The 72,089-nt window shown below is 39.1% G+C and overlaps 1 protein-coding gene across 1 annotated transcript; it reads left to right on the top strand.

Moving 5' to 3' along the window:
- Nucleotides 1-20,575: 20,575 nt before the first annotated feature.
- Nucleotides 20,576-55,186, top strand: L3MBTL1 (L3MBTL histone methyl-lysine binding protein 1). Its single transcript, XM_063297186.1, has 22 exons — nt 20,576-20,711; nt 21,953-22,176; nt 22,808-22,952; nt 24,085-24,223; nt 25,095-25,221; nt 27,883-27,970; nt 30,526-30,614; nt 31,291-31,395; nt 31,914-32,049; nt 33,742-33,833; nt 35,009-35,160; nt 35,691-35,767; nt 36,536-36,621; nt 36,958-37,068; nt 41,469-41,583; nt 42,628-42,724; nt 43,128-43,325; nt 43,950-43,952; nt 45,735-45,781; nt 47,700-47,857; nt 50,482-50,544; nt 52,701-55,186. The coding sequence occupies exons 1-22, from the start codon at nt 20,576-20,578 to the stop codon at nt 52,833-52,835; spliced, it is 2,523 nt and encodes an 840-aa protein (XP_063153256.1). The 3' UTR covers nt 52,836-55,186.
- The last annotated feature ends 16,903 nt before the right edge of the window (nt 55,187-72,089 follow it).

Genomic DNA, 72,089 nt, shown 5'->3' with positions numbered 1-72,089 from the left:
TCATCAACCCCATCTACCCTTCACTTTCTTGGTCTTTCTCTTCCACTTGAGCCATTTATTTTTTCTTCCTAAAGCCACATTACACTGCCCAAATTTTGTTCCTTGTCACCTCTTATACCTTTTTAGTCAGAATGCTGCTGAATGTTTTCATAAGCACACTTAAGAAACTAATCCCTGTGTAGACCCTTTCATTTGTATAGGGGAACAATAATTGCATTTTTCCAATCAGGTACAGCTGCAGCCTTCACAGAGACATTAAATGAGGTGCACAATCATTCCATCAGCTAACCATATTCAGATTTTGACACGTCTCCAATCACACAATCTACACTTTTAGCCTTGCCATTTTTAATATTATCACAGCATTTATTACATCCTTCTAATCATTTTTTCTTAGGCATTAATATTTCTAGGATTGGTTTTGATTCTACTCTTCAACATAATGCTCATAGAAATCTCTAAAATTAAGCATTTCCTGATTTCATTCAGTCTAAATTATTTCATTGTTTTTATTTTTAGTTCTGTTCACTCTGCTGGAGATTCCTTGCTGAGCCCTTTTCACCAATTTCCAAAACAATTATTTCCATCAACATCGCTCTGCATTTTCTCTGTCTCTTTTAATCATAACAGTTCCCTGCTCTCTTTGACTATATTCCTATTTTTTCTAATAGAAGGGAATATATGTAGCTCAGGGTTGAACTCTGGAGTCCTTGGTGCTCTCTGAGCTTGGCTGTTTGCTTGCAGACATTTCATTACCCAACTAGGTAACATCATCAGTGCAAGTGAGTGTGTGGTTTGCTCCCTGTTTATATACAGTAGCTTACCCTGCCAGTGTTGGTGGGGGTGTGATAGAAAGCAAGAGTCAGGAAATGAAACATCTGCAAGCAAACAACCAAGCTCAGAGAGCACCAAGGAGTCTACTAATTTTTCTCTCTGTGGACATAATCTAGTATATCTCATTTTTTGCAGCATTTTGTCACATCAAGAACATTTTTCACTTCTTCATTCCACCATTCATGTTCTCAGAGAGTTTCCTTCAGACACTCTGCTTTCACTCTAGTTTCTTTCACATCTTTCCTTTTTTTCCATGTTTCTCAAGATCCACTCTTGACGCTACTAAGAAATGGTCTATCTGACATTCAGAACCTCTCATTGCCTTTGTATCCTTTGCTTATTTCCTCAGTCTTTCATCATAAACAATCAAATTGATCATGCTTTTAGATTTATCATCATTCCCTTGCCATGCGTGCAGATGAATAGACTTTTGTTTAAATCATGTATGTGAAATGAACCTATCTTTTTCTATGCAGTTACTCACTAGTCACCATTCCCTTTTTCAAAGAATTTTATTAAATATCAGAAAAAGATAAAAGATGCAGAAAAAAAAACTACAAAAAAAAAAAGAACTAAAAAGTGTGAAAACACAAGAGAAAATTTTTTGAATAGATTACAAAAAGAAATGACTTCCAACTTTAAATATCAAGGGTTATACAACAGTTTCCCATAATCAATCCCTTACTCTGTATTAAACCAAAATCACATTATTTCTACAAGTCAACCCCTTAGCACATTATAAAAATCACTAAATACCATTGCTGCCTTCCCTTATATTAAAAGAAAAGAAAAAGTATAAATCACCTAATCAACTCCCCCCCAAAATAATAATTACTTAATTATTCCCTTCCTACTACTATTCTATATATTCCTGTCTATAGTAATAAAGAACAAAAATTAAAAAGCATGTAAATTGTCTGCCATTATAATTAATAATACAAGAAATATGAATTAATATTATTTTTTTTAAAACCTTAATAATCTTAATCCCAATCATTAACAATAAGTAAAATCATCCAAAGCCAAAAGACAATCCAGATATTTAGCCTCTTAACCCACTTCAAAATAGACTAGAGCATTTATATATCCCTATAATAAACACAGAGCTATTTTCTTAAAGAAATCAAACAGCCCAACTGCTCCCCTCACAAACACAGACTTCTCTTCAAAAAACCTCCTATACCTCCTATAATAACCCTTCCTTTTCCATATCATTCCATCAGAAAGTCAAATTCACTCATGTCTTGCAACTCAATTTCTTTTAAACTTCTTCAATTCAGCAATGTCAATTTCATCCAGCATTTGAACAGAAGCCCAATCTCACTCTTAGAAGAGACATTTCCATCACTGTTAGATTCTTCAGTTTCATCCACAACATCCCCAACCAGATGTCACATTTTAGGCCACATATTTTCCACAATGCTCTGAATGTCTTGCATAATGACTTGGCAGGAATCAGAAAAAATCTGCTTAATATCTGCTTTAATATCTTGATAGAAGTCAGAGAAAGCCTGGTTAAGATCCTCCATGTCCCACGCAGTAAATTATGGCTCCCCCTGGATACTTAACCGGTGAAAGTAAGAGGTAATGGAGAATTTCTGAACTGAATTAAGATAACAGACAGTTCCCCAGAGAAAGTAGTGGCAAGAAAGTAAAAGTTCGGAGCGGCAGATTCAACGTGTATGAAAAATGCTAAAATCTTCAGAATTAGCACAAAAATAATAACAGGAAGACAATAATATACTCTCAGCCTTCCTTAGTATTGGATGGAAAGCAAAATCCAAAGTTTAAAAAGAATTTTTTTTAAAAAAAATTAATCACAAAAATAATGATAAGCACCAAGAGAGATTGTTTCTCCTTAACATAGAAAGCCTCTCTTAGGGTAGAAATACATTTTAAAAAATAATAAATTGGGTGCTTTAGAAGTGGGGTGGCTGCCCTCAATGTCCCTTTAAGGCTGCAGCGTGGCTTGGAAATGGTGACGTCCCAGCCTCGCAGGGAACTCTTACCCATCGATCATGAATGCTGTTTACGATCTCCTGGCTGCAATTTGCCATCTAGAGGACAAATGGGTCAATTCCGAGTGTTTTCCCTGATCTGGAAAAATGCTTATGGGCTTCAGGAGAAACCAGCCTGAGCCCAAAAAAACTGCCATGATGCTAGTTCTGCCTGCAGAGCTCGCGGGCACAGCTGTTCAGTCCTCCATGTCCCCACCAGAAGTCCCACCAGTGACCATTCTCATTAATTGTTGGGTCTCCAAAAGGCCCAGCCACTTTTTCCATGCATTTTTATCTTATTTCCATGCATTGATTCAAATCACCCAGTAATGCACATCAAAAGTGTGGAGCTTTGATCACATATTCATAGTGCTGGAGGTCCCAGCAAATCAGCATGCCTAATTAGCATGTGGATGATTTTGTTCTAGGATGCAATTCTCTATGTGCTTCTGGAAGAAGCTGTTTGTTGTCCCTCCCACATTTCCTCAGTCCTACCTCCATCTACCATCTGAGAAGGAAGCATGCTGCTCCTGCTCCTTCCATCTGGGCCATGCATGGCCCTAGATTCAGGAGGTTCCCCCTTTCTGCATGCAGCCTTTAGCAGCAATAAGGGCTAAGGGTTAATTCAGTTTAGGGAAAGAAAGAAGGACAAGAATCATTTTCCTGAATGGATGTGACTGGACCAAATAAATGAGTAAGACCTTCCTTTTGCTTACTTTTGAACCTACTTTGTCTAAATGTGTAATTCTTTATGCTTGGGTGGGCTAATTGTCTAAGATCAATAATCTATATTTTTCTAACTTGCTCACTTTTCTATGTGTGTCTTTTCACTGTATTAAGCTCTGCTCCATTCAGTGGTCCTAGCTGTCCACTAATGGCTTCACATAGCGGTCACCTTGACTTTTTTGACCCCATCTGCGGATGCCCTATTGGGGAGCCAGATAAAAAGTATAGTTAAGACCTCATTTTCTTCCTAATAATGTTATACACCTTAGTCCAGTTGTTTTCAAGATTTCTATGCTGAGAAAATTCTTTTCAGACTGATTAGTCTACCAAGGGACCCTTGCATTTCTTAAAAGAAGTTTTACGTGTTGCATTATGAAGTGTGTTTATGTGTCCTGGAGCACATGCACCCTTTACATGGGGTGCTCAGCAAAAGATTGGGGTCTCTCACTGGCCTTCTCTCTTGGCTGCAGATTGCAGAGAAATACATATAGCCAACAGCAAGATAATTCTTGCGGAAGGGTCAAAAAATCAAGATGGCAGCCACATTTGCAATCAGTATAAGGAAGAGTGGACCTTCAATCATTCAGCTGCAGCCACCATTTTGCCTTTTTTTTTTACCCCTCCCCCTGTGGAACACTGGCTGACAGTAAACAAGGTCACTTTTAGGAAAACACACCTGCGATCACTGATCTTTGTATTAACAAACATGATCCCAAAGGATTTTTTGGCTCACCGTTTTGTACAACATGACATTATATTTAAATCATTTGAATATTGTTACTACAAAGCAATAACACAGAAAGTAGGATTTGATATCATCCTTTACTCTAAAGTTCCTTTGCCATTCACTGATTATTTTTTCAAAATGTCCAGACATAATTTACTTCCCAATTTATTTGTGAAGGCATTTCTGTTTCTACTTCCTGCTGTAGACATCTTTCAGAAGAATCTTTTCTCCAAAATGAAATGAAAAACCCCAAATGGAATCTAAAACTCCAGTTCTGCCTCTCCTAAATGAAACTGCCAGCTTCCTCCAGCAAAATGTACAAGGTCTTAAAAATTAAACTCCCGTATAAATTATGGTGGCAGTTGCAGATTAGCAAACCAATTTAATCAAGGGAGAGTGGGTGATTTTTATTTGCCTGTGGTTTAGATTAATGAAATCACAGTTCATAAAATCACAGGTGTTACAAACACAAGTGGAAGAAAGCTAGGTAACACCTTCCTGCAGTCACACAAGGAGATTCTTCCTCTTAAACAAAGTAGTAGTTAGCCCATGCAGTTGGGGCTCATAACAATAAGGTGTCAGATCTAAATCTTGTGGGTTATCATTGGAGAAAGGGCGTGCTTCTTGCTGTAACCCATAAGTTTCACATCGTGTTCTCTGCTGAAGTACCACTGCTTTTGGCTAGGCATTTCATAGCTGTTAACTCTATGGTCTCTCTGCTGATGCTGGCAGGATTGTTGGTATTCCTCTATAAGTCTTAGGACAAAATTCCCAGAATCCAGCACCTAGACTGAAGAAAGTTGAATTAAGACTACTCCCATTTCCACAGGGCACCTGGCTGGGGAAAAATACAGAGTGTGCACAAACTGTACCTCTGTACTTTATCATTCACTCACTCACTCACTCACTCACTCACTCACTCATCGGCCTCTGAGAATGATGTGTGTGTGTGGAGGTTCAAGTGACATGATGGGTGCATGAGCACCCCGGTTGCCCACAAATGCTGTAAGTTAATTGTTGAATTAACTTTTGCTGAACTTTAACAATTGTTGAAACAGTCGATATTTGCCAGTTAAACTTACCTGTTGTGAGAGAAACATGATATTTACTCTTCATGAAAATATAAGATACATGGCATGTTTCTAAAAATAAGTTTTGATATTCACTGGAGTTACTACTGCCGTTTACCAAGAGTGAGATTTCATACAGTACATATCAATATCACTCTACGGTGATCTACACTGTAGCATCTGCTCATGTGAAGAGGGGTATCTTAATATTCTTTGGCTTCTATGGAGTTGGATCCAAATACGTGATTAGCATTTTTATGGAGGGTGGGGGAGAGAAGCTGTGCAGACATCTCATTCCCTTTGTAATGTTATGCTTACTTTGGAGTTTTATTATTTAGCAAACCATAATGTATTCATTTTACATGAGGGATAAAAGTGGGACTGTGACATAGCTGCTTCATGGTTTAAATTAATCCAAGTGGTTCCACATCTTGTTTTTCATTTAATAATAACCTTGGGTTTTTGTTTTCTGTAAAGCACATTTATGTATAAAGTAAAAAAGTAAAATTCCTTTGAGTTGAGCTCAACTGCTTGTGATTACATGCAGTCCCATAAGGCTCCCATTTTGTCTAGTTTGTTGTTTAATATCTAAATGCAGCTTCTGAGAAAGAGGATACCTAGATCAGAGTATTTCCCATGCCAGCTGTAATTCTCTTTTCCTGAGTTGGAAAGATTCAAGCAACCCCCCCCCCCCCCCGCTTCTCTTTCAAACTGCCATTTTCAAACCACGTCTTCCACCAATAGATGCTTCATGCCAAAAACACTTTCCCCAAATTGGGTAAGAAGGTAGAAACTCCAGGGCAAAAGACTAAGATAGGAGGGAAATGACTTAAACATAAAGGATCACATTTGAATAATAGGATGAGCCATAGAAGATGTATTATATAGAAAAAATATTAAAATATCCACTGTATAATTATAAATACTAATAAAATAACAATCATAGAACACTGTTGCACCTTTCCCCCCATATATGCCATTAAGTTCTTTCTTCAATAGCTTTTTTTTCAGGTCACATGTGAATCTCAGGAAAAACAATGCTATAATGATGCCAATAGGCAGCATATATTTTGTGTATTTAATATTTAACCTGCGCCAAAGCACTTTTTAATTTAAGAACTATTGTGTGAAAGTCTCGACAAATGTTTTAAAAGTGTTTAGATGAAAATGTGTTTTAGCACAATTTTAAAATTCACTTGCTGGGAAAAATGGTGCTGCTAGAAAAGGTAATAAAGTGTGTGGAAGTAGCTGCACACTGTTAGATTCATCCCTTTGTATGACAATTCAAGTAAAAATCTCACCTCTTTATAAAGACAGAAGCACAGTCAGTAGAAAGGGGAAACCAGCTGTGTGGCTCTTTCATAGCAAACACCTAGCTGGAAAGATTCATAGGTAAACTAGGACAGGCAGAGACTTTTGGATAGTGCAAAGGGGAGAAATTGCCCTGAAACTTACATATGAGCTGGGTTTGTACACATCCTAAACCAAGCTAAAATGCAGTTTAATAGTTAGTGATTCAGTCATAATAATCATCTAATAATGATAATCATTTAATAGTTAATGATTCATGTGGGAACCCAGCCATCATTGCCTTAGTGCAAAACCAACCATCCTACTGTCATAGTATGGTTTACTTGTTTGGCCACGTTATGTGAACACAGGAATTATGTTTTATTAACCTGGATTTAGTAGGTTGTATGAACCTAGCTATGTAGAAGGCATCCAAAATATGATCAAATATCTGAAATGATCACATGACTAATATTTTCTATTGAAGCTAATAAAATTAACCACTTAAAGTATACACTCACTATTTCAGTATTTTGGGAAAACCCAGAGATCATATGAACTGGGCCTTTCAATGGAGGAAAAAAGAAACATTGACAGAGTATGAAGTGAAAAAAATAGTGCTGAAATGAACATTTCTGTTCCTGAGTTTCTCAGAGACTTTAAAAGCTCCTTGTGCTCCTTTTAGTTGGACCACAGATTGCTATTGATTTAATTACTGCCTCTCTTCACAATCTATATCTCATAGACAGATTACAAACTTATTTCTACCAAGAGTTTAGTGAAGTCAGGGTCCCACAACCTTTTTGGCAAGTGGACACATTTAGAATTTGAGAGAAAGTTGTAGACATCCCAGCTGCCAGCCACTGTGGAGGCAAAAAATTAACATTGACAAAAAGTGGGTGACATGAAAAGAAAAAAGTCAGCTTATACGTGAATGCTGGAGAGATCTGAGGAAAAGGTCCATGGGACACATTGGTGGTATCCACAGGAACCTTGCTAGGAACCCCAGAGCCAGGGGGTCCAGTAGGGAGTGATTTTTCCTGTTTGTAAATACTGAGATGGACACAAGATGCTGCATCTTTGGCGAACAGTTGCCGGGTTGGTTCTGTGCCAGGCAAAGGGAGCGTCGCTTCCTGAGGCGAGAAGCGCACTCAGGAGCCATCCTGAACTGAAATGCACGTGATTGGTTCTTTGTTCGGATCCGTGCAAGAAACGGCTCTTGTCCGAGAGCAAGGAGGAGGAGACCACCTCCTCCCTTCGCATAATGACATCTACTCGTGTTTACACCAAATCTCTCGAAAGGATTCTAGCTGCTTCAGCAGCATAAATCCTCCCTCCCCTTCGCCTTGCACAGGTATCCCGCCTGCAACGCCCGGCGAGCGGCGGAACCCTTAAAAGCCAACGCGAGAGCCACAGGGCAGCATTTTGGCGGGGTGGCGGGAGGAGGATGGAGATGCGGTAAAAAGCGTGCACCCCCCAAGAGAGAAAGGCTTCCACCGACAGAAGAAAGACCACAATAAAACATATCGAGGCAACAACGGCTTCTGTCTGGAGGGTGGAATGCAAAACCTTAGCTGAGGGGGGGAGGAGGGGGAAATAACAGGTTCTGTCAAGTTCTGGGTTTATTCATCCTCAGCATTCGTATTTCATTCTTTCCTCTCTCTCCTCTCCCCGAGCGGGAAGAAATATACTACCGTCGAGAAGATTTATTAAAAACCCTAAGCATATTCAAATCGGCCTCTCTTTATGTTTTATTTTAGCGACGCTCTGTATCGAAGGAAAGAAATATGGAAGCACCCCCCTCCCCCAGCAGAGACAGCCTGACATGCAGCGAAAAGGGGGAAAATATTGGGGTTAATTGTTGTTTTAATCGTATGTTTTTATAAATATGTGGTTTGCAGCGCGAATAATACAGTACGTCTCACTCTCCCCCCCTCGCTGTATATTAAATATGCTTTGCTTGTCAATTTCATCGCCCTGTGCATTTCTGCAGGGAAACAGCCCCGCCCCCTCTGCGCGCAGGCGCGGCCAGCCTTAGGTTCCCGCAGGCTCAGCATTCAGTGACCACAGGCTGATTATTGTAGGTAAGGAATCAGATAAGAAAGTAATTTATAAACCTCTTTAAATCATCAAAATGCAGCTGAGAAAGGTTCTGCTCCCCTGTTCTGCAGACCTATGCTCTCGTTTGCATGCCGTGCGTTCATTTGAAATTGTGCCTGCCTGCTTTCGCAAGTAGATGTACCAGCGTTTGGGGGGGGGGTTGCCGTGAGGACCACACATCCACACATTCCTTTCAGTTGTATGTTTTGACAATGAACGTTGCAATTAAAAAAAAATTAAGTTGGGAGAGAGAATGAGAGGTAGGGAGAGAGAGAAGGCGGGGGGTGGAATCCAAACAGTTGGTGCCTGGAATTTCGCATGGGCAGTGCAAAATCCCAAGCTCTTTTTAAATATATTTTTTCTTGCAGTTTCCATGTTGTTTGGATGTGGGGGAGAGAGATTTGAAGCCCCCTTTCCATAAATAGATGACATGCAAGAGTTGGAACGAAGCGATGCAGGAAAAAAGATGCGGGGGGGAAGATAGTAGGAAAGATGTGTACAATCATCTTGCAACGGAGGGAGGGAAGAGAAGGTCGTTTTCACAAACTTTCTCCTTCGGCTGATTTTCGTGCTTTCCTCTCTTCAAATAAAGGGAATACCTGTTCGAGCAACAGAATAAAAACAGAATTCCGCCATTTTGATGTTTTTTAAAAAGTAAGGACTTTGTGGCTTGACGGGTTTATAGTAGTCTTCCTAGACGGCCAGAACTCACACTTTATCAGTCTGTGTATGTGTGCAGCGAAGTAAAAAAAAACCCAGTCTCTTCTCCACCTGGTTATTCAGGATTTTGATTCTGATACGTTATAAGGAATATTCGCTCAGAATAACTCTGCAACCCAGGTACTTTATTATGGCTTTGCAGAAATAGTTGTAATAGGATGTCGTTTGGGATAAAAAGGGGTGGGCTTGGTTAGAAGTCTCTACCCAAGTTTTGTTTGTTTGCTTATTCGTTTGCTTTGGGAAATGTATGTGCCTTTACCGTATTCTATCTAGCAGATGGACCCATTATGTTGTGCAATTTTAACCCACTTGACTCCATCCTCCATCCCTTTGCTGCTTTTATCCTGCCCCTTAACATATCCCTTTATGGTTGGCTAGGAAAGGAAATGAGTCAGGATTCACCTTAAAATGGTAAAACGTGTTGCACCAGAAACATGTTGATGCTGTTGGTTAGAATGGAAAAATAGAATGCCTGTCTTTCAGACAGAAAAATTCAAGTATACAAACATCCCTTTGTATGAAATAAAAAGTGTTTTGTTGATTACAGCATTGACACTTTTTAATTTCTATTCCAAAAATCCATCTCAGATTTGCAAAACGTTACTACTGATAACACAGTACTAACTGTGAAAGTTTAAGTTTAGAACAGATGGACCCATTATGTTGTGCAATTTTAACCCACTTGACTCCATCCGCCATCCCTTTGCTGCTTTTATCCTGCCCCTTAACATATCCCTTTATGGTTGGCTAGGGAAGGAAATGAGTCAGGATTCAATATAATTGTTAGAAAGCTTTTTGGAAACTGAAAAGCAAGTTAAAGAAAGATATTATTTTCAGATTTAGTAAAATAATTACAGAACAGTTCAAAATTAATTTGATGATGTTACAGTCCTAAAATTGGTAAGAATGTAATGTGGATGTGAGTGTCCAATTTACAGTTTACACAAACAAAAGATGTGCCACAGTTTTAGTATTAAAAAACCCCCAATCAATAGAAATAAGAGTCCACTTTGCTCCAACTGTAATATTTTCATTTGCGTCGCCTTAGAATTCTATATAGATAACCTAAGAAATGAAAATGCTCATTGTTTAATAACTGGGAATTATGTGTTAAATTATATAATGCAGGCATATAAATCACAAACCTGAGTATAGTGCTCAGTTGGGCCATTTTAGTGCGGTGACATTTAAAGGCATTTTATGTGCATAACCATCAGTCAAGGGAAATAGTGTAAATAGGACATAGATTATTAGAGATTAATAATGTATCTCCAAAGTCTACTGATAGATATGTCTTCAGATGTCTGATGGGGTTTTCAAAAAAATCAAGATGGTGGCTATGATTACACAGTTGTAGACCCCATCTTGATTTTTTAACCTCCCCCTAGGGATGCCCCCGCAAAAAGGTTTTATTGAACATTGACTGTTATAACTATTTTCAAGTAGGAAGCATTTCTAAAGTGTCTTAGGTTTGTTTTCTTCCCCCACAGATTTTTTTTTAATGATTGGGTTTCCATGTGGATAGTGATATTGAAGACTGGTTATACTGTGAAAAAGATTCAACTGTGTATTATTTTACACCCAACTTTTTCAGTGTTTTGGAAAAGAGACATCTGTATGCCCTTTAAAGTGATGATAGCTGAAGATAAAGCTATTCTTATTCTTATTTTCAGATTCCTTTCAATTTATTGATAATTTGAATTTATTACCTGTCATATATTGTACAATACAATATAAATAGAATTCCCTTTTGCAAGGCATTATGGATCAAATATAGAGCAGAAATTGGTAGACTAAGACTCAAGCCACATTTTGACCTTGCCAATGTAAATATAATACAGAATAGTATTTTTCTAACTTTTCCAACTTCCTGTAAAATTCTCATGGGTAGAATGTGATGTTCTCCTTTATTTACTTATGAGATAGTTGGGGCAGGATTCATGTGAATGTCCTGTGTTTTATTGTACAATCATCTTTCTACACCCTTCCTGGCTTTAACCCTAAGGGAGTCATCATGAAGGATCTGCTGTTAGGGTTTTTTTTCAGGTTGGGCAGTGAGGGCAGCCACAGAGTCTTCAGAGTGACCAAAAGATGTGCCATCTCTAACAACATGTTAAGCTGAAAACATCAAGAGAAGGGAAAAGGCATTCTCAGGCTTCTTGAGAATAAGATAGAAAAGCAGAAGCTTCTTTTGCAAGAGAAGAAACTGAAAATTTGTAAGGCAGATTTTGATATAGCCTTAGGCTGAATAAGACTGTGATCTGGTTGTGTTGCTGAAGTTGAACTGGTTTGATTTTGTGAACTGCGGGGATGAAAAATCAGATGGAAACTCAAAGTTGATTGTTTTAAGTGTTCACAAGAAGACTGACAAAATAAGGAAAAGAGCCTTTGAGCATGTACAAAGGAACATGGCTTTCTCTAATTACTGAAGATCTAGTACAACTAAGTCACACCTCTGGAACTGGAAATTAATAGCTTCAAGATCAGAGGATGTGACTTCCAAGCAGATGGGAACCCAGATGGATAAGAATTGGGTGGGGGGAGCATCCGGATTTAGTGTTGGAGGAAGGGCAATGTTCATTCGATTGGAATGTGCTTCAAGAAAGGATATAAAAAAGACCAGTGATACTGTGCTTCTTTTAGAAAAACGGGAAAGCATGTGCTGTCTTTTTAAAGGGTACTTTTAGGCAATCTGGTTATACAGAAAGTCTCACGATTATGCAGGTGCCATTATTCCATTTCAGACAATGTGAATGGCCCTTTTTCAGTATAATATGGGAATTCTTGTCATCTTGAATTTCAATTGCTTTGAATAACAATTGAATTACACATGATGGAGTATTGTTTTACCACTTGTGTACTGAGTTGCAGATAGATACAGAATTTGAGTCCAAGTGTGTGATCTTCTCTGAAACATTTGAAAACTCCCCTGACCAGACTGCCTCTCTCAAATCTAAAGAGACAGGACCCTTCCCCTCTGCTGAGTGGAACTGCTCTGCCCATCCTTTGGTTGGCAGGAAACCATAGAGGCATGGAATTTGCTATTCCCTATTCTAAGCCCTTCTCTGCTCTTTTGCCTCTATTTCAAGTCTTGGTGTCACCTAATGTACCTCCGAAATAATGGGTTCCAAACTTAAGATTTTGTATACCATGAAGCTGCCCTTGGAAACTGTCAGAAAAGTGAAAAAGATAGTACTTTAAAAGATGGTACTTTAAATTGTACACCTAAGGACAACTTAAGCTGTCAAGATGAAGGCAACATTATAAGAATGGATTGGGGGCAAGATGAAGGCAACAGTATAAGAACATGGCAGAAGAAGGTGTTGCTAGGCTACAGTGGTATGGTAGGTAAGTGAAAATGGGGAAGGCACCTCAATCTCACCTTGAAGCAGAGAGAAGGAGCATGAAGGTCTCTCCATAGCTGAAAATGATGTACAGAATATAATTATTTGTCCGGGTAGTGTAGACACTCAAGAAAGTCCACATGACTTTTAGAGTGAGTTGTGTGGAAGGAGAATGTTTGATTCACAAACACATTCACATGAGGCTTACCCAAGAAGGAGCGCCACAGCTTGTAAAGCATCCAAACTTGTGATTCAGAAGTCATTACATAGGTAAACTGACATAACTGTTAGGTCCCTGTAATTAGAATATAAATCACTCTTTCAGCATTTTATTAAAGTGGTTTAGGAGAGGATAAAAGAAAAGACAATTCAGAATACTTGCTTTAATTCTTAGAGAGGTAGAAAAACTGTAAAATATCAGTAATTTGCAATAATGAGAGAGAACTGTAAAGGTCACAATGCCAATGTTATTACTTGGAAGTAAATCTTGGTGAAATCAGCACAGTTGTTGTTTTTTTAATTAATATGTTCAAGATTTGGAATGTAAATTTCCAAATGTTCAATTAGCAAGGAAAATGGGGGAAAAAATCTTTCATTTCATAGAGTGCTTTTAAAAGAATGCTTCAGTTGTGATTTCTTGGAATCCCACATATAGTTTTAAAGCTCTTTTAACACAAGGTGTGGAATAAGATGCATGGTTGGAAGAACAGCACTTCAGCAGCAGTCGCAGCTGCCTGAACATGGGATAATTTACTTCTACAGGTGGAGCAGCAATTAATGTTCTTCCCCATCCAAAGCAAGTTGCATAGTCCCCAGGACTAGGTACTTTGTTTGCATAAAACCCAAATAAGGCATCTTATCTGGGGCAGCAAATCCTTCGAGCACCTCTTCTAATTTTTATAATAAAAACTGTACAGCAATAACCAATTCAATAATAATGTAGTGCCTTTTATGACAGCCAATATGCAACACTGCCCCAACATACCTAATAGTAGGACAGGGATATGAACATTTCAAGTGAGAATCAAACTGAAGGGGCCTGGAGTGGATGCAAAATAACAGATTAGCTGGACTTATTATTTATTTTACAAGATTTCTAGGCCAGCCCAATCAGAAGACAAAGATAACAACAAAACAAGAACAAAGATAAAAAAATAAACAACTTTACATTCATACCTCTGGTTTGAAATATCACAGCACTTCTGCAAATATGAGTGTCTAAGGGAGGAGGGGGATATTTAATATTTTGTCTATGTTGACTTGTAATTTTTGTTGTTTTCTTCATAGGGCTGGATTACTGGGTAGTTCTTTTGCCTCAAAATAGTATTATTGCCTATACTGTAATCATAGTTCCTCTGCTGGAATTAGTCACTGTCAAATAAGAGGACCTTAAAAGAGGACAAAAGGATAATACAGATTGCCATAACATTTATAAATATCAGTGGATATGTAGTTGCACACTTAGAAATAATTATGCAGTTCAATACTTATGCAAGTAGAAATTACGTAAAAGGGCCTAGTTTGCACCTCACGCTAAGCCATGTATATGATTGGATTGCTTTTGCTGTAGCATGCTGTGTGAACTCAGCCATTTATGGTTTATTGGTTAAATAGAGCTTGGTAGGATATGTGAACCCAGTTAGTATGAGGAAGACAATTATCTGTATGCTTCCTCCATCCATTCTTAACAATTAATAGAACAACTTCAAGGTGCTTTCTCTCCTTCCCCTCTCTCCCCCTCAATGTTTCTCTGGGACTGGACAGTCCTTCAGCTAGGACTGCTCTGTGTATAAAGTAGGACATAATATTAAATATGCGGAATTGCTGCTTGTTGTGAGAATTGTCCCGAATTGCTCTAGGCTTCACACTCAGTGTGCTTGGCAGTTTACTTCAGGGTAATGAGCTGGTTATGTGCTGCTGTGCCCTATGGCAGAATGGTGCTGTCCACAATGCTAGCTCAGTGTAAAAGGAGCATAAACACATTGAGAGCGAATGGATAATTTTCCTTTTCTGTGCAAGGGAAAGGGTGACCTGGAGAGTTGTTTAAAAACAGGCAAAACAAAACATTACTTTAAAAAAAACAAAATGAATTTTCTAGATCTTAGTATTAAGTCATCCATAATAGGCATACAAACTGTAATCTTTAAAACAGAGTATGCCCAGCTTCCCTCTTTATCTAAACTACCACTTTTTAACTCTCTGCTCAGATGGCAGCAACATCATAAATAGGGAAAATTGGAGGAAAATTGGAGGAGGAAGGAGTATTAGGTATGTTTGCCACCTTGAATTATTTATAAAAATAATACAGGACACCAGGCTTCTTAGCCCCACAGAAAGTGTTTAGATGCCATTCAAAGAGGACTGGGCTGGTGAAAGCAGATAGTAGAGTTTTGAAAGAAAGACAGTATTGTAATGCACATCCTGAGGTATGCTGTGAGGCTGACATATTTCCTAATTTGTACATAAAAATACAGAATCTTAGATTTAGCATACATTAAACAGAAATAAGATCTGAATGCAATATTCCTGGCTAGACAGGTTACTTCTTTTCCTGAAATTAAATGATCTTCTGTTTCATGGTTCGTGGATTACTTCAGTTTCTTGGAGATTCCAAACGTTTTTGAAAGGCTGTTGGGCAGAAGCATGTCCCTGTTCCTTATCTAGGCTCCTTCCCTAGCTTCTCTGGAGATATGCCTCAAAAATGGCCAGTTTTTCCATATCCCTTTGCCCATGGAAGGGCAAATTCATGTCACTCTGTGTGTATATGACTAAGGGCTCATCTGCACAACTCCAAGTATGTGTCTCCCTTCCATCCTCAAGATGAAAGAAAAGCATGCTTCTCTGGAAACTGCTGCACTAACAGCACTTCTCCTAGTACGTCTCTGGAACAAAGCTAATATTCACTGTCCTTGTATGAGGAAGGTGGTTGCTGCTACTGCTGGTGTTAGGGGCTGCAGTGGTGGTGGGTGGAACTACTGCTGTTGTCTCTTGCAGAGCTTCATTGGCACAGTTCCTACCATTGCCTGTTCATACTGGTGGACTTCAGGCCAGAGTCCAGTACTTTCCCTTACCAGTTGACCATCTCACAAGGAATCTTTGGCAACAGGCTGTGGTGAATAGAATTCTGCCAGGTTGGGAACCTCTTCCAGTAGTATGGAAGTGGCTGTTAATGAACTCACAGATGTCTCTTGGTACCAGCTGCCAAAGCAGCCACAGCCTTGGAGGCACAGAGAGCCACAGCTGGATGGCAGGGTCATTCTTGCAGAGTGCTAGTTGAAGCCCAGTAGGACACCAACCCATCAAAGACTCCTTAACACAGGAGTTCTTATTCCATTTTCCTGTGGAAAACACCACTTTCCTGCCAGGTCATCCTGAACTACAGTACTTTCAGCCTATTGTAATATAATGTCTACAAACAGTAGGTGAGCTGTCTCAGAGCCTGGGCAAGGAGGCTGTGTAAATGAGCTCAAAGGACATCTCTTCCTTCTGGATGTATATAGTGTCTGAGCCTGTTTGGTAAGAAAGGTCATTTATTCACAATAAGTGGTTTTACTGTTTTCATGATAATTTAGATATTTTACTTCATGTAGTTGTTTTTTGTTAGCCATTTTGAGTGGTCTATGGGCAAAAAGATGCAATATGAATTATATAAATAATTATTCCAAATTTGTTATGTGGGAACAATATTTATTTGTTGGTTTGTTTATTTAATCCATTTGTATACTACTAAATCTGCTATGGACTGCGGGTGGTTTATAGTCATAAATCAACAATTAAAACATCCACAGTAAATAATAATCAACAGAAGCAATTAAAATGTTCAGAGTAAACATGAATAACTAAAATAAAATCAATATCATAAATAATCAACTAATATAACCCTGACAGAGCAAATATTAAAGACAATAATAGACAAGTAATATAAGTTATTATGAGATAACTTATAAAAATTATATAACTTATATCATGATGATAATTATAATGAGATTTTTTTTTCATCATTTTCATTGTTGGAGCAACTGATTGATTATTTTGTTTCGAAGATAATAATTGGATGGCGTCCCTCCTTCCTCTATGATCCTGTCTTTGGGAAAGGAACTAAGTTGTACAATAAGGTGGGGAATCCATGCCCTCTCCGTGTTACTGAGCTTCATTTCATCTGGCCTCAACCAGCATTAAGGAATCCTGGGAATTGCTGTTCAGCAACATCTGGAAGGCTCCAAGATTCCCATCTGTGCTAGAGAATAATCCTGTCATAAAATAAACAGCAGCCCTCCCCAATCTAGTGAACACAGATGTGTTGGACTATAGCTTCCATTATCCTCAACTGGAATATACTATGAAGTAGGGCAGTTCTCCCCAACATGGTACTCCAGGTGTATTTGGAGCATAGTTCACAAGAGTTTCTAGCCATGCTTATTGGGAATTTGGGAGGTTGTGGTTCCAATATATCTGGAGAACACCAGTTTGGAAATGGCTGGAGAAGAGACCTACAACAAGAATTGGCAATTTTCTTTTACCATGGTGGGGAGGTGGGGGGGGGGGAAGATTAGATATGTCAAAATAATTCTGATACCCTTATTGGAGCAGCCACTCTGATCACGGCACCCTCCCTCTAGTTCCTTCCTCTAATTCCTAGAGGAGCAAGGAGTGAAGAACAGAAGTGACAGTCATAAGTCCTTGCTAAACTGAATCTACTCCATGCCAATCTTCCTCCATCTAGATAACATTTAGGATAATCAAAGCATCTGTTTGGAAATGTGTCAGATGTCCTTCAAATTTTTTCAATAATTGTTGGTGCACATTATATTAATTTCAGATCAGTTTGATAAACAAAACAGATTTTTGAGGACCAAGGATCTAGATCCTTCTAACAGATGGGTTTATAGCACAGCATGAGCCTGTTTATATCAAAATAGCTGCTTTTGTGAGTCTAGCTGCAAAGAAATTCACTGAGTGATATCTATAGCTATGAGATTTTTTCTAAAGTAGTTGATATGACTCCCACATAGGGGCTTAGCTCCTGCTTCTGAGAAGTTTAGAGCCTTCTGGATAGGTGCTGGATCATTCTGGGTTCCATGCAAGGGCCATAGTATGACTGTGATTCAAGAGGTGTTAATAATAGTGATTGTAGCATTGTTAAATCCAGATGCCATGTGGCGTTTGTAGTCAGGGCACTACAGGGAGCCTGGTTCAGTTTACAATTCTAAAATCAGATGCTCCTTAATTAAAGCCAAGCAGTTGCAGCTCTGCACACAGATGTATTGCAGTTTGTTGCCTCTGACTTAAGAGATGGTTTAGGCAAGTTTGTATTTATAGTCTAGTGTTTTCAAAAAGTTTGTATGATAATCCAAATCATTGTCAAAAAACAAGAGAAACTATGTAATGTAATCTTAAACAGGGTTGAGTGGTATTAAGTTTGTTTGTAATTGCTGTAAAGAAGATCAGAAGTTGCTTCTTTAAATAACTTTTTCTCTATCTTTTCTTTCTTAATCTCATTTTCTGTATTTTTTTCATGTTTGTCTTTTACTTGTGTAAAAATCTCTAATAAAAATTATATTAAAAAAACAAACAAGAGAATGCCAACATCAACAGAACATAACTTAATTATTGTATAGAACATAGGATTTTTTAAAAAATCCTAGAATATTGGTGATCATTCTTTATGATCCATATTTTGTGTGTTCATGATACAAAAGAGTCCAACAGTATTATTTCATTTATTTCAATTTATATCCTGTCATTCTGTCCACTGGACAAATTATAGAGCTTTTCTCCTGATTGTTGGGAAAGGTGTTATTTACCTCTTTCCAACTGAACTTTCCTGGCTTCTGTCATTTAATTGTCAGTCATATGCTTTTAAATCTGCTTGTTGATTCAAATATTCCTTAAAACAATGAGCCCTTCAGGATATTGAATGATATGCCCCAATATTAAATTCCAGACACTGGGACACAGAACAGAGTGCTGGCACTTTCTTTTAACCAGTCTAATTTGCAAATAGAAATAGGGATGTGTGTGTAAGAAATAGGGATGTGTGTGTAAGAAATCAGAATGGGAGAGAGTGTTTTATATATATATATAAGCAGATCCTATATATATATATATACACACACACACACACACATACATACACACACACACAGATGCAGATCCCTTTGTTCAAGAGTTCTGTGGTGAAAGATACTTACAATAGGCTGGCAATGGGCAAGTTGAACCTTCCAACACACCCAAGTCTTTAGTCATTCCATCTGGGACTTTTCCCTTCAGCCCAAGCCCTAAGAAATACAGGAAGAAAGGTGCTTTGAATCTTCTACCCAAAGCTGAGAAATACAGAATTTAGCCAACCTTGTGCCAGTCCCAAAACACAAGAGATAGGCTGTGTAACTCTTGCATATAGGCAACATTTAATGAGAAATTCCCTTGGCAAATGAAGCCAAATCTCTAGATATAAAAAAGGATTTTATTGAAGAAAAGGACAAACAAGGAAGGGCAACTGCCACATGAAAATATTTCCAAATCAATACAATTATCCTAACTAAAGTAATTACTTATTACCTCCTTGAATAATTTTTTTGATTTCTTATATGATCAAGGTGGAGAAAGTATAGCAAGAGAAAGAACAGCTGGGCCTTCTGCCAGAACATTTGTTTTTTCTCTTTTCAGCGCTATACTCAGTATAACAGAACTAAAAGAGAAGTGAAAGCAGCCTCTTTGAAGCGACTCATTGTTGCTTTGCTCAGTCATGGAAAATGTTCCATCTCTGATGTGCTACGTATGTCTTAATCAGACATTAAGTGGTGGTTAAACCCTTCTTAATGATCCTTGCTGGAATGATAAAGGCACAATCTAGTTTTCATTAGACTAAAGACTATCACTGTTGACATAAGCATGAGTTTGCAAGAACTCATGATAGTTACAGACAGACAATATAGCAAACTGAGGTCCAGGAGGTTATGAAGAGTTAAACAATAAGCAACTGTATAGTAACACTACTGCAGCAACAAAAATTTTCATTAGTTGTGCCATTGAATAAATGGGAGAAGCGTTTTTGAAAAATAAGAACTATATTCCATATATTCAAGTTTCTCAGCATAGAGTCAATTTCTCAGACACTTCAGAGAGAACTGTTGTTCTGCTGAAAAACTAGGAGGTTGTCACACTCAGTAACTTATGCATATATATGAATACACACTTTATGATAGGAATAGGCAGTGTGGTGCCCCTAGAGGTGCCCCATCCAGGCACTCTGTCCCCCTGCCCCCAATTTTATTTATGTCTTTATTTTAGATGCTTAAAAAGATAGGGGAAAGTTGGCATGCTGCAAAGTCCTAGGCCCCATCTTCAGCCTCATTTCCAGGTATGGTTCTATAGGCATTCATAGAAAACAAAACTAGTGGATGGGCTGAAGCCTAGTGCTTTATTTGAAAGTATGCTCATCTGCCCAGGAGAGACAAAACTAAGCTGGGAAAGTAGAGAAGTGGGACTAGAAGGGATAGCAAGAAATCCCACCACCACCACCACCACCACCCATGATTGTCTCATAATTGAGTATTAATATTGGCAGTGCCCACCTTGGCAGCTATTTTGTAATGGAGGAGCTCTCTGTTGTCTATCCTGCTGGGAATTCTGGGAGCTGCAATCTTAATAAAGTAGAGGTCACAAAATCAGAGAAGGCTGGCATAAGGGATGGTACTAATTCCCCTATGGTTTCATGGGATCTCTGCCTGCTGGTTCCAGTTATATCTTGTGTCTTTAGGTAAAGTGATGGATGGACGAGCAGAAATGGAGGTGATAAGAAGCACAAAAGGGAATGTGACTGGGGAGGTCAGTGTCCATTTAGTGGCCAGTGAGAATACTGTGCAAAATGCCCACTTACCAGCAACTACCTTCATCATCCCAGGTGAGTGCTCAAAATGCTCAAGTTTTGTTACTCTTCTGCTTCCAGTTCTTTTTCACTGTATCCTCCAGTTCCTTTTTTCCATTTTTATGCCCGTAGTGTCAGATCACCTACACAGTGGAGCCAATTTTCCTCATTTAGGTATCTTTCAGCCTTTGTTGGTTCTACATTTTTCAAGTTGCTCATACATTAATGAAAAAATTTCTAGAAAGTTGTAAGGTGTCGCAACAATATAGTTTGCTTGAATTTTGACCTTTTCATGAAGAAACCCAGGTTTATGAGCACATAAAGTACAGAGAATAAATGAAATATACATTGCAATCAGTGGGTGCCATAATTACACCAGAAAATTATTATTATTAATATTTACAATAATAGATCATGGACCCTAAGGACTTTCAGCATTCATAATATTTTATCATTATATTACTAACATTTGCTTTTGAGACTTAAGATCCCCTATATGCATCTATTGATTATAGCATTCTTGGGAGAAGGAAGAATCTTGCATTTACCTATCTTGATTTTAAGCAACTTAGCATCTGCAGGCATGTTAGACTACAACTCCCATCTATTCTAATCACCAAAGATAATGAGGTTATAGTCCAGGGCATCTGGAAGAACACCAAGCTAAGCATTCAAGTATGAGCATGCTAAGGTTTTAGAATGTATTCCACCCCTTAAGGCAGTAATGGAAACTTTGCTTGAAAAAAAGAGGGGCGGGTTACATTTTATTTTATGCATTTATTTATTTTGGCATTACAGGGGCCTGAGTAACATTTTGATGACCTGTGATATCATAACACACTGGAATGGGCAGAGACAAAATTTTGGAGGGAAATCAGCCCTATTCTTGTGAGGGTTTAAGAGATAAAAAGTTCCAACCTCCCCAAAGTGCCAAACAATGGGCAAAAGTGTTGTCCTATTCACTGCAGGGGGACCCTGGAGCAAAAAAGGGATGCTGGGTATTAATCACCTGCAGCTTACCCACCCTTGCCCTGATGTGACTCATTGATTTTGCACTACCTACAAAGGTTAGGAACCTCCCACTCCATTCACGTTCCCTTTCAGCACTCAGCTGTATCTGGATTATATTGCTCTGTAATGAAATCTGACTACCTTTGCTCAGGGATAATTTTTTTGCATATCTATCTATCTATCTATCTATCTATCTATCTATCTATCTATCTATCTATCTATCTATCTCAGTATGTTTATGATGTCCTGCTTTTCGTCTTCTTCAGCAACCACAACCACTGTAAACCTTCCAGTGAACACCTTAGAAATCCAGCGATTCCCCCGAGAAGCCCAGAAAAACATGGGGGCAGAGAGGCCAAGAGAATGTGTGGGGAATGAGCCCATCACAGCAACAGTCATCCCTCAGATCAGTGGAGTACAGATTTGCAACACCATCCGGGATCTGGAATGGAAAGATGGGATAGCCACTCTCCCTGGGAGCAACCTAAGGGTAAATCAATGAAGACTTTTTTTTTTAGTTCTCATGTTTGTATTCCATTGGGCAAATTTCAGGAGTAGTGCTTGGTTGATAGTATACTAGGCTTTTCAATAGCACATAGAAGGGGCATACATGATGAGAGCCTGGGTCTGGCATTCAGAGTCTTTTGTTGGAGCATGACACTTATTCCTAGGTACCCTCAATAGTATTTATATGCTTAATTAAAAGTGCAGTTCCAATTTGAGATTGATTATTTAACAGTGTTGTAGAATCACTGAAAATTTTTTAAAGGGATTTGGGCAAGCATCTTAAATATACCAAATGGTCTTCCATTACAACATTCTTTTACTAAATCTGTATTCTTACAAGCATCCCCTTTATTCCTGAACTACTTAGTGATGTTGTCATGCGTGTTAACATGTCATATAAACATATCCAAAGCACACATTGGTTCAGCCGTTGTTTCTCAGTTCAGCTTACCTCACAAAGTGGCTGTGAAGGTAAACCAAGATGATTCCAGGTGTGTTTTCCTAAGCTGAGTGGAGGAAAAGTGCTTTGTTTTCACTCCCTCATAATTCTGTCCTGCCCCAAATTGTCTGCTTAGTCCCCCGTAACTTTTTCTTTCCATCTTTTATTGACGCAGTTTCGAATAAATGAATATGGGACAGTGAAAGTAGTCGGCGCTGACAAACCTTCACCCGCAGAGCCTATACAGGAGTGTCAGTCAGAAAGAAATGGGGATGATGGAGGGGTACTTACCTGCAAGGGCAATCCCATCAGGACTCCAGGTAAGGATTGGGGGGGGGAGCGTATAAACCTTCATATACTCATTTCTACTAGAGTAAGTTCTACTAGAGCATGGCAATATGTAGAATGTTAAAAGCCATGACTAATTGCTCTTAATACTGCATGAATTTCATAGATGTCCTGATTTCCTGGGAAATGTGAATTATATAGTTATAACTTTCTCAAACATTCGTTTCATCTAGTCCTGATCAGTCAGTGTTTGTTCCTCAGGATAACATGTGTTTGTGTACCATTTAGTTCTTTCCAGCCCCAGTGGACTGTTACAAAGAAATTATGTGAAGGTCTCAGATAATCTGTCCATCTTTCTATCTATCAGCAGGATAACTCCCTGAAAAATGAACAGAAATATACCAATCTGATATGGCAGGAGAAGATTGACTTTAAAAATTGGTTGGATTCAGCAAGGGGTTGCAGAGGAAAAAAAATCCGTAAAAATTCTCCTAATGTAAAAATGCTGTGAAAGAGGCATCAGGCAGCAACTCAGAATGCTGCTGACTGCTCCATTCTTAAGCCCCCCTCCCTCATCGTCATGTGACCCAAGTCGGAGCTGCTATTAAGGGGTTGGACAGTATTCCAGAAACCATAATGTGCATACTGTCCCTATGCAGTAATCATTGTAACTATTAATCATGAACCGACATGCATCAGGGATGCATAGCTTCTGTCTGCTTGAGGCTTCACCAGGCTTTGTGCAAAACATAAAGGGCTGCATTTCAAAATGGATGATTCCAGGGACCATTGGTGGAGTGGAATTTTGGAGTTTTAAGTAATAAAGTAAATTCCTTCAACCTTTGCAAAGCTTAAGGTGCCATTCTGATACTTAAAACCCCACAAATGCTGAAAAATGCAAAAGGAATGATCCAAATGTTGAGCTTCACACACTCTGATCATGGTCTGAGCTATGAAAGAGATGCTGTCAGGCTGTTCATTTTGCATCGTTGGCCTAAAATATGTCTGAGTAATTGACACAGAACATACCCTGAGCTTCTTATAGCATGCTCAGCCCACTGGTTTGTCATTCTGCAATTTGGCCTGACCCAGAAAACGTTCTCATTATCGTAACATTGATGTGGCTTATTTAAGCTTTTCACTTTTTGATTTCTTTAGAGTCAGATGTTCCAGAACCTCTTAAACTTCCAACTGTGGACAACCTGTGCCACTGCAATACCTGTGGCCGGAGAAATGTTTCTGGGTCAGCCCAGGAAGGCAGGGCGTTTTGCAGTGAGAACTGTCACCGGCAGTTCAAAGAAAGGTAATAAAGATGCTACCTTTGAAGGGGGTGGGGGGAGGAGGTAGGGAGAGAAGGAGAACTAACGCACTTTTCTACATCTTGTTCCTGTTGTTTTCCCTCTGTTCCATGGACAGAAAGAAATACTGTAAATCTTGTTTTAAAGGAGCAGTTGGGCAGAAGAGCATCCATTAATGCTGAATATCTGTTATAGACAAATTTATGTAACATAAGTTACATCAGTGTTTCTCAACCTTGGCAGCTTTAAGATGTGTGGATTTCAACTCCCAGAATTTAGTGAATTGTGGACAAAGACAATATACGCATATATTAAGTGGACTTTCTCTGTAGGTGATCTTTTGACCTGAAGATTTTTTAAGGGGTATAGGAATGTGTAATAGAGGAATCACATCACCCTTGCCAAAGTACATTTTCTGATAATTTCACCAGAATGAATGTTTCCAGTTTCAAGTGTTTTTCATCTAGTCTGAAGCATTTTAGTTTCTTCTTTTGTTTAGGAAGGGGATAGTGTAAGCATAAGATGATGTCAAAGTTACTTTGTAGCCTTGAAGGTCAAGCATGGATTTATTACCTATGTTGATTGGTCTTGATTTTCTAACTAGCATGCTGGTTTAGATATGGAATTGAATTGCATGAACCCATTTCATCTAAGGTTTTATTGCAGTGTCCTCTAGTGGAAGTACTGTAAATAGGGGTGGTATTCTGAATGTTTGAAAATGCTAACATTGGGGGTGTCTTTCTTGAAAAAAAAATGTATATTGAATTAAGTTAATATTGTTGCAGTAGCAAGTTCTACTATTAAGGATAAACACAGCTCTCATTGCTTGAAAAACATTATCTGGAGAACCTCCAAGTTTGGGTGTTGGTTTTGCAGGTCTGTCATTGTGGAGAACTCTGCTGGCATCACCAACACTACTGAACTTCTCAAGCCGGTAAAGAAACGGAAGAGGAAAGATTATCAAAGCCCTTCAGAGGAGGAAGAGGAAGAGTCAGAGCAAATGGTGTGACTGGGATGTTCTTGCATGTATTTGCAGTAGAATCTGATAGCAGCATTTTTTTTCCTGGTATGCATGCTTGCTCACTCATTTGATTGGCCTAAATTAGGGCCAGTCATACCATGGAGCCATAGCTTTGACCAGTGGACACTACAGAGTAGGGATGGGCAACTTTTTAGGGGGGCGGGAGAGGGAGGTACAGCTGTTTTAAAGCTCTTTGGTGCACCACAGGTATGAAGGAATGGAGCATGGGCACAACATGACACATGCATATCCATTTGCACATATAACCTATAGGACTTTCAGAGAGGAAAGAGATGTTAATATTTCTCTTCCATCCCCTCAGGGATCAAGATTCCTGTTTCCCTACTTCTAAGTGACTGTTGTCATCTAAATGTGGACTATACAAGTATGGCACTGATCCTGGGGTATCCATTCACTTACTAAGATGGATGTGCCATGGCACCTTGTCATTGTTTCCCTACCTCCCACTGGTTGCCTTCAGAAGTAGCTTTGCTGCACCAGATGAAATAATCAATTCTTGTTTTTTTCTTTGTGCTTATATTTTGACTCTTTGCAAAAAAACAAAAACAATGGGGAAAAACAAGGCAGGGTGCTAGATGGAGGCCATTTCATGTAGTCCCCTGTTGGCCAGCTGGACAGAGTTCTGCTGGGTCAAAGGGAGATGGTGAGGACAGTCAGGCTGCACTGTACACTAATAAAAATAGTGCTGACAGTTTTGGACAGGTTCAAAGCCAGCTGTCATTTGAAAGAGGCCTACCCATAATTTGTGGTTTTGAAAAAAAATATTACTCAATAATTGTTTAACTTTTTAAACTTACATATTTATACATTATAAACATATTTATAAATTCTTATTCATTATGCTGCAGGATAATTACTAATAAACATTGTCTTACCCATTGCTGAGAATTGTGCACATTACACAAGCCTGGTATCTTCCAGATGTTTTGTACTATATAGTTTATAATCTGTATTCTTTTATATGATGGTTTGAACTGAAAGGAGCTTTGTAGTACAAAACATCTGGAGGGCATTGGCTAAGCTACCCCTGATACAAGGCTGTATTAAATTAGGTTTTATCTTTGAATTCATTGTAAAACCTCAGCTATCTGCAGGATAAGCCAAAAGCAGTAGCTTATGCAGCTTGACTAAGTTCTTTTCTTTTCTTTTCTCTCTCCCCATCCTCCCTCCCTTCCTTTCCTAATAAAGTATTTCCCAGCTGTGGATTTTTCACCCCATGTATCAATACATCATCACTGCTTGTTTAGAAATTGTATTATTTGTAGAACTTCTAGAAGCATTCCTAGGTTGCAAATGCAGCACAGGGCTAAAACTAATGTGATGCAAGGAATCTGGAACCAAATGTTGCCCCTTAGTTTTTTCTTCCACATCAAAACACTGCAGAGAGCATTAGTTTTGAGTGGAGCCATATCCCAAGCAGGATGACTGTTTTGTTTTCCTGATTGAAATCATACTCCCACACTCATACCATTACACAAATATACACATGCAGAGCCAAGCTGCAATTATCCTTATGGGGGATAAAGCCTGGGCGTAATTCTGGTACATCTCTTTCCAGGAGTATGACTGATAACAAGTGTGGTGGAATTTTGCAATGGTGCAGCAATATTATACCCCTTCCCTCTATACACCAGCAAAACGTTGGAAGTCTCTTTTTTCTTTTGGCTGATTTCAAGTTAAAAATAACTTAAAGATATACTCACAGATCTCCTGTACCATGTTTGTATTTGCCTTAAGTTGCAAGTTCCTTCAAAGAGCAATTCAGCCTTGGTTTTAGCTGCATTTGGCAGCATTTCTACTTCTCTTTTACAGTAACTTAATATTTTAAAGATTTGCGGAGTGCAAGTTTTCATTATGTATCATCACAGTGAAACTGATCTTACAGAAGCAAAGAGTCTTGTGGCATCGTAAAGACTTAGCAAATTTATGATAAGTCCTGGACCACCAACATGGAGCCTGTAGGCAACACTAAGTCAGCAATACTCCTCTTGGTGCCTTCAAGGCTTCTTGCAGTTAGCAAGAGGTACAGCTCTCTTTCCTGTGGCTTAAAGAGCAATCAAGACTCTTTAGCACTCACCTATGTGAGAATGTCTGTGTCATACCCAGCAAATATTTCAAGAATGCCATTGTAATAAGGATATTCTCATATCTGTGTTTTATTTTCTTTGCCCCCACTGTTTGCAATCTGTGTCACCCCTCACAGGCATTTATAACTCTTCGCACATCTGATGAAGGGAATTTTAAAAGCTTATGCCTTGAGCTTATATCATAAATGTCTTTAGAGTATCACAAGATTCTTTGATTTATTTGTTACAAGGGGTAACCTGAAATTGATCACATAAAGCTAGGGGACATAATCTGAAACCCCAAGGCTGCAGGTAACCCACCATCCAAACTTTGGGAGTGACTACAGAGGTCTTCAAAAAGACCTCTGTAGTCTTTTTGTTTGTATAGCTTGTAGTCTGTTATTTGTATATATTCAATGTAACGTAAGTTGGAATTTAATCATCTTTAATTATTGTCCTGTCCCTTCTCCCAAGTGTGTAGCTTTCCCCTTCTAAGAAAGCCTCCCCCAACTTCCTGGTATCCCTATAAGTAAGAGACTTTGTTTGTGTGACTTAGGAACTAAAGCAGGAGGAGACAAACTGCTCTGGAGGAGAACTTCCTGCGGCTAATAATGGTAATGAAGAATGGAATGCCAGTCAGCTTGGTAAGCATATAGCACAGCTTCCCTGTTTGAGCAACCACAATATCATCTTTATTAACCAGATTCCTTCCCCAAATATGAAATGGTATTCCTTGTTTAGTTCTGCTTTATGGAAGGTGGGGACTAAATCATTTGGAGTGACTTGGTATCAAAGTTTCTGTTGGGTTAGTCTGTCAAGAGTAATTCAGTCCAGTTTTATAGCTAAATTGGATGGGGCGTTTCTTGGTTTTAGAAGCATGCCTTTGCTGCCTTCTCAAAATGACTCTGGGGAGTGTACAGTGACACAGGGGGCTCGGATTCAGAGTCAGAAGATGAGGCTGTTTAACGCATGAGTCTTGCAACAAGGACTCCTGAATGTAATGACTCCTGAAGTGGCTTTGGAGGACGAGCAGTCAGCTCTGGGGTCACCGGACAAATAGCCGCCTGAGCAGGCAGAGGAGGCGGGGCCAACCAGCAATCAACAGAGCTGCCACTGCTCAGAGAAGATGAGGGCTCGGAACTGCCACCCCCTCCCAATGCAGGAGCACAGAGAGCAGAACGAAGAGCAGAACAGAAGAAGTCAGTGAGGTTACTCGCAAGGAAGCAGTCTCGCCCTCCTGAATGAGCCCCACCAGGGCTGCTCTTATTTAAGAAGAGCTACGAGCCCAAGACTGCTGTTGGAAACAACCGTTCATTAACTCCGACTCTCTGTGCCTTGCCTTCTGACTGTGAACCTGGACCGGCTGATAACCCCCACTGTGCTTTGGACTCCTGGACTGCCTGACCATTCTTGTGCCTGCCCCCTGGACTTTGAACTCTTTATTTAGGAAAGTTGCCGGACTTGTGAGAACTTGGTTGCCTTAATGTGCGTGTGTCTGCACACTGCTTTTGTTGCTGCTTGTTATAAGTAAAAGTTTGCAACTGTCTCTTGTGTATTTGCGTCTGCCTGGCCTGAGACAGGACATACAGTATAAAAACATTATACATAAAACATCTACAGTACCTCATTCATTACTAATCTTTACTTCCCAACAAAGAACCTTGTCAGCTCCCCTAGTGTAAAAAGAAATGTCAAAACAAAACCACGGATGGTTGTCCAGTAGCCACCAGACTTCAGTGACAAACACTTGCTTGAAAAGAAGAGTTTTCAGTGCCTTCTGGAATGTCAAAAACAAAGGGCCAGGTGCAACTCTGGGAGCCATGTGTACCACAACAGGTATTTTCACATCAAGCCATTCAGAGCCAACACATGTATCTGCACTTTTGGGACTTTCTTCTTGAATATATTTATATAACATAACATGTGAGCTTCCCATATTTATTTATATAGTTCAGCTGTCCTTAATTTTCAGTTGGAGAGATTAGATCTTTAACCTAAGGTTAATGATGGTCCTACTGATATAGGTTACTGGTACACAAATGAAAGCTGTTCTTAGCTAATGTAATACTAGTACTACTATTTGTCATCACCATCATCATCATCATCTACTGTGTTTAAAAATATTTCATAGAGCTAATTGTTTTAATAAAACAAAATAATGCAATTAAAAATAAGTGCTGGACCTCATAAGTCATCCCAGTACCTTTTTGCTGACTGATCGGGATACTGGAAAATACGAGTAAGTGTATTTCATGTGGACAAAATGGATAACTCCTTATTTTTATGAATACTTCAGCCAACAAAAGCACTATAGATTAAGGTTGTGATCCTTTGGTCCTGGGAAGACATCTTGGGGACATAGGATGCAGTGCTTTAGAGAAACAAATTGTAGAGAAAGGAACTCCCTCAACGCAGTGCTTCTCTAATGACAAAAAGACATTCTGGTTGTGGGTCAGAACTGGATCCTATAGAGCAGTGTCTCTCAACCTTGGCAACTTTAAAATGCGTGGACTTCAACTCCCAGAATTCCCCAGCCAGCATGGCTGGCAGGGGGATTCTGGGAGTTGAAGTCCACACATCTTAAAGTTGCCAAGGTTGAGAGGCACTGCTATAGAGTTTTGAACTGATAGTGTTTAGAGCAATAGGGCTTTTTAAAAACCTTGCCTTCCTTCTAGTCCGGGGGAAGAAGGGGGACAGGGACAAAAAACAAAAAACATGTTCCTCCCCCTTCTGGACTGTTGGCCTGAGCCCAGCAGGATATAAGGAAGGGTTCTTCCTTTGCCTCATTTTCTGCCTTTCCCATTCTCAGTTTGATTATAAAAATGGAACAGTGCAGAAGGTGAGTTCAGTCTGTCTACCTTTCCTTATCGTTCCTCTCTTAGAAAAGAGGGAGTATTCTTCATACTGCCTGTCAGAGGTTATGCTTTTCTTACCTGTTCATTCTGAGAAGCAATCTGGCTATGCCTGCAAAGACGGGATAATGTCCCATCTGCAGGATGGTATCTGCAGCCAGAAAGTACAAGTGCAGAATAAAAGGAAGACCCTGATACTTTTGAGTAACATGCATCATTCAGTCTTCAACAGCTGAAAGCAGTTGAGGGTTACAATTTTGGAGAGAGGAGGTTTCCTAAACCTTGCCCTAGATGTCTAAATGTCAATTAACATAATGTTTTGGAAGTTTCATTTGTTCCATTTTTAGTTTCCAGTGAGAAGGCGGAAAGTTGGACCTGGGCATCCTACCTAGAAGAACAAAAAGCCACAGCTGCCCCTTTAAATCTGTTCCAGGAAGTGAGTTACAGTCTTCTTTTACCTACTACCTCTGTACAGCTTTGATATTCTGCTGTCAATCAACATATTTATGCTGTTATATTGGATTTTTTCCCCTAATCTTAGAGAATCTGATTAGTCTTCCTGGTTCCAATGATGGTCGTATGGCTGCTGCAGGAACCTCTTTTTATCAGAGAGATTTATTCCTAAACATAGGCATATTGCTCAAGTTTCAGTCTAAAGCAAAGTGAAGGAAAAAACAAACACTCGTGATAATGTTCATCAGAAAGAAAAAATAATGAATCTAGAGAAATGAGCATGCATTCTAAAACCAAGATACAGTATGGTAGGTTTTTTTAGGACCATAAAGGATTAAAAAGTCAAGTGAAATTTAAATGTAGCAAATAAAGTTGCTTTGTTTCAGAAGAAAAAAATGAAATCAGATTCTCTTCTTTTACTAGTGGCTAACTTTTCACAGTACAAAGTTAAAGTGCCAAAGATAGGTTTATCATTTTGACATATTTCAAGTCCTCAAAATATGTGTATTGAGCTTCTGTTCCAAGTAGAAGCAGAAACATGAGGCAACCTTTGTAGACATATGGGACCTGCCATCATGGTTATGGTGCCATTAAGCATAACTGTAGCATTAGAAGATATTACGTACCTCTTACATTTTCTTGTGATTTGTTCCTTTTAGCATCAGTTGGTTACCCAGAACAAGAATGGTTTCAAAGTGGGAATGAAACTGGAGGGGATTGATCCTCAGCACCCTTCAATGTATTTTATTCTCACTGTAGCAGAGGTAAGATGGGTTTATACTATTGTATATTGTTCTACCTCACCTAAAGAATGCCATTCTCTTGTTTGCCTCTAGTTTCTTTGTTTGGTCTAGTGGTTAAGGTGCTGGGCTAGAAACCAGGAGACAGAGAGTTCTAGTCCCACCTTAGGCATGCAAGCTGGCTGGGAGACCTTGGGCCAGTCACTCTCTCTCAGCCTAACTCACCTCACAGGGTTGTTGTGGGGAAAATAGGAGGAGGAAGGACTATTAGGAATGTTCCCTGCCTTGAGTTATTTATAATAAATAATAATAATAAAGGCTGGATAGAAAATAAATAAATAAAATGAAATAAATGTACTTATTTTAAAGCTTCTCCAATCATTTTAGGGTAATTTATGCAACCTAGCTGCAAGTAGCACTAAAATTAAAAACAGGGTCAAAAGATTGTCATCTTCATGAAATAGCATAAATATCAGTGGAAAGCAGCACACGCTGATTAAATATGATAGTCCATCTGTTTCTGTTGCTTTTCCTGCATGCAGGTGTGTGGCTACAGGATGCAGCTTCATTTTGATGGCTATTCTGAATGCCATGATTTTTGGCTGAATGCTGACTCTCCCAATATTCATCCTGCTGGCTGGTTTGAGAAAACAGGACACAAACTCCAACCCCCCAAAGGTAGGTAGATTACAACAGTGCGTTTACAGGCTCACTTTGGAAAGGTTTTCCTGTCTGATGGCAAAAGGAATGAAGGAGTGAGTGAATGAATGAAACCCTTTCATAGGGATGGAGTGAGTGATATAGAGATGGATGAATCTCTTGGTTTCTGTTTCTAGTTTTGCCAGAGCTAAGTTGCTAAGTTAATTTCATCCTATTTTTATATCCCTGAGTAACTCTTTTAAAAGACCCCATGAAGATCAAGAAAAATTTTCCTACACATTTTGGCAAGCAGTTCTCCCCAATGATGTTTTATTATATTGTTATAAGACATACATAATATATTATTTTGATACAGTGGTATTTATAGTGCTGACCAGAGATTATTAATATTCTACTGTTTAGATAACTTAAACCATTAAAGATTAAAAAAAGAAAAGGTGTTATATCAGTATTAACTATGATTTAAAATGTTGGAATTAATAAGCATCAGATAATTTAGTTTTTATATCTGAAGCAGAATATAACATTAAGAAGCAGCTGCAAATTACATCAAAATACTTGTTGTACAATAAAGATTTCTGTCTTAATTTGTTTACTTAATACTAAGGCCTCCATTGTATTGTTACTTCTTCTTGTTTATGCACGTTGAGAAAAAAAAAAGAAAATAGACAAAACAAAATAGGCCACAGCAACTAAAAAGAAAAAAAAGGAAAAAGGAAAGGAAAAATAATAAAAAAGAAAGACTATTTGGTTTTTAACTTCCCCCTTTTGTGCTGCTGCTAATTTACAATGTTTATAAACATTTAAGCCCCCTTAGAAGCCGAACTGTAAATGTGCCGTGCTGTGTGATGTATTGTATACATGGGAGCCATTCTTGCTTAAGTTTGGTTAAACTTCTGTTGTGAATATATATTGTTAATTTTGCCATTGCTGCATATTTCCCAACCATTTTTGACTGAAGAATTGCAGTCCAAAATAAGGGATAAAAACAAATAAAGAAACTAACTTTATTTTGATCTTCAGATTGTTGAGATGAAGTTAAGTAGGGTTCACAGCCGTACTTAAAAAGCAGATGTAACAGCGTTGACTGTGAGAAGCAAAAAAACAAATTCAGCAGTGGCAATACCCTTATTAGGGTAATTGAAATGTTATGCTAGTTGCATATGCTCAAATTTCTTAGAACTCTTCATGGTGCAAGCTGTACACATTGCAAGCGTTGAAAGCTATATGCATCAGAAGAACCCTAACCCTAATCTTGTGAGAGACCTCCGGACTTGTTTGGAGTGTCTTACTACAGTAGTGTAAAAGTGCTACTTCTGAGGTTCTCAGTGTTATTATAAGGGAAGTCAATATAGTAAAGGCACCATTAGAAACAACCATCTTCATTCACTATTGCTGCATAACACAGGTGGCACAATGTGGTGCTTGTGAGCCCTCCAGCTGTCATCCATAAAAGCGCACAATGAAATATGAATTGCAGAATAAAAATGGCAATCTCAGATATTGAAACTCTTGCCTGAAATATTGTGAATTTTCGAGTGAGAACACGAACATCCTGTGAAATTGCTGAAATTTCACAGGATTTTAGTCACTGAAAAAAATGGCCTTAGTGTCATTTTACAAGTTGATCCCTGCTATAGCTAAAAGGAAACACGATGGACTTCTGTTGCTGTGTCTCCTCTTCTGTCTCCTTTATGCGAGGGGGTTTAGGTTACAAGGAAGATGAATTCAGCTGGGCCAATTACCTGAAGATGACGAAAGCTCAGGCAGCTCCCAAGCATCTCTTTGCGAGTTCAGAAAGTGTGAGTGCTGCTGCTGCCTTCTTTTACAAATCAATCCCTTTTCCTTGCTCCTGAAATAGTAATGAGAGAGAGCCCAACTTGAATTCCACAATAACACTTCACCAGATCTTCAGTCTTTCCCTAAAATCAGAATCCAAATAAATAAGTAGTGTGGACACACCTGCAATAATAATTAAAGCTATCAGCCAGTTAAATAATTTCATTAGATTAATAGTAAATGTTGTAACTTACTGGATCAAATCTCTCTTAGGGCTGCCATATTTGGCTTGCAAAAATCGAGAGAACCATTAGATGACAGCAGAGAGTCAGAGTTTTCTGCATCCCTTTCCTGCCATCTAATAATTATGCAGTTTTGCAGGAGAGATCTTGTAGCTCTACCCTTAACCTATACCTTTGTGATTAACAGCAACTCCTTTAAAGTTGATGAATCTGCTGTTGGGAACAAATTATTCTGAAAAGTAGCAGATAATTCCATTTAGATTCACCTTTAATCTTTCGAGTGTTCATTGAAATATTAAAATGCCCATGACTTAGATTTTCCAATTTACTATGTTTGGAAATATTACTAAGTCCCTCTTTTCTGCATCTCGAGCAATTCCTTAATAGTTCCAACTGCAGTGAGTTGCTGGCTCATCATAGGATTACCTCATAATTCCCTTATATCTCCAGGTAGGACTGAGAGAAACACCTACCATTCAATATAAACTTGAGATAGGAATCTGTTATCCTTTAGATATTACTGAATTACAGTTCCTTCCATCCCTCACCATTAACCATGCTGCTTCAGACTACTTGGAGTTGTTCATACCTCCAAGTAGTTCATGGGAGAACTATAAGTTACTAGTCATGATAAAGACAATGGGACTATGGTCTGTTTTCAAATTTGTTTTTGTAATAACTTGAGGAACTCTTTGCATTTCCTTAAGAATTGCCCTGTCTGAACATACCCTTTTTCCCCTTCCTTCTCTTATTTTGACTTGGTTCAAATGTCATGTGCATGTGGAAAGTCAGTGGAAAGAAGTAGCTATTACCTACTTCTGTTGATGCAGTCTCACATTAGTTCTGCATACATAGTTGCACAACTGTATTCATATATTGCCCCATCTACATTATAGGATTGCAGCACCTGGATCATGAGTGACAAGTGCCTAACTTTCTGTCTTCTCATTCCTCAGAATGCTATGCCCATAGGATTCCAAGTAGGGATGAAACTTGAAGCAGTGGACCGTATGAATCCCTCTTTGATATGCGTGGCCACAGTGACAGATGTAGTGGACAATCGCTTTTTGGTGCACTTTGACAACTGGGATGACACATATGACTACTGGTAGGTGAGAGATGAACACAGCAACATTACTCTATCTACTGTGGCTAACCATTGTAAGTCATGGGATGGTAATGTGAAGGCTAATTGGAATGTTTCTTGACCAAGAAGGTAAACATTTTTCTAGTAAAAATTCTCAGGAATTGTGGAAATAGGGATTATACATCTCCCACTGTGTCATAGTCCTTGTTCAATTGAGTCTTCACTCTGAGCAGCATGTCGCACCTTGCTGCTGAAATCTTGATAATCCTCCCTACCAATCAGGGAAGGGGGAAGTTACCATTGGCCCCAAACAAGACTTTTCTATTACTAATTGTTATGATGTGCAGGGCAGGAATGGACATTTTGTCAGGATTGTGCTGGAGATGTAAATCTTACCCCTTTATACATGTGATCTTTATAAAAAAAACCCTACCTTTGCTTACTATTTTTTAAGCAGGTAATGAAGTTGCACATAATTAAAATAATGCCTGGTTCCCTCACTCCCCCAGCAACCTTTAGACAGACTATATAATCACACATTTTTATTGCAGGTGTGATCCCAGTAGCCCCTACATTCATCCTGTTGGTTGGTGTCAGGAACATGGAAAACCTCTCACTCCTCCACAAGGTGAATAATGCATAAGTGTTGTCTACTCCATCTTTTGCCACAGCTGCTGCTGCGCACAGGAAGTGCCCTATAAGTCTTCTAGCTGGATACTCCTTCCATCATGGATATTGATTGGTGATCAAATAAAAATTCACAGCACTATTTACCTCTTAAATACATACTCTTTTAGATACAAGAATAAACAGGTACAATAAAATCATAGGAAGGATTTTTATTAAAATAGATGTCAGTACATGATTTCCTAAAGTGAAGTTTTAAAAGTAAATGCTGAAATAAAATTGACGTAATAAAAATGTAATATTATATTTAACTTAAATAACATATAAAGTTGTTTTGTCCTTTTTTCTCCCACTTCTTTGCCCTAGGTTTGCCCACTTTTTGGAGTACAGACCCCAAATAGCATTCATCCTTGTTTTAGATGAATGTTTTATAAATCAGTCATGAACTTGTAGCTTAGCCTTCCCCAACCTGGAAAGCTCTAGAGGTGTGCATCATGACCATTTTTGAGGCTTATGGAAGTTGAAGTCCTTGCATCTGGAGGGCATCTGTATTGGAAAAACCATTTATAGTATAAGAAATTGATGTGTTTTCATGTGCTAGGCATAATCAACCACTGTTTTGTTTTGAATTAATTGGCCAATGATTTATGCCCAACAGTAGCTAACACTGATGGTCAACTTGAGTTCCTGAGAACCTATTAGTACTAGTAAATTATTCTAAGGCCACTCCAGCAAAACTTTTTCATGTCCCAGATATTTTCATTTCCAGACTACCCTAACCCTGAGAACTTCAGCTGGGAAAAATATTTGTCAGAAACAGGTGCTTCTGCAGCACCAACTTGGGCCTTTAAGGTGGTGAGTAGTTTCTATTTTTCCCGAGTCTCAGCTATACGTGTCCAAATATTTTCCAGAAGTATAGAGGGGAAGAGGAAAACCTTGGGTATGCTTACGTCAATGTTCAGAAGACAGTGGTTCTTCCTTTGAGCATCCTTTTCAGGGGAATCTATTTTGATAATGCAGTTCTGGAATCTAGGAATGTTGAAAGTTTTAGATGCTAGTGTAAGAAACAACATGCATTATTTCTCTGATACAAAAAGATGAATCAGGCCAGGGGAAAATTAGTTGTGGAGGATATGATTTAGGCACCATCTTCCTTACCTTGTTTTCCTTACTTTTTGTTTGTCACTCTAGAGACAGCCCCATGGCTTTCTGATCAACATGAGATTGGAGGCAGTGGATCGAAGGACTCCCTCTCTAATCAGAGTTGCTAGGGTAGAGGATGTAGAAGACTACAGAATAAAGGTGGGCTTTTCTTCTGCTCTGTGCTTATGCCTTTCTTTCTGAACAGTAAATCTTATTTGCACAGTAAATCTTATTCATGTGTTTATTGTGTGCTTACTTATGGTGAATGAAATGCATCAGGAAAAATGATCCAAAATCCCTTTGTGATAAAAATACAATGCAAGAGTACACATTTCTGCTCAGAAGTTTGCATGCTATTTTGTAACCTTGAGTTGGCCTAACAAAGATATACCTTCTAATTGCTTTTGGTTTTTTGGAAGAAATGTTTTTTTCTTTCATCATTGCATAAACAAAGCAAGAGTTTGACTAAATTTACACACCATACTAAGTCATAGTTTGTTGACTAAAGCACAGTGGGATGCATTCACATAACAGACTTAAATCAAAACTGAACAAGCCATATTATGGATAAGCATAATGTATAAACCCTACTTTGGAGTCCTTGGTGCTCTCTGAGCCTTGTTGTTTTCTTGCAGATGTTTCATTGCCAGGCTAGGCAACATCTTCAGTGCAAAGAGGGAGTGGGCCTTGCTCTCAGTTTATATACCGTGGCTTGCCCTGCTTGTGTTGGTAGGGGTGTTGTTCTCTCCTTGGGAGTTCTTTGATTGGGCTGTTGTTTGCTGCTTGGTTGATTGCCTGAGTTAATAGTTCCTTGATTAGGGTGTATTGTGCTGTTTGATGGTTCATCTGGTGTTAATCCTAGTGTTGATTTTTGCATATCTGGGTGTTGATTGCTGGCGGGAAGGTGTTCTGGTCTTTTGGCTTTTTTACTGTCTCTTTTTAATGGTATGTAAATGTTGTTTACCTCTATGTGTCTGTTGATGGCTGCTTGGTCTGAGTGCCAGGCTTCCAGGAATTCTCTGGCGTTTTTGGATTTGGCTTAGTTTAGGATGCTCACAGTTTCCCAGTTGAAACTATGGTTGAGTCTGTCCATGTGTTGTGAGATTAAGGAGTTCTCATTGTGTCTTCTGACTGCTAATTGGTGTTCGTGGATGCGCTCTGCTAGTCTTCTGCCTGCCTGTCCTACATAGTGGCTGCTACAGTCCTTACACTGTATGTTGTAGATAACTCGTTTTTTTCTTCTTGGTCTATTGGGTCTTTTGGGTTACTTAGGATGTTTTGAAGAGTTTTAGTTGGTTTGTGTGCTATGGTGATGCCATGTGGTTGTAATAGTCTGTTGGTTGTTTTGAGATGTTTTTGATGTATTGTAGTGTTATCCTTTTCATAGCTTGTGTTGGATGTGCTGTAGTGGGTTGAGTGGTCAGGCACTATTTGTTAAAGTTGGGTGGGTATCCATTTTGTTGGAAGATGTTGTAGAAGTGGTCTGTTTCCTTTTTGCAGTGTTCTGGGTTGCTACAGTGCGTTTGTGCTCATCTGAATAATGTTCTTACACAGCTCCTCTTGTGGGAGGTTGGGTTGTTACTTTGGTAATGGAGCACTTGGTTAGTGTGGGTAGCTTTCCTGTAGACTTGTGTTTCTAACTTGCCATCATTTCCTTTACTGATGAGGATGTCCAAGAAGGGTAGTGTGTTGTTGTTTTCTTCTTCCTTTGTGAATTTTATTCCATTGAAGATGTTGTTGGTTTCATGTGTTTCCTCCAGTTGTTCCTTTTTTATTATGATGAAATCCAAAAACGCTAGAGAATTCCTGGAAGCCTGGTACTCAGACAAAGCAGCCATCAACAGACACATAAAGGTAAACAACATTTACATACCGTTCAGAAGAGACAATAGAAAAGCCAAAAGACCAGAACACCTTCCCGCCAGCAGTCAACACCCAGGTATGCAAAGGTTAACAGTAGGATTAACACCAGATGAACAATCAAACAGTACATTATACCTTAATCAAGGAACTATTAACTCAGTCAATCAACCAAGCAGCAAACAACATCAATCAAGGAACTCCCAAGGAGAGAACAACACCTCCACCAACACAAGCTGGACAAACTATGGTATATAAACAGAAAGCAAGGCTCACTCCCTCTTTGCACTGAAGATGTTGCCTAGCCTGGCAATGAAATGTCTGCAAGAAAACAACAAGGCTCAGAGAGCACCAAGGACTCCACAGTTTAACCCTGAGTTACAAATATTTGCTTCGATTGAAACCCTACTTTATCAGCTAAGTATGCCTTTCATCTATGGCTCAGGACAGCCTGGGCTCTGTTTTTGTATTCTGCAATTATGCACTAAAAACCACATCATATACTGGATTTAAATTCCACATTCTTAAGGTTATAAAAAATACTTATAGCCTTATGGTTAGAAAGAAAATCTTTGAATTCCAGTACCTGCTGAAATCTGAGAACTTAATATATATTCCAGTGTCAGCCCTTACAACAAGCAAAAGCAGAATAAATTCTTAAAAACAACAATAAGCAGCTTTGTTTACTTAGCATAATTGTTATTTGTTTGTAGAATACAGCTTTCCTTAATGCATAACTGATTATTGTTTCAGAGCAGAACATACAGGGCCTGTAGCGGGGAGCAGCTGGCCCTTTAAATCAAAAGCCAGCCTGATGTGCCCGGAGGGACTCCCCTTACCCCTGAGGGCCTATAAGGGAGAAGAAGGGTTTGGTCAGGTTTTGGCAGGAAGAATTTGGGGTGGCTCTTGGGTGAGGGAGTTGGCCAGAGTGCTGAATGAGGGGGTTACCTCAGGCAAGGTTGAAAGTTAGTTATTTAGAATTGCATTAGGGATTTTTTTTTATTTTTATTATTATTATTTAAACTGTGTGTTGTGTGTGTGGAAACCTATTTTATAAGTTGACTTATAAGTTGGCTTTTGTTTAAATCCTGGAATTGACCAGTTGCCTTCTGACACCTGCCTGAGCTTGGCTGAGCTATAGACTCCCAAAGTTTTGGTTTGGTTTCCCTTCTGTATTTAGTCAGACCCAGGGTGAGGCAAGGATTTCCCCTTCGATCCTCTTCTGGTTCCTCAGAGGGCTGGTGGGGAAGGAAGAAACCTGTTTGTAGTGAAGAGGTGGTGGCAGCAAGGAGACCTAATTGGCCAGTCACTGTTCACCCACAGAAGTACCTCAGAAGAGGGGCTGGTTCAACCCTGAGGGTGCCTTTCCCCTTATTTCAGGGACAATATTGCCAAATACCATGCTACAGCATCCACTTAATTTGTTATAGCAGCAGATATCAATGTACACTGGCAGACCAGTCGTAAAGTTCTTCTGTGCTAATGGTTGTCACCTCACAGGTACTTATAAGAATGGAAAAATAGCATCAATGTAATAATGTTGTTGGGACCTAATAGTAAATCCAAGAGCAGATGACACGATACAGTACTATGCAGAAGGTAACCCAGAAAGATGTGGCAACAGCCAGGCAGCTGTAGTAGAGTCACTTGCTGAGATGGGCAGCTATAGAAATTGAATAAATAAATAAATATCTGTTCCTCTTCCTTTCCATGCACAGTGCATAGACATGCTGTCATGGATAGCTGATACGCTTCTGTCAGCATTGATTAAGAATTTGGCACCCAGAAAAGTTTTCTATTCTCACTGGGACGCCAGTATTTTCCCACAAACAGTGTTCATAATGCTGTCCCGAGTACTTTTTATTTAGATATGAGAAGAACAAGCATTTGTCAAAGGAAGAGATGAGGTCCAATGAGCAAGCCAAAAAGTAAAATGTAGTGGCAAAATTATAAGAAGTGACACCATCATTCACTTGTAGATGAGTGGGAAATGTAATAACTTGGGAAACAGTAGGTGCAGGTTCAGAAGATAGGAATGTGGCCTCTGTAAACCTTAATGTACTTTCTACTGATAAAAGTTGTTCTACCTGAAAAAAAGAAGAATGGAACCAGAATTTATAGCATTTTTCTGAGACTCCCCATTGATTCCATTTGGAATATGTTACATAAAGTATCTCCTTAATAGGAATAATGTCATGCCACCATGGACCAAACAAACTTCAGAATGAACAGAATTCCAGCTAAGCTGTTTTTGCTTGCATGCTGGTGGATTTGGAGTGAAATGTGGGGATTCAATAGCTTTCACTCCTCTCTCTTTTTTAGAATGTTGCATGCACCTAAAAGACTCATATCTTCCACTTGTGAGGTACAGTGTCTTAGAGGTATGTGATACATTTAAAGTGAAAAGTGGGTCTCCATCTTTCCACCATGAATTGACTGGGTCTGTTCTATATGTTTGGAGGCACATCCCTCAAAGCTGGGATGATCTAAAGGCTTCCAGGTGTTGACTGTAGGCCTTCAGATATGCAGTTCCTCAAATCATTGATCAATCTGAAGTGAAAATATGGAGGCCCATCTCCCTCTGTGCCATGTGAAGCTGCCTTTATGCATTGATTAGAGAACGTGCACCTTCCTCTCTGCTGGTTTAATGCTCCAAAGATGATTTCTAAAGTCTACAATCTCTTGATGTTTGCCTATAGATCCATTTTGATGGCTGGAGCCATATCTATGATTTCTGGATTGACTCAGATCACCCAGACATTCACCCTGTAGGATGGTGCTCAAAAACTGGACATCCATTGCAGCCTCCTCTCAGTAAGAACAATAACTCCATGTTGCACAAATACTTGCCACACCCCTGTGATAATCTAGTGACTGTAGAAATAGAAAGCACAAACCCTGTGAAATAATAGAGAGGTGGCATCATCTTTTAGCTTATAATATTTATAACAGGTGATGAAACTGTAACATAAACATGTTATATTTTGTTAATTCTCTTGCCCTGGATCTACAGTGCTTATATGTGAGGGATGTTTTAGTTCTCCAAGAGGACATAAAAGCATGACCCCTGAAAACGTTGCCCAAGGCTTCCTTTGGTTTCTGTCTCTCAGGTGGACTTGACCCTATATATTTTGCAGTCATGAATCTATGAAGTTGCTTTGTTTTCAAAAGAAAGAGGGCAAAGACTTACCAGTTTGTTACATTATCACTGTACAGAACTCGTGAGCACCCTTCCCACTGTTGTGTGTATATTGTCCCCTCAATTTAAACTTTTTGAAAACTTCTAAAAACCCATTTATTTCAAGTAGTCTTTCTTCAGAGGTTTAGGGTGCTTCTACATTGATGCTATTTTAGATAATTTTGCTGATTTTTAATGATAAAGTACTGTACCAGTGTTGAATTATGTTACTGTTTTAATTGATTGCTTCAACTAAATATTTAATGTTCTTTTATATGTTTACATAAGCCACATTGTAAGAATGGCTTTCAAACATTAAACCAAATATATAATACATAAATAGCTTCCTTCAACCCACTGAAAATGAAAGATGGGGATTGTTTGTACAACTTTCTGCTTTTGAGAAAGATCTACAGGACAGTTTTAAATGTTGGTGTAGTTGGGTATTTCTGAAATTCAACTATATAAATATTTTCCATATGCAACTTAAAATCATAATTAGGCAAATTTTACTAATTAAAACTCAAATTTTGCACTATGTTTGGGGGGAAGAAAAAAATCACGGTATATAATTTTTGTTTTAAAGACTGAAAATTAATAATAACGTCATACAGATGGAAATTGCCTATGTCTTGAATTACAGTACCTGAGATTCAAATTATTTCTTCCCTTTTGAGTAGGGCCAAAGGAACCCGTCTCTTCTGCCAATGGAAGCTGTCCAACCTTGGCCTGTAAAACCCTCCCTGCTACCAAGAGTTCCAAATATAGCTTTCATAGGTGAGCTCTCACCATAAGATACAATGTCCTGCTGATTATGCTGCTACAGGCTGCATGGACTTAAGTTCCCACTAAGAGTTATTGAGGAACAAGCTTCTGCAGTGTCTGTGCAGCTTGCCTGGGATATATCAACTAAATATACTATGTGAAGCCTGCATAAAATATGGCTCATCAAGATCATTCCAGCTATTAGTGTTTTGTGGCAATTTACATTATTATTGTTGGTTGCCACAGACTGAAAAAGGAGTTGAAACTTATAAAATTGAGCAGGTACTGTTCACAGATGCTGAATTTCATTTGGCATGTTAGATTAGATATTGAGCAGGACTGTATGATGTCATTGTTACGTAGCATCTGTTAACACACAAAACCAAGCATCTTTTGAACCTCCTCTATTTTCCAGAAAGTGTCCAACACCTGGTTGTGATGGCTCAGGCCATGTGACAGGGAGATTTACAGCTCATTACTGCATCTCAGGGTGTCCCTTGGCAGAGAAAAACCAGGGAAGGGTAAAGGCTGAACTTTCAGACACTGAAAACTCTGTTCGAAAGAGGAACCTAATTGGTTATTCTCAGAAGAAGAAATCTCGCCATCATGGAAGGTAAGGGAACAGCCAGTAGTGTTAATCCATTGGGATAATCACACTGAGGGGTACCGCTGTAATTTACAACCCAGTCATTTTCAAGTATTTGCTCTATGGCTTTTCCTCATAGTTTATGCATGATTTGCTGCCAATTCTGTGCTTCTCCAGGCATTATATCTATTTTTATGTATTATACTTTTGGACTGTTGGATCCTGAGTCATTTTCTAAAATAATCTATTCTCTGTGTTTATAATCTGTGCTTATTGAGATTATGCAAAATAACTTGTTTCTGTGTGCAGAGATCTGCGAGTTTGGGTCCTAATCCAATTGTGGCATTAGAAATTAAAATAGGAGAAGGTATCATGGCATAATTTTGATGTCATATAATACACTGTCATCTTAAAGCTAAGCAAATCTAGGCCCAGCAGAAGCTAGATAGAAAGCTATAGATGATCCCTGTGTGTGCTTCCTTGAGCTGGGTGTGGGTAGGGAGATGTTTTAAAATAAAGGTTAATAAACATGTGACTTTTTCTTAAAGCTGTATATAAGGAACTGCATGTAGAACAAAAAGATTGATTCAGTTCTATGAATCTTAATGTTACATGCTTGGAAAGAACCACATTGCCCTTATATGATAAAAGAATGTAAACTTCTTCCATCACAGTAATAATATTTGAATAATACTTGATATAGCCAATGGAAATATAATAGTGGTTAAGGGGTTGGACTGCAAGGAAATCCAGGTTCAAATTCCCACTTGATCGTAGAGTTCACAGAGTTTGCTTTCAGCGTGATTGGTTATGTGCCATCAAGTCATTGTTGACTTTTAGCAATCACATAGATTTTCTCAATGACAATCTGTCCCTAACCTGGTCTTTCAGGTTTTCCAATGATGCACCCATTGCTACTGTAATTGAGTCCATCCACGTTCCTGCTAGTCATCCTCTTCTCTTTCCTTCTACCTTTCCCAGCATTAGAGCCTTCTCCAGAAAGCTAGGTTTTTGCATGTGTCCAAAGTAGGATAATTTGAGCCTGGTCATTTGTGCCTCAGGTGAGAACTCTGGGTTGATTTATTTGATGATCCATTTGTTTGTTTTCTTGGCTATCCACAGACAGACACTTCCCTAATTCACTGAACTATAAGAAGGAAGAGGACATACAACACAATCAAACTTGCAAGATTCTGTAATTATAGCCGGTCTCAATAAAAATAGTTTTAGCCTTCCTGTGGAGTTGGTTTCTTGATCTGGTCTACCTAGTGGGGCTGAAACAGTCCAACCTACCTCACAGGGTTGCTCTGAAGAGAAAATGAGGGGAGAGGTCCCATCCATGTATACATCTTGAGCTCTCAAAAGAAAAAGTTAAAGCATCACTCAAAGCAAGCTCAACTCATAGTGACTGCACTAGTTTCCTTGTCAAGAGCATGCCATTGATTTACCTTTGTCTCTTCTTTTTTGATATCGCAATCTAGATATTCCTTAGTGGTCTCCCACCCAAGTACTATCCAGGTCCAACATTTCTTCAAGATTAGCCATGGTCAGCTAATACTTCCACTATCCATGACAGGCAGGATATAAATGCAATAAATACAACAGTTAGATATAAAATAAAAACATCAGCTAGATACTCCTTGCAAACATCTGGACATGGAGATTTGATATATGGTCTTTAAAACAAACAAAACATCTTTTTCTGTAGTGGAATCATTGAGGAAAATGTTTTTGATAAAAGATATATATTCTTGAAACACGTGCATCTTTTCTTTAGTTGTCCTTGGAAGTATAGCTGTGAGCACAGGTAGTCCTTGCTTGCCGATCATTCATTCAGCAACTGCTCAAAATTATGAATATAAAAGGAGAATTTTGACCAGTCCTTGAAGTTGTGGCTGTCACAGTGTCCCCATGGTCTTGTGATTGTGATTTGGGCACTTGGCAACCAGCGCAGATTTACGACGGTTGCAGCATCCCACGGCCACATGATTGCCATTTATGACTTTCAGAGCCGGCTTGTGACAAGCAAAGTCAATGGGGGAGCCGGCAGGAAGTCACAAGCTGTGGTCACATGATGTTGCGCTTAATGACCTCTGGTGATTCTCTTCATGACTGCAGCCAGAATTGATGTCATAAGTCCGTGTGTTCACGTGACATTTCACTTGACGACCGCACCGCTTAGCAATGGAGTTGCCTGTCCCAATTGCGGTCGGTAAGCAAAGACTACCTGTATGTCCAATTGCAGTTGGTAAGTGAAGACTACCTGTATGTGTGTGGTTGGCACTTTTCCAAGCTGCTTTTGTTCGTATGTTGTCTGCTTCACATGAGTCTGCCCCCCAGAATATGATCTAGGGTTCAGTTAGTAGGATCTACCATAGCTCATCTATGCCCTATACTCTACTCTTGTTGATGATAAAGCATTTTTTGTTTCTCTAGAGGGCGACCTCCTAAATACCGGAAAATCCAGCAGGAAGATTTCCAAAGTAAGTGTATGTTAGTTTGTTTTTCCTATAAGTGGCAAGCAAAAAAGGGCTTCTCCTATGAGAACAATATTAAAAGAGTGGGCAAAATAATTATTAGTGGGTCTTCATGTATGAAAGGTACAACTGGAGCTGACCAGCTTGACAGAACTTTAAGTTACATTTTAAATGGCATCTTTGTTAAAATGTCATTGATATTTTCCACATGTTTATCTGTGCTATTCAGCATTAATGTTACATATCTGTAGAGATGGAATTCCTATTCAGATGTAATGTGGAAGGGATTAAGATACTGTTTATGTAAAAAATGTTGATGCTATTGAGATACTTCGGTGACAGAGTTGGGCAACCTGAAGTCTTGACTAATTTCAAGAGCTTGTAGAAGGTAATCCATTTTGATCTCTGAAAAGAGTAATTTCTTCCCATTTGCCTGCTGGGTAGGGAGAGAGAAAGAAGCTTGTGGGCCCTGCTGGATCTCAGAGGGAAGGGGGTTCCACAGGGCAGGAACTGCTACGGAAGAGGCATGCTTCCTAGGTCCCACTTTGGGTTTTTTTTGTGCCTTTGAGTCATTGCTGACTCCTGGTGACTGCCTAGACTAGTCCCTGCAGTTTTCTTGGCAAGATTTCAGAAGTAGTTTGCCATTGCCTCCTTCGTAGGGCTGAGAGAGAGAGATTGGCCCAGAGCACCCAGCTGGCTTTGTGACTAAGTTGGGACTAGAATTCCCAGTCTCCCAGTTTCTAACCCAATGCCTTAGATGATGACATTTAAGGAAAAGGACCTGGAGCATGCCGACCCTATCCAAACTGGTGGAATGGGCAAGGAGAGGCAATTGTGCAGATACCTGGTTCTGTGCCGTGGAGGGCTTTAAAGGTGATGACTAGCACCTTCAGTTGGCATCTGGAAAGAGACTGGGAGCCAGTGCAGCTTGCGCAACTGTGGTGTTATATTGCAAACTGAGGGGCACCCATCACTGTGCGTGTCACTATGTTCTGGACCAGTTGGAACCTCTGGGTGGTCAACAGCATGTTGCAGTAGTCCAGGCATGAGTGACCGTGAGCATGGTCTCCCAGTCCAGAAATTGGTGTAGTTGGTGCACAAGATGAATCTGTGCAAAGATCCCCCAGCCATGGCTGTCACCTGCTTCTTGAGCTGGAGCAAGAGGTCCAGGAGAACCCTGAAATTGCTCACCAGCTCTGTCTGGGGAAGTGGTACCCTATTAAGGGTCAGAAATAACACATCACCGGGGAGGGGGGAGGGACCAAAGCTATTCTGTCTTGCTAGAGTAAAGCCAGTTCCTCCCCATCTAGACCCTCACAGCTTCCAGGCACTGGGCCAACACTGAAGTAGCATCACCTGTCAGGCCAGGGGTAGAGATACATAACTGGATATCATCAGCATACTGATAATACCGTACTCCTTGCCATCAGATGATTTCCCCCAGCAGTTTCCTGCAGATGTTAAAGAGGAGCAATGAGGGGCCTGAGCTGTGTGGCACTCCACATCACAGGGGCCTAGGGCTAGACCTCTCCCTCCCCACCGACACTGACTGGAACAGGCCACTGAGGAAGGAGGACAACCATTGCTAAACAGTGCCTCCTACTCCCAATCCCCAATGCTGGTCCTGAAGGATACCATGGTCAATCATACCGAAAGCCATCAAGAGTTCTGCAAGGACTAGGAATTCTGGGTGGTGTAATTGCAGCATATTGGGTTGGGGAAGGCTGTCATAGAGCTTGAACAAAAGGCCAGTTTCGCCATACTTCAGAATGATGAATGTACCCACGAGCTGAATTCAACTCCTGATGATTGCATCCACACATTTTTCTTGACAGTATTACAGAACTGGTTTACTAGTGCCTTTTTCCAAGATTATTTTTCTATTTCCCAGTCTAATTTGACATATTATAAATCTTGTTGTCAGCCATTTCATCAGATAGTATGCACCAGTCTCTCTTTATGTCAGCCTTGTCAGCACATCCAGACCGTTCCTTATCCCTCTGCTGGGAACAGCATTGTAAGCTTCTGCCTGGAGTAGCTGGGATCACAGCATCCACTGTGGCCAAGTGGACAATTGATGAGGTAAGAATGTCCAAAATATAAGTTTAAGCAAGAAGCCTGGGCTTGGTCTGTAATGACACCAGCATGCCTGTATCACTCCATCTTTGCACAAATCCTCATGGCTGTAATGTACCTGCACCCTTTTCTCTTGGTACACAAAATACTCCGAAGATGTCAGCTTATTCTATTTCTGCTGATGTCAGCAAAAATGAGAAAAAATTTGTAGGAAGAAACCTTGAAACTACATGTGAAATACAGGTCATGTAGAATTTGAGAGTATTTTTTTTCTGATCCAGAATTCAATTGTCTCAGAATGTTATTCTGATACTAGAGCCATTTCTATTATAGGTAATCCTCGCTTAATGACCCTAATTGGGACTGGCAACTCCCTTGCTAAGCAAAGTGGTCATTAAGTGATACATTATGTGACTGCCCCACTTAGCAATGGCAGTTCAGGCAGTCCCTGTTGCTGTTGTTAAGTGAATCCTGCGTGGTCACTAGGCAAGGACCCACCCAGTCCAAGCCATTCCCGGCTTGGTCCCTCCCAGCCCCAAGCCTTGGTTCTTCCAAAGTAGGGGTCTGCCTCAGTATCCCCCATCCACCTATCTCCCCCCATCTCTTCCCTTTTGGCCTCCTGCCTACCTCCTGCCACTCCTGCCATCCCTACCCACCATATGCCACTGCCAGCTGGGACGATCCTTGGCATTGCACCTTGCTGTGTGCCGCTGCTGGCCAGGATGATCCTTCATGCTGTGGGCAGGTGCTAGGGAACATGGGCAGGTAAGCAAGTGCTGCAGGCAGCCGAGCAAGTGCTGCAGGCAGGTGCTAGGGAGTGCAGGCAGCAAGAGGCAGTGGACACAGGGGGCAGCTGTACATGTGAGCGGGCCCAAATTTTTATAATGTGACCATAGGGGTGCTGTGACAGTCATAAATTCAAGGACTGTTGGCAAGTACATTTTTTTCAGCGCTGTCGTAACTTTGAATGGTTGCTGAATGAATGGATGTTAAGCTAGGACTACCTGTATCTTTTCCCTTGTTCAGTTGTGCTCTAGAATGCTGTCTCAAATAGATAAAACAGAGATGGGGAACTTGTAGCCCTTGAGTAGATGCTGAACTACAGCTCTCAGCTGCCAAATCAGCCTGGCCAGCAGTGAGATATGCTGGGACTGCCTACTTCAGTTTGGTGTAATACAAGCTTCGTGCTTTCTGGATTTATTCAAAAACCATCACTAGTCCAGTACCAGAAGTGCATTAAATAACATTTCCAGCAATTTAATTAATATTTCAGAAAGATCTTAAACATCCTGCTTAGAGCTCTGAGTATTTGCTCTGAGGCCCAAAGTGCATGTTGTACGGAAAATATGGGAGAGGGTTTGTTTTCTTACCATTTTTACATCTTTAAATTCACCCTTACAGTTGCTACATCTTAATGGCTGTTCTGTTGTTTCCCCAGCTGAATTCCAAATGCTGAGCTAAATTAAGGGGGGAAAATTGCTTGGTGGCAAGCACAGCTGAACATGCTCTTCTTATTCCTGACTGATTTTCTTCTTACTACAATTACATAATACTACAGGTAGTCCTTGCTTAACAACCATTCGTTCATCAACCATTTAAAGTTACGATGGCGCTGAACAAATGGTAGTTATGGCCAGTCCTCAAAGTTACAGCTGTTGCAGCAGCCCTGCGGTCACGTGATCAAAATTTGGGTGCTCGGCAGCCTACCCACATTTATGACTGCAGTGTGAGCTTCAACTCCCTCCCATCTCCACCCTGCATTCCACTGCTGCCACCTACCCCTGCTGCCCCCCGCTGGCCCCAGATGACCTCCACCATCATCTTCGTCCCACTGCTGATGAGGCGCGCCTGGCCAAGACAGCTGCTGGCCCTTTGCAAGGCAGAGGCAAATGTGGCAGGGCAGGAGAAGGGTGAGGTCCTCGCCTAATGATGGCATGGTCCTTGCCTAATTACCTCAACTAGAACTGCCATCACTAAGCGGTGCAGTCACATGATGTTTCGCCTAACGGCTGCTTCACTTAGCAATGGAAATTCCAGTCCCAATTAGGGTTGCTAAGTGAGGACTACCTGTACTACTGAGGTGTTATATAGCTGTATAATTATCCTACTAATATATTATATTAATATAATGTATTATATGAAGATACACACACACACACACACTGTATTGGACTATTAATGGTATTTTTACAAAAAACAAAGAAATTTATGCATAAATAAATGTATAAAAATTGAAACAAAGCAAGGCGCAATAAATTTTCAAACAGTAGCTGAATTCATAATAAAATTAAGATAGCGAGAAACAGACTATTTAAATAACCAATTTTTTTTAAAAAAACTTTTTCCTGTTCCTTTATATCTGTTATAATTTATAATTTACTTATAATTTATTTTAATGTAATACATTTAAATAATTTTGTGTTCAACATTGTTCAGTATCTTCCAGATGCCATCAGGGGTGGGATACTGTATTGCCAACCCTTGCCTTATAGATGGGCCTCAGGAGCTTCTGATGGTGAAGTAGGTCACTTTAAGGAAAAGTTTAGGAGCTGTTGGTATAGAGAACACTGCTATTCTCTTTTTGTCTCTTTCTCTTCTTTAATTATTGTCTGTATATCATTCCTCCAAAGGTCTTCAGCTTTGTACAGACGTTAACAGGTTGTGAGGATCAAGCAAAACTCTTCAGAGATGAGGTAGAGCTATTTATGTGTGTGTACGCATGCCTTCAAGTCAGTTTTTGACTCCTGGGGACTGCCTGGACTAGTCCCTGCAGTTTTCTTGGCAAGGTTTTTCAGAAATAGTTTGCCATTGCCTCCTTTCTAGGGCTGAGAGAAAGTGACTGGTCCAAGATTATCCAGCTGGCTTTGTGCCTAAGGCAGGACTAGAACTCACAGTCTCCTGGTTTCTAGCCTGATGCCTTAATCACTATATCGAACTGGCTCTCCCAAGTGGGACTCTTATAAAATAAAGATGCAGTGGCATGTGGAGTAAGAAAGCAGATTTGTTAGGAAGATTATACTAAAATGAGTGGGAAATCTGCGGGCCAATTTAGTGTCTCCTTCCTCTGCCACGTTTGCTTCAGCCTCTTAGAAAGTTAATTTTCCATCTGCTACCCAAAAAGGAAACCAGAAGAGATGGAAATGACATGAAGGGGCTGACTGTATTTACAATGACTATGACTTCAACATGTGAATTCTGCATTTTCATTTGTAAATGACATAAATACTGTTGAGTATTGTGATCTGTATGTGTATATGATACCATATTATATAGGAAAGGTACAAATTAAGCTTAATTTATCTTTAGCATATAAAAAATGTAATAGCAGGGATCATATGCAGCCCTGTATGCATATTTTCTACTAAATGTTTGGAGCCAGTGATCCTGGCTTCTTAATTTTTTGTTTCTTTACCATTTCTTGTATATAGAACAAGGGACATAGTCTGTCCTATACCAGTATTTACTTCCTCTCCTTTGCTGGAGAGTTCTGTCTGTGAATTATTATTTTTTGCAAAGACTGTGCATATTTAAAAAATGATGAAGAAGAGCAGCTGTGTCTTTAAAGTGACTTATAAAAGTATCTGCACCCTTATTCAGGTATCAGCAGTTTTGATGCATCATTTATGAATCCTTTTTACCCTTTTTGCACAGATGATGCCCCTGTGCCTTTGATTAAATTAATACCTTAGAACATCCTTTCTGAGTTGTAGATTTTAGATGGAGCTGCTCTCCCAACTAATCCAACTCTTTATTGACTGTCTGACATTCTAATCAATGGTACAGGTAGTCCTCAGGTTACGATGGCTATTGGGACTGGGATTCCTGTTGCTAAGCGAAGGTACAATGTCATGTGACCACATTGCTTAGCAACGGTGATCTAGGCAGTCCCAGTTGCTATTGTAACCCCAAGACGCTCTGGTCATTAAGTGGGGCGTGGGTTGGTGCGAGCGCAGGGAGGCCAAGGGAAGGAAGGTGCTCACACAGGGAGGCCAAGGGAAGGAGGGCGCGGGTTGGCACGAGAGCAGGGAGTCCAAGGGAAGGAAGGTGCTCACGCAGGGAGGCCAAGGGAAGGAGGGCGCGGGTTGGCACGAGAGCAGGGAGTCCAAGGGAAGGAGGGCATGGCGCGGTGTGCAGGAAGGCTGGGGAGCTTCAGAGTGACTTGCATTCTTCCCTGTCAGCTTCCCCATTGACTTTGCTTGTGGGAAGCCAGCAGGGAAGGTTGCAAATGGCAATCACATGACTGTGGGATGCTGCAACCATCATAAGTGCGAGCTGGTTGCCAAGTGCCCAGATCGTGGTCACGTGACCACAGGGGCACCGCAACAGCCGGAACATCAAGTACTGGTCATAAGTGCCACTCATTCAGCACTATCACAACTTCAAATGGCTGCTGAACAAGTGGTCGGTAAGTGAGGACTATCTGTATTTAGAATTTTTCCTAAAAGATAAGCACCCTACAATTACCTATTTAATCCCTAAATTCTGTACCCAAGACATAAAGTTTTGCTATGTTCGAACATAACAACAGAAGTAAGTTATTCACTTAATGAGATTTTGCTGTATTCTCAGATTGAGCTTGGGTGTTTTAACTTTATATGATGTGATCTTGAACTGTAATAAAATGTTTCACTATGAATCCTTTTTGAAGTATGCATTAAAGCAGTCTTACCCTTATAGTTTGGTTCAACCTGCTTACTGGTGAATGCAGAAGGAGGTTTGTGGATCTCCTTACTTTTCTGAACTGTCTTATTTTGCAGCTTCTGCTAACATTACAATGAGATTAAAACATTGGATGTTTAATCTGTTGCTGCATATACGTTGTAGTTAAACAGACATCTCTTTTCCACAGATGATTGATGGTGAGGCCTTCCTTCTGCTGACTCAGGCTGACATTGTGAAGATCATGAGCGTAAAACTTGGCCCAGCACTTAAAATCTACAATGCCATCCTCATGTTCAAAAATGCTGATGATACCTTAAAATGAACTAGCCAATACAGCATTTGACTTTCCTCCACAGAGAAACTGCCAGACTCTCTTGTCTGTCTGTCTTGGATGAATTGAGACCTTCTTGACTGCTGCAGTTGTAAAATCCTGCCAACTTGTTCTCTCTGAGTCTTCAATTTTGTTTACAAGCAAAACACCCTCCCTCCCTCCCTCCCTTCCTCCCTCCCTCCCTTCCATTGGCCTTTTTGAATTCTGTCCTGATCATGTTTAAGAAATTCCAGGAATGACTTGCCTGATGCCAGAAATCCTGCTAAGTTCTTCTATGTTGGTTTTGATGGCATACAAGATGGGTTTGAGATCAGATTTGCTATTGAATTTAACCTGCTGTGGCTTTCACCTATCAACTCTGACTGCTTGAATTCTTACATTACACAGTGTGCCTGGATTAGTATTTATTGTTTTGCAGTATATCCACTGCTATGGATATATGGCTATCATGTACAGTATTTGGAAGCAAGTTCAAAATCTGATTTTTCTGGGCAAAAGTCAGTTTCTTAACTATCAGCAATTTGACGATGAGTGAGATAGGACATATAGGATCAGAAAACAAGTTTAGCAAAGTAACAATATTAATACTTTGCAATAAGTGAAAACATTTCTCCCAAAGAATAACTAATTGTAGTGCAGAGCTAGCTAACTATCTTGTCATATTGGCCATGAGATATATGAAATGAAGAAAAAATGTTGTGCAGTGCAGCAGTTCTCAAATTCTTTGATTGCATCAACTTTGTCCCATCAATCAGTATTCAGTTCAACATGTGTGCCAAATGTTTATATTTTGCTATTTCACAACATAGATTAGAAACTGTTCTTACTTAAAGGGAAGATTGTTCTTATAGTTTCACCTTAACAGTTTAAGGTGTGTTGTAAACATTCAATTAATCAATAATTCTGTTGCTAATTGCATAGGGTTTTTCCTATGTCCTCTTAATAATGACTAACAAACATATGACATTCTGTTGAGCCATTTATGTTGTACCCACATGGACTTAGAAGAAAAGGCAGGAGTTGTAATGCCAGTCCCTCATTAAGGCAAGGTGGAAAAGTGGTCTTAGACAGTAGAGTTTGAATTTCATTAAAATACAGGATTTTGTTGTTAATTTATTATTGTTGTCTTTACTTTTGTGAAGAAGGTTAGAAAGCCATATGAATTTTCCATGTCAGGTGCCCAAATATCTTGGGATGGTCCTGTTGGATTTAGCAATTTCTTCTGATTTCAGTAATTTGGATTTCTTTTTGGAACTTTTCCTCTCAATTCTTCCGACTCTTGTATGAACTTGTCAGTGGTCCTTGATAATAGAATCATCGTGCTGAATATGGTGGTTGAACTAAGGCTTTTGTGGCCAGAGTGAGACCTCAGTTTCTTAGATCTAACTTGCAACATGATGGAGCTCCTTAAGAACACTTTTTTTTCCCTCCACTTCAGTTTATGAAGGCAAGGATAATTTTCTTTAACCATGAACATACCACCAACATGCCTGATATAAATGTAGTCTCTGAAGTCTACTTTTCCATTTCCATACAAAGTACCTATAGAAATGCAGTGTTTTGACTTATTATGAAATACCTAAGACATATTTGGCTTTTTTTCTTTTAACTATTGGCTACTTGCTTTTGAAACAAATATGTATCTCAATTTTCCTCTTTTTAATAAGTGGTCCCATGTTACCAATTTCTTATGTTCCCTCTGAACATCATGTTTAGTTCCTAAGAAGCACAGTGCCAAGAAGAAAGAAGTTTTGCATCTCTTATCAGACCCTTCCAAACGATGCCAATGATGAATGTGCCAAACTCATTCTATATCCAAAGAGATATACTTTTTATCCATAGAAATAAAACACCTGGAATACCTAGATGATTTTTAACAATGGATGTGGACTTGAAAGTCCTGTTTTTGACATAATCATAGTAAGTCTAATTTGCTGCACAATTACCTTTATAAGGCGGCCACTTGTAGGAAGCAAACCCTTCAAAAAGAAAAAGCAATTATTCTGTTCTTACTAACTTTTGTTAAATTTCCAAGTGCATTTCTCCTGAATTTGACAGTGAGATGTAACTTTAGAACTCCATGGGTGGCCTATTGAGAATGATAAAGGATTCATCTTTGAACCTGAAACAGAGGAAGGGGATAGCTGGTTCAGGAATGCTTGGGTGATGCTGAGGTCCTTTTTGATGGAGTTGCTACTACTGTCATTGTCCCACCAAAAGTGTTGCTGTTGAGAGATGCAGGCAATCCAGCTCTAGTTCTTCAACCATTTTAGATTCCTTTGTTTGGCTCAGTTGAAATCAGCTTTTATATATATGTATATAATTTTTATTAACGCCTTTAATTACAATAGTAAAATCTAATACAAACTAAAAGAAAGGGAGGGAGGGAGGTCGAAAAGAAAAGAAAAAAACATAGCAAATAGAAAAAAAGAAAGAAAAGTAAGAATATAGTAAAGAGAGAGAAAATAAATATATAAAGAAGTGACTTCCAACCTTCATCACAGCAAGTATAAACAATTTTTGTAATTCTTCACCCCTTTACAACCAGTGATCTCTTCATCTCTTTTCTATAGACAAATCCATAAAGCATCATCTTTTCAGTCCTAGTGTCAGCAGAAAGTCCATTAAGGGTTACCAGAAAAAACAACATATATTGTTTTAACATTGATCAAATAAACCAACTTTATATTCCTTTTACTTCTAATAGTCTTGATCTTTAGTCCATTCAAATAATGTCCTAGAATTTGATTTCATTTCTTCTTTGTCCCTTCTCACGTGATTCTTCAAAGCTTTAACAAGCCTGTTTTGTAAATCCAACATAAAAGAATTATCGAGCTCACTCTCTTTGTTTATTATTTGTATTTCCCTTTTGATTTTTAAAACATCAACCAGTTTTTTTGTATGTCCAGTGAGACATCCATATCATTCTCGTAACCTGTCATTTGTAGATCCATTTTCAATGCAATCTCTGTCTTGTCAAATAAAACTTGTTCCTCATCAGCCATTTCTTCCATAATATCTTTTGGACACAGTCTATCCATAGAAGCAAACATTCTTATTGACATTGTTGACATTAACTTCTTTTTCCATTTTTCAGAAGTGTCCTTTGGTGTTTTCAATGATAAAATGTTTTGCACCATTTTATACGTCCCAGTTAATTAGCTGTTAATCAAGCTTGTGTATTTTTCTCCTTTAATTAAAATATTTAGTTCCCTCTAATGTCCAATTTTTAAAATTGGTTATCTTTATTTTGTCTTGCAAAGTCCAAACAAATCTATTTCCCATGGGAAGGATTCTTTATAATTAATTCTAAAATATTATTCTAAATTTATCTGGACCCTTAATCTGTTTATAATGTTTCTAGGATCAAAGTCTTACTTAGCTTTTTGCTGTTTATTTCATTTTTTTAATTAAATTTATGATTAAAATTTTCTTTCATTAAGGATTGAAGGAAACGTCACCCAGAGTTTTCGGACTTGTTGATCTGAAGGTCTCTAATAGTTTAAAAATAGTTAACGATTTCTGAACGTAAATAGAAAAGGAAGTTTGCAAACTTAGTGTCCTTTAAAAGGTGCTGACTGCGGTTGTGAGCAAGATGGCTGTCCGTCATCTCTCAATGCTCAAAACCTGCTGGGGACCACTGTCTTGTGTTCTCCTCATGAGGAGCAACTGTTCAGAGCACATGTGGGCGATCTCCTGTCCTCTCCTTGTCTGGAGAGGTTTCAGAAAGTCAGTCTACTCCCAGCTCTTGTTCTGCACTGCAGTCATCATCTCCACTTTTCATGGAGCCAACTTCAGTCCACCTTTTCTTCCTCTGGAAGTCTTTATTTTTTCAGTTGAAATCAGCTTCTGATGGATCTTAGCATGTACACAATTGCAGTATGTGGTCACTTAAGGTTCTTGGTACAAAACATTCTTCATCTTGTAGTTTGGATTCAGGGAAATTTTCCCTAGATATCAAACGTTGTATTTCCTCTTTGACTTTCTGAAATGTTTTTAATTATTAGATTATTGTGCTTTTGCAAGGACAGGTAAAGTTACGGCATCCAGGATCCTGCCAGCATGATAAAGAGCATCTTGGAGGGCTTGTTTGCTTCTGGCTAATGGGTGTTTTGTAACTGGTCATGTTGGCTGTGGCGGCAGTTTTGTGAATAGACAAGTCTGTTTGAGCCATTTTGAGTGTATATACCACATTTCTCAAAATTACAAATATACCCTCCAGTCCAAAAAGGTTTCTCATTCATGCTGTAGATGTTGTTATGGGGATTAGCTCTAAAAAGTAGCAGATGTCAGTCAAAACCTCTGGCCTCACCAGAGTTCTGTTGAATTGCTTTGCTTTCACCAAAGAGCAAGACCTCTTCCAGAAAGTTTGGAGAGCTTCTACCACTCTGAATAGCTTGCACAGGCTGGGTTGATCACAGGTCTGGCAGCTCCTGTCATACTCTTTCCTTGTATAATAGTTGGCAGTTGCATCTAGTTGGCAGTTGGCAGTTGCATCTAGTTAGGCATCAGGAGACCTCTACAGAGCCTAGATACTACCAAAGTGTCAGGCTGATTCTTAGAACCTCATTCCAGTAGGGCATGTTTTCCCCAGCATCAGGCACCTTAGGAGTTATTTTGTCTCAAGCATCTTAATAATGGCTTCTCTTTTTTTCAAAGAAGCCAGTGGCAGCTAAAATGTCTCCTGAGCTAAGTAACTCCACAGCAACCTGAGATTCTATGTTTGTCTCCTAACTGTGCTTCCATTGTAAGCTTTAGTTCATATCTTCTAAGACCAAGCAAGACAATCAAGCAGACACCAGGCCCAAGAGCCTGAGAACATCTTCCATATTTATTTATTTATTTATCCGATTTGTCCCTTGTCCATCTACATTGATGATAACAGTTTGATTGATTCCATAAGGAGGCTCCACTCCATTGAGACCTTTTTTTTTTTTTGCATTGCTACTGGTAAAATTATTTATCAGAGTTTAATTTCTTTGTCTTCTGTTTATTAGGAACTAACAGGGATCAGTTCACCTTAACTAATTATGGGTATAACTGGAGATATACAAACACAAATTGCATCAATACCCCAACTAAAGAGTTGTGAAAAGAGACCAAAATAAATTGTTGAGAAATGATAGAGACAGCTGCTTAAACCTAATGGATTCATTTCATATTATAATGGATAGTAATAGAATTGTACAACATCCCAGTTTATTGGCATAGAAGTAATATAGCAGGGAGTAGCACAGGTTCCAGAGGTAACAATAAATTCTTCACAACATGGTGAATTCTTGAGCATGCGTTGGGGTGATGTCATTATTCATCTGTAATTGTCACAAATTATAGCAAATGTATATGCCCTGGATCATGTTCCTTGCAGTCGTTTCAATCTATTTACAGTACATGTAGCAAGTGTAGGAGTGGAGCATTAAATTCAATCTACTGCTTCCCATCCCAGTCAGTACTTGAGTAGTTCCAGTACAGGACTGGGCTAGCAACCTAACATGGTGCTTGTTCACTTGTATTTTTCCTTCTCAAGCTAGCAAAATGTGTGCAGGGACTTGATTCCGTTCATCATTTTTATTAGCTAGATCAGGAGATGGGCAAAAAAGTGCTTAATCAAGAGATAAATGGGGTTTAAATAACTTAAGTAAATGTTCTCAGCCACAAAAAATTACTTTAAAAACTCAGAAAATGTTTTGATAGGTTGGTAAACTGTGTGAAATGTATTAACTTCATAGAAAATTGATAGTCTGAAAACTGATTATCTTACTACTGCTTTCATACCGACATTCCTTTAGAGCTCTTTATCAGGAGATCAGATATCTTAAATATGGGGCAACTAAGGCTTGTTTCACACAGCACAAATCATAATGATGCTTAACATTTCAACTAAAGACTACTGAGTTGATAATTCATTACATATGCTCCTGTTTTCAATCATACAATTCTTTGGTTTCCTTTGACCCAGCCATACAATATGTGAGTGCCAGATAGGAGAAATTCCTTTCTCTTGCAATCTTGATTATTCTCACCCCTACAATCCAATCTTGACCCTCTAATTTAAGCACTTTTGAAATGTGAAATCCAAATTCCAGTTGCAAAGTGAGTTTACTACTGTATTTAGGCTTCTTTTGGGCTTGAGTGCAATGGAAGACAGAAAAGTCTTTTAAAAAAAATGATTTTTACCTTCCTCCTCTCTCATGTTTCATGGGCTGCTGAATGAGAGAAGTGAGAAATATCAGATAGGTGGCAGTCACTGTATGACAAATCCTGCAAAGAAGTCCTTCTATTTAAGGCAGTAGCCTTAATAGTAGGCAAATATAATGTTGTCAGAAGAAATGTTTTCATAAATTTGAAGCTTTTTTGCACTTTCATTCATTTGCACTTGTTTGGTTTGTCTTTTGATATTTTGCACTTTTGTGTTTTCATGATGGAAATACTGTAATTGTATCTAGTGCAGCTATTCTGGAACATTGTGTCCTGAGTATGCAGAAGGTTAATCTAAAAGAAAAAGCAAGATGTGATATGTTTTGTCAGTGTTTTACAATAACAATAATTTATTATGTTGTTGTTATTATGGAATTATACAAATGATGTAGAATGGATGTTTTTGTTGTTCATATTTTATGATTCATTTATTTAATAATGTACGTAAAATAAAATGAACAAAATGAATACAATTAATAGAATTTATTGCATGTTTAAAAGGGTGGATTTCAGCTCAGTGGAGCAAAAGAAGCAAGCTTTGACTGAATCACTGGATCAAAGACATTTAGACATTATAGGAAGAGAGCCATGTCAGTCTGTGGTGGCAAAAAAATCAGAAGGAGTTTGGTGGCACCTTTTCCAACTAACAAATTTTATTAAAAGTTTATTATTTAGCTCAGAATTCTCTACATGGCTGACTTTCAAGGATGTCAGACTGTCCTTACCAGTTGTACTTGTTGATACTGATCTTTTGCTTGTAAGTATGTGCTACAGACTTTACCTTAAATAGAGCCACCACCCAGTTTTGAAATAAATATTTTTAACAATATTAATATTAATTGATTATGACAGAAAATACTGTAAATACAGTTTTCTTTGAACACAGATACCTTCTTTTTACTTACCCTCCAAGGGCTGTGTTGAGTTTATCCTAAGGTTATAGGGAAAATTTCACCCTCTGAAGGGCTGATCTGATCCTGAATTCCCACTTCTGCTTCCTTATGAGATTCCACAATTGAGTCTGATATAAAAGGACCCCAACATCAGGACAAACACATAAATGCAACTATTGGGAAATTGTAGTTATTTTGTTTTATTTAAACAATTTATTTGGCTGGCCATCTCAATCAAGACTCTGGGCAGCATACAAATACACAAATTGTGTATTAAAAACCAATACCATAAAAAAACGAACAAACCAGCAACTACAATATATTCCAACAAACCAAGTTCAGGGTCAAGAAACATTTCCCATTTACCAAAAACACTACATGAACAACCAATCAACTGGCAGAACTCACATTATGGCCCAAATGCCTGGGGGAACAGCCAGGTTTTAAGTGTCTTACAAAAGGCTAACAAGGTGGGAACCATCCAGATTTCTGGGGGGATGCTGTTCGACAAGGGAAGATGCTGCTACACTCCTGGGTCCAGTAAGATGATAGTGATAGAAGGGACTCAAAGAATGCCTTCCATGCTGGATCTGGTGGGGCAAGCACAATAATAGAAATTTTATGAATGTGCTTGAGTTAGCTTAACTCTCAATGAAATCTCACTGTGATTTCATGTACTGTATCACCCTTCTTCAAGTAACCTCCAAATATACTAGCCTGAAAAGATGGGAGTTGTTGTAGAAACAACACTTGGAGGTCATTAGATTGGGGAAGGCTGCATTATATGGTCCTTCATTATCATGTTCCAACTTAGAGGCCAAAAGCCTAATCTACTTCATAGCAATTTTTACAAGGATATATGAGAGGTGGAAAGATGATACCTATTAAAAAATAAAATGGTGATGGGAGTTTGGCTCTTCAGAGACAGTACCACCATACAGGTATCTTAAACACAAAGTTATGTTTTGACAGGCCAGCCCCCATCAGACTTGTCTTCAGAAAATTACCTATTGCTGTTGCTGATATGAGAACAATTTATTTGAATTCTTAGTGTGGAGGAAGACAAGATTCTATTTGCACTAAGACAAAGCAATAAGGTTTGAAAATGTAACGTGTTAACTTGTATTTGCTGCCATCAATGGCTATACAATGCATAGTGACTATACAACTGTACCAAAAACAGTCTGCACTGCTGGACTATATCTGGCATTAGGAATTTCTTACTGCCCAAATGTGGCTGAACTATGATTCCTAGCAGTTCAAATCAGCATAGTTAATGTTCAAGAATGCTGAATATAGTTCAGCTATATCTGAAGGGCCACAGGTTGCTCACTTCTGGATTAGATAGATTCTATCAGATCCAACAAAGTCATATGCTGCCTGCTTTCTGCCAATAAAAACACATACCACTGTACTTTTATTTTTGAAATTAGTTTCATTATTAAACTAGTGATCTAGTAACAGTAATGTGATATCTGGACGTCATATGATTTGAAATGGCATAGCCTTAATCCAAGGACTATCTGTGGTCATGAAACATTATGTTTTTATTGTAAACCGCCCAGAGTCCCCCATCGGGGGAGATGGGCTGTAATATAAATTTAATAATAAATAAATAAATAAATTATCCCAGAAGTGCATGCCGAAAGTACTAGGCGGAATTAGACCTGCAAGTAAGAAATGAGCACATTAGGGAAAATGTTTTTGTCCCAGCCCAAGCCCACTTGCACTTACTTTTAAATGCAACGTTAGAGCATGTCAGCCCTCCCAGGTAAACCAGACAGGAAACATGAGATGATGAGATGATTCTACTTTATTGTAAGGCTACATTAACAGAATCTTGCAAGTCTGAAGTAGAAATATCCCACCTTCATTATTTACCACCAGAGTAACTAGGGCAGGCCCTTTCTAAGTTTCTTTCTTTGGCCATTACTCTGTTGCTGACTTCTTTCCCTTTTAACTGATCATTCCCTAGGTGGCATCTCTTCCCCCCAGTCTTCCAAGGCCACCCTCACATCACAGAGCATAACAGAAGGATGGAAAATTCACTGATGGATAACCAGCACTCAGTCACATTCAGTTTTAACTTAGGACATTCTGATCCAGGTGAAGTCCTCAGGGCTTGTTTTTGTTAGTAGTTCATCTCCCATTAGTCATGATTTGACATGCTGATAACATATATGAGGTTAAAAAGAAGTGCTGTTTACTTCTAATATATAGTTCATTTCATACTCCCACATGTGCGTGCGCACACACACGTTCAAGTGGAAAATAGTAGTGGAAAGTGAATTACAACCATATCTTCACATTATTTACCAGATATTTAATCCCCATATAATACTGTCAGGCTTCCTGATCTGGACTTGGTAGTAAATCATGAATCTGGCACATCATACCTTAGCTTGATTCCTTGATTGCACTTGGTTAAAAAGTTTTTAGGCAGTGCTTGGCTAGATTACAAACTTTATTGCATACAAGAATGAAGCCACAGAGAATTGAATGTCCATTGCTACTGCAAAGATGTACACACTTACATTCTCCGGGTTTTAAATATGAGGTTTCTTCCTTCTGCTCTTCCAAATTAATGGATACTAGGCAGGTGCTTCTTAGTGGCCTTCAGGATAAGCAGTTGTTACATGTTTGTGTAATAGTCATATTTGGCCTGGTATTGCCGGCCTCACTTGCCTCAAGTCTTGTTGTTGTTTATTCATTTAATCGCTTCCGACTCTTCGTGACTTCATGGACCAGCCCATGCCAGAGCTTCCTGTCGGTCGTCAACACCTCAGCTCCCCCAGGGACGAGTCCGTCACCTCTAGAATATCATCCATCCACCTTGCCCTTGGTCGGCCCCTCTTCCTTTTGCCCTCCACTCTCCCTAGCATCAGCATCTTCTCCGGGGTGTCCTGTCTTCTGATTATGTGGCTAAAGTATTTCAGTTTTGCCTTTAATATTATTCCCTCAAGTGAGCAGTCTGGCTTTATTTCCTGGAGGATGGACTGGTTTGATCTTCTTGCAGTCCAAGGCACTCTCAGAATTTTCCTCCAACACCACAGTTCAAAAGCATCGATCTTCCTTCTCTCAGCCTTCCTTCTGGTCCAGCTCTCGCAGCCATATGTTACTAGCCTCAAGTCTTGCAAGTATGCATATTTAATAAGGAATTGAAAGAAGCAAATGACAATAAAATACAGATAAACTTTTACCAGCATTTATAAATTTATTCTTAAACATGGACTTGACAAGAAATGTGATGTTTTAAACCAGGGATGTGTATCAATTTGCAGGCTGAGCTTTAAGTCATGTGGCATGGGTCTGCAGCATGGGCCTGCATGCTAAAAAATAGATGGATCTGAGACCAAAACTAAATTAAACTTTATTTAAATTTAATATGGTAATTAATGACATAATTAACTTCCATTTAATAATTTATTTATGCCCGCAATCTTTAATCATCAATAATTTAATCATGTTCCCCTTCAGTCAGATTTTTAAAAATGCCTACCTCTCAAAGGCAATTTTTTGAGACTCAGAGAGTTACCCTCAGAGTTCACAGTGGCCCTATGTTTCTGCTCTGTTCAAAAATCCCTGTGTATAGAGCTTTTGAAGTAAACCATCAAACTTTCCTCAGGATATGTGTCTTTCTAGGTCTTGCATAAACAGTATTTATCTCTACCTGAGGCAAAAAGCGTTTTTCTTTCTTTTTACCAGAACTCAATTTTATTACAGGTTAAACCAGACAGAAAACCTATCAAAACATTATAAAGTTAATTTAACTGTGCATGATTTATCATTGATGGTCAGAACAATAAAACTGTATTTCTACTTGTAGTGTAGCATAGTACAGCCTCCGCACCAATCATGATCTATATCAAGACCTGTGAAGTACTTGCTTAACAGGACCATCCAAACTACAGTACATACTTAAGAGGGAACTGAACTGTCCGTTTCAGACAGCTGAAGTGGCTTCAGCATGAGCTCCTCTTTTATACATTTTCTAATCTAATCTTTGCTTAATTGTTCGTATTCCGTTTTTGAAAGATGTTCTGAAGTAGCCTGAATTCTTTGTCACAAAGTGGCCCCGGGACCTCAGATTTTGCACTCATCTTTTCAAACATCTCATGTGGGGAAAAAAGCAAAACTGAGAGATTAATCTATCCAGACAGAGCGTTTTGAACTCTTAGCTCTTAAAATTCTAAAATTTAATCCCCGAGCATTTAGAGATGTGAGTCATCAGTGTCATTTCACAGGACTGCTTTTGTTTTGTTTTTCCCTGAGAGTCCACTCATCTATAATAGTTGGGCTATTATAGTTGGTGGGCAGATACAATTTGGTCTTCTCCACTGTGCAGAGGGGTTGAGAATTTATACATAAAGGGAATGGGAAGCATTTTGATTTTAAACACAGGATGGAAAGAAGTGGCTTTTTGAAAAACCTATCACACAGAGAAGTTGGGGGTGGGGAAGGTACAGACCACAGTGCATGAGGACTGATGGGGAGTATTCAATGGTCAGAGAGTTACCTGTCAAATGTAGGCAGACTCAGTACAGGTAGGTGGCAATTAGTGCGAGTTTGAATAATGTGATATTTGATTTAGTGAGAATTGTAAATTGATACCAGGTCACATTTAATGTGACCCAAAATTCAGTTAATGTGAGACTAGTGCATGTGCAATTGTGGACCAGTTTGGTGTAGTGGTTAAGGCACTGAACTAGAAACCAGGAGACCGTGAGTTCTACTCCCACCTTAGGCACAAAGCCAGTTGGGTGACCTTGGGCCAGTCACTTTCTCTCAGCCCTAGGAAGGAGGCAATGGCAAACCACTTCTCGAAAAAAAAAACCTTGCCAAGAAAACTGCAGGGACTTGTCCAGGCAGTCTCCAAGAATCGAACATGATAGAATGGATTAAGAATTTTAAAAAAAATCATCATGTGTGCAAAATGAAGAAAAGGAAAATTCCATCAGAGGAAAACAGTAGTGTGCAAGTGAAGGAGTTCACTCTTAAGGAATTTGGAAATACTTTTCAAGCTGTAAAAGTAGTGAAGCAAAAAATTATGGATACTGACCCCTAACCCTGACTGAAGCATGTAAATTTGCCAAGATGTGGATAAAGCACTCTGCGTCTACCAGCATATGTATGAAGATTTAAAGAAAGAGAAAACAGTTCAGTCTACGCTGCTAAAATATTTTGAGAGATAATAAAGATGTTTTTGTCGGTGTAAGCTTACCTTTAGGAAAGATATTTAGATTTTTTTTTTTATTATTTTGCTTCCTATAACTACTCTGTTTTTCTTTTTAAACATACATTTTTATATGTATATAAATGAAATATTACGTACATACAAGCTGGAACTAGTTACCAAATTTTCCATAGAAATATCACTTCAAATAATGTCACGATTTCATGGGACTGATTAACGACACTAATCCAGACCTACCTCTACTCACACCTTCTAGAGTCTAGACTGTCATTCTGCTGGCATTTAAAAAGTAGCACATATCTTAATCACTCAGCTCCAGCATGTTAGTTGCTTCCAGAAAGCAAAGCTTGCTTAAATACTTCTCATTTTCCCAGGAAAGCTGAGTTGGTCTCTTATCTTCCAGTGAGAACAACTATCCACCACCACCACTATCTTCAGTATTTTCACCCCCTCAGGGCTAATAGCAGGGTAATAATTTACTTCCCAGCATAAGCCACTCCTCATACTCTTCTGACCTTCAGACAAATTTACAAAAACAAAAACAGCATGGAGGAGGGAAGGAGGACACATCCAGGACAGTAATAGTTAAATGGAATTATTTTGCTTTTAGAGAGAGACAGAGAAGCCAGCCTTCTAGCAGTACCTCCATAAGCAGGTAAGGTTCAGATTTACCTCTGTATTTCATATTCATGTATTTTGGGAAGATCTAAGAAAGTGATGGGTCTGGGAAAACTAATCATAAAATCATGGAATGTATGGAATAGAGCAGTTGCTTAGAATTGAGCTACTTGAATTCATGCCTCCAACTTATGTGTCTGCCCCTTCCTGATAACACCACTCAGACTAGCTGGTTTTAGGACTCAGAGAGTTATGTCCTAATATGCAAATTAATGCTTCTACCAGTATTAGACATCAAAATACATTTTTGCAGCATTTTCACTAAAAAAAGAAAAGAAAGAAAACCAGAAGTTGTAGAACAATTCAACATGATAACAAATGGAAAATACAGGCAGTCCTCACTTAACTACTGCAATTAGGACCAGTAACTCTGTCACTAAGTGGTGCAGTTGTTAAGTAAAACATCACATGACCATGCCCAACTTATGATGTCACTTCTGCTGTGATTGTTAAGTGAATCACCCATGGTCATTAAGCACAACGACACGTGACTGCGACTTGTGACTTACTGCCAGCTTCCCCACTGACTTCACTTGTCAGAAGCCGGCTATGAAGGTTGTGAATGGTGATCATATAACCATGAGATGCTGTGATCACTGTAAATACACACCAATTGCCAAGTGCCTGAATCATGATCACATGACTGTGGGGATGCTGCGACAGCTGCAAGTTTGAGGACTGGTTGTAAATCTACTTTTTCAGCGCTGTCATAAGTTGGAACGGTCACTGAATGAGGCAATCAGTAAGCGAGGACTATCTGTAATGACACTTATATCTCACATAATATGAATGAGGCAGACAAGGGGATAATGAAACCTTGCCTCAAAATACCCTGCAATGTCATGGATTTCATGTCCATTTATTTGAATGGGATGACACCCCCGACCCGCCCCCCTGCATTTTGTCTAGGGTTTAAACTTGATATGATGGAAGTTTACTTATCTTCCATCCCACTCTTCTCTCTGCCCCATGTTGGCTGTTATGAGGGCAGAATTGCACCAGTGTAGATTTTGTGTGGCAGGATATCTCACACTCCATTGGAAGCTTCCACCAAATTCTAGCTCTCAACCAGCATAACTGACCTAGAGAATTGTGCCTTTCCTCCTAGGTAAGGACAAACACAGTTGCAATCTAAATCCTTTTGACCTAACATTTCTGTTGTTTTTTCATGCTCATTTTTTATATTGGGAATTCTCAGTTGTTAATTTTAATGTATGTAGATAGAGTAAAATTGCTGTTTGGGGCACAGAATGAGATGAGACCTGCATTTGTGTTCAAGGATATGCAAGAATACTTGTGGTTAGAGGCAAGCACGACCTGAAGGACTAGGACTGCCTGCAAACAGTGGAAGCCCTGGATACAGCCTCTCAGTCCCCTGCCAAACCAGCCACCAATTTGTAATGTTAGTGTTACAGAAGGGGGTGCACATTGACTGAGAAATAATCATAATAGCTTAATTTGTTAAATTTTAATTAATTTTAATTCAACCAATGTTCCCTTTCTTTTTTCTTCTGGTCCTGGCCATCCAGTTCTTTGCCCCCTACTTTTGGGACTGTGGTCACCTCGCATGCGATCCAAAGGTCAAGCCCCAGTGCAGAAGTATGCACCAATGTTTGCACCAATGTACAAGCATGCTTTAAATTGTGAACATGGTTTAGATATGGTTTCTGTGGCACTCAGAGGTAACTTCTAGCCCTAGTTACAAAATAAGTTGATGGGGTAGAAATGTTTGGTACTTCTCTCTTTCTTCCTGTTGTCTTTTTTGTTTCTCTTCACTCAGTATATCTTATTCTTTTGCTTTTATGTACAAAAAACATCTCAGTGACAGGTAACAACAGTGATATCAGCCAAACTCTTTGCATAGTGGCAGGGAGAGCAGGCAGTAACACTTGTCCCCAAGTGTTACATGCAAGAACACTGTAAATAAAGCACATTTTATGCTAGGAAACAATGCATGTGCTGTAGTTTTTGTAAACAAGAAATTTGAAAATGGAATGCAGGTGACCAGGGCCGCAACTAGCGGGGGCAACCAGGGCATGTGCCCTGGGCGCTGCGCTGGTGGGGCGCCAAAATGGGTGTGGAATCCATGTTTGCCCCAGGTGACACAGACCCTAGTTGCGGCCCTGCAGGTGACCCCTTGTAATGCAAACTTTCTAATCTATCTCCGACATAACAACATTCCATATTTTACAAAGTCCTAGAAAATACAGGCAGTTCCTTCACTTGCTTTAGTGAGGAAAAAGATCAGAACTTTGCTAAACAGTGATTTAGCAATTTGCAATACTATTACAGCATCACTGATCCTGTTTTTGTCACCATCAGGTGAAAGCCTGAGTTTTGTTTACATATTACATTTATCCTCCACTCATAGCCCAGACATATTTCTGTTTGAATATTTTTTTACTACATGACATTTTTAATGATCAAATATATAACTCAATAGCATATAGAAATGACAATCTAACAATCTTCTATTCCTTACTGTCTTAGTGGCCTTACTAGTAGAACTGGTTTGGCAAGATTTTCTTCCTCTCCTTTAATGCTAATGACTATTCACTGACTTTGCAGGCACTGTAATTTATATTAGTGGAAGTGCTTTGAACTTTGAATTTGGGAATAGGATGGAAGAAAGATTCCTAGTAGGACATTCTGTCCTTTATTTCTTTTTATTTTGTCAATCAGGATAGATGGTTAGTCTTGATGTACTGATTTTATTTACTAGGATAAATTCTTACATTCACTTGCACAGCTCTGTAGCAGTTATGGGAATCCACAAGGGGAAAAAATGATGTTGCATGCATCATGGTGTTATGATACACACAACAGCATTTAGACATCATGGCTTCTAACAGACATCTATGGTAGCTATGAATCACAAAGTTCTTTGGAACCATGTTCCTGCAGCACATAGAACTACCGTATTGCTCATTTTAAACCTTGAGCTTGCACAGTTGTGTCTCAGTTTTTAAAGAGGAAATTGTCACTAGGAAGTTGAAGAGTCAGAGGACTTCCAGGGAAGAAATGGCGAACTAAAGACCACAGCAGAATTAAGAGCCAACAAGTAGATCAGCTCTTTGTAATTCCTCTCTGGACAAGGAGAGGATTTGAGATCACCCACAAGTGCTCCATACAGTTGCTCCTCACAAGGAGACCATAAGACATCAGTCTCTGGTAGGTTTACAGCTCTGGGAGATGAGGGAATAGCCATCTTGCTCAACCCACAGTCTGTACCTTTAAGCATACTTCCTTTTCTAATCACTTTTGGAAGTTGCTTGTTAACTGCTTTTCAGCTATTAGGAACCTTTGGATCCATGAGTTTAACAGCACTGGATAAGTGTCCTTCAATCTTTAGTGAAAGTTTTAAATACTTAAGGACTTTAAAAAAAAATTCTGGAATAAACAGCAAAAGGATGATTAAAATTTTGATTTTAGAAAGTTACAAATGGATTAAAGGTCCAGATAAATTTGAAATAAGATTTTGGAAGAAATCCTGCCCATGGGAAAATATTTTTGTTTTGAATTCTTTTAAAAAAAGATAGCATGGGACTTTGAAGGTTGGACACTAGAGGGAACTAGAAGGAACTAAAGATTACAAATAAAGGAGAAGAACTATTAAATTTGACTTATTAATACAGAATGGAGCAAAATATTTTAACATTCGACATATTGATGTCCCTTTTTGAACAATGGACCCAGAAGTTAATTTTAAAAGTGTCTGCCTCTATAGGTAGACTGTGTTTAAAAGATGGGATGGAAGAGGAACAAGTTTTACAGGACAAGGCTGAGACTGATCTGAAAGTGGATTTAAAAATGACAGGCTACAAGAATGATTTGGAAAAAGATGCTACACTGGACATACAAAAGAAACTGGCTGATGTCTTAATAATTAAAAGGGATATACAAATAACAAACCAAGAGAGTGAACTAGATAATCTTCCTATATTGGATTTCCAAAAGAGGTTTGTTAAAGCTTTGAAGAATTTTTTGAGAAAGGGCAAAGAAAAAATGAAAAGAAATAAAGTTTTAGCACATTATTTGAAGGGATTGTTAAAAGTAAAAGGAAAGGATATAAAGTTGGTTTCTTTGATAAGGTTGAAATAGATATGTTGTTATCTCTGGTAACCCTTAATGGACTTTTGCTGATCAGGACTGAAATGATGAGGTTTTTAAGGTTTTGTTTATAGATAAGAGATAGGATATGGAAAGAAGAGAACATTTGTTGTATTTTAAGAGAAGGTGATAAGTTACTAAAATTGTTTATAATTGTGATGAAGGGGGAAGTCATTTCTTTATATATTTCTTTTCTTTACTATATTCTTATTTTTTCTTCCTTTTCTATTTATTTTTCCTGCACATTCTATTTTTTTATTTTTAGTTTTTTAGTTTGTATTAGTTTTTTATAATTGTATTTATTATTTATTTATTTATTTTTCAAATTTCTATTACCACCCATCTCTCCCAAAAGGGGGACTCTGGGCAGTTAATTTTTAATACAATTACTATTTTAAAAAAGGAAGTTGAAGAGTCAGAGATGCTTCATGCAAACACAGAGGAGATCTTGTCCTTCTGCATATATGGGGGTGCAAAATGTTCAGGAGCAACTCTATACTGATCATCACAAACACAGACATACATCCAAGCATGTTTGTAATTATAGCTTATAAAATATAGCTTATACAGCCATGATCATAAGCATTCTGCGGTAGATCAGCTATCGAAAATAAAGTACATGAACTTGGAATAGAAAAAGTTATATGAATAGGGGGCATTTCACCTAGTATCCACTGCATGAGCCCAATATGTGAGAGAAAAGTGCAGAATTAGCAGAGAGAATCAGGAAGAACCTTGTGGGCCAAGGGGAGTATGCAAAAATGCCAAAAAAAGTGTTTCTTCAAAAGGGAAGAAACAAAGCTTGGAGGCTGTTATATTTTTGACTTACAAAGCTGTAAAACATCCAGGCTAATTTCTTCAAGAGCAAGTATGGGCAAACAGTGCCCCCTTTTAATTTTTGCAGCCCTAAAAGTCACAAACACAGAGGACAGTTGAAACAACATGGAGCAATTTATAACACAGGCAGTCCTCACTTAACAACCATTTGTTTAGTGACAGCTCAGACTTACGACAGTGCTAGAAAAACCGATTTACGACTGGTCCTCACACTTACAACTGTCACAGCATCCCCGCGGCCACATGATCACAATTTGGGCAGTTGGGAACTGGTTCACATTTATGACTGTTGCAGCATCCCATGGTCACGTGAGCTCCATTTTCAACCTTCCCAGCTGGCTTCTGGCAAGCAAAATCAATGGGGAACTGCATGATTTGCTTAATGACCATTTGCTTAACACCTGTGATTTGCTTAATGACTGCTGCAACAAAAGTTGTAAAATCAGGTCAGATTCACTTAATGACTGCTTCACTTAGCAACCAAAATTCCAGTCCCAATTGTGGTCATTAAGCGAGGACCACCTGTAAGCAGGCTACAAGGGAATTGCAGTGCTGGCTGTGGCTGACAGCATCAGAAGTTGTCAAGTTATGAAAATGGCATAGGAATAGCCAAAATGGTCCCCACCACCACCACCAACATAAAACAGTACGAAGTATGTCTACACAAAGTCCCATGTTTGTAGAAGTAGAAAATGTATTGATATCAGAACTGGTGACACATAATTAACAACCTGCCTCTTTTTCCTGGCTTAAATCAACCATGTGCACAGTGCAGAATTAGCCCCCTCTTAAGAGGGACCTGGGTGAGACCTGGCAAGCCCTTCAGAAAGTGCTAGTAATGTATTCCATAGGTAGATACATCTGTGGAAATCAGATGCCCAGTTTCTCCTGAAGGCAGTTCCCAATGCCTGGAGGGGAGGGGACAGCCTTGCAGCAGCCTAACTGTCAATAGAAGCTGGACAGATCCCAACCTCTCATCACACCAGCAACCACATAATCAATGAAGCATTCTAGATTGTGCCCATTATAAAAATTGGGACAGGGAAAGAAGAAAACCCTCTTTTAAAACTGGAACAGCTAAAAACATTAAGCTTCTTCAGCTGGGGATGAGAAAAAGACAATGTCATGAGGACACAACATTAACCAGGATTATCAGAGCATGTTCAGTTAGAGTTGAGAAAATCTCTACAGAAGTTCAAGATCAGGAGCACAAAAGCTAGGTATCCCAGCAGCACCACCTAAAGGCTTCTATAAATCTAACTTCAAAGTTACCACCCAGCAGCAATTGCTACTCATCAGAGCTAATCAGTCAGGGGGATTACTTATGAGTAACAA

Source organism: Candoia aspera, chromosome 3, assembly GCF_035149785.1.
Source record: "Candoia aspera isolate rCanAsp1 chromosome 3, rCanAsp1.hap2, whole genome shotgun sequence".
Lineage (NCBI taxonomy): Eukaryota > Metazoa > Chordata > Lepidosauria > Squamata > Boidae > Candoia > Candoia aspera.
Note: the sequence above shows the minus strand (reverse complement) of the source record. Positions and strands in the feature narration are given on the sequence as shown.

Excerpts from the sequence above, each read along its gene's own strand:
- L3MBTL1 (XM_063297186.1), top strand. The coding sequence starts at position 20,576 with ATGGATGGACGAGCAGAAATGGAGGTGATAAGAAGCACAAAAGGGAAT. Across the intron at positions 22,177-22,807 it reads TCCCTGGGAGCAACCTAAGG|TTTCGAATAAATGAATATGG; the intron begins GTAAATCAATGA and ends TTATTGACGCAG. Across the intron at positions 36,622-36,957 it reads CAACTTGGGCCTTTAAGGTG|AGACAGCCCCATGGCTTTCT; the intron begins GTGAGTAGTTTC and ends TTGTCACTCTAG.